At 42.6% G+C, this 72,089-nt stretch overlaps 1 protein-coding gene across 1 annotated transcript; it reads left to right on the plus strand.

The window, feature by feature from the left end:
* Positions 1-17,205: 17,205 nt before the first annotated feature.
* On the plus strand, positions 17,206-57,485 carry KIAA1755 (KIAA1755 ortholog). Its single transcript, XM_088480558.1, has 21 exons — positions 17,206-17,586; positions 18,086-19,425; positions 24,469-24,666; positions 25,617-25,740; positions 27,963-28,056; positions 34,542-34,625; positions 34,847-34,963; positions 36,469-36,567; positions 36,656-36,804; positions 39,812-39,950; positions 40,863-40,985; positions 41,219-41,410; positions 41,616-42,616; positions 43,513-43,762; positions 44,571-44,660; positions 44,834-45,055; positions 51,168-51,338; positions 55,000-55,177; positions 56,344-56,457; positions 56,618-56,860; positions 57,211-57,485. The coding sequence occupies exons 2-21, from the start codon at positions 18,636-18,638 to the stop codon at positions 57,363-57,365; spliced, it is 4,533 nt and encodes a 1,510-aa protein (XP_088336684.1). The 5' UTR covers positions 17,206-17,586; positions 18,086-18,635; the 3' UTR covers positions 57,366-57,485.
* The last annotated feature ends 14,604 nt before the right edge of the window (positions 57,486-72,089 follow it).

Below are 72,089 nucleotides of genomic sequence, written 5' to 3' on the forward strand. Positions count from 1 at the left end.
AATCTCGTCCCAGGTGTAGGCATCGTAGGCGTGCAAGGCCCCAGATATTTCGAACACGTGTCACCCTTTTTGGAATGCCAGATGATGTGGTTTTAAGACGATACCGTCTTCCTCCAAAAATCATCATAGACACTCTCTCATTAATAGAGAGTGATCTTGAGCGGCAAATTGACAGTCCTACAGCAATTCCACCACTTACGCAATTAATGGCGGTGTTACATTTCTGTGCCTCAGGATCGTTCCAAACAACGGTGGGAATAGTGGCGGGCATCTCACAATCCTCCTTTTCCCGGATCCTGAGGGCAGTGATGGAGGCACTTTTCAAGCACCTCCATCATTTTATTCAAATGCCTTTGGATATGGGTGCCCTTAGTGTGGCCAAGGCCAATTTTTACCAAATAGCTGGCTTCCCACACATCATAGGGGTTGTGGATGGTACTCACATACCACTTCAGCCTCCAGCACGGCTGGAGGCAATATTTAGAAACCGGAAACACTATCACTCCCTCAATGTAATGGTGGTATGTGATGCCTCTCTCCAGATCCTGTCCCTGAATGCAAAATTACCAGGAAGTGCACATGACTCCTTTGTCATCCGGCAATCAGGGATATGGCACAAATTAACCAACCTACAAGCTGGTGATGCGTGGCTTCTGGGTAAGTGGAGACCTTTAGTACATAACAATGTTAAGCTTCATACAGAGTGAGCCTGATGTTGTCTTTTCATTTTCACAGGAGACAGTGGCTACCCTTGCACGCCCTGGCTGCTCACTCCTTATTTGGCTCCCACACCAGGGCCACAAAGTGAGTATAATTCCGCACTTACAGCCACCAGGCAAGTGGTGGAGCGCTGTATCGGCCTTTTAAAAGGCCGATTCAGATGCCTCCACCGCTCTGGTGGCGAACTCATGTATTTGCCGGATATGGTTTTGAAAATTGTGGTCCTGTGTGGGATATTTCACAACATTGCCATAAGGAGTGGTGTCCCAATGCAGCCAGAGGATGCCTTACCTGAGGATGGCCCCCCCGAGGTTGGTCGGAGGTCAGTATGTGGGGGGGCCATACGCGATGATGTGGTGGCCAGATTTTTTAGGTAATTATTTGCCAAAAAACAGTGTTGATACCTAATGTGGTTGGGTTTGTTTGAGAACATCTAATTTTTGGCTAATTTTTATTTCCCTCTTCTGTTTTTTTACATAATCTTGGGCACTCCAACGATGACTACTTCCTGCTACCCTTACAAAACCTGTATGTGGATATTTTGTGGATATATTCTGGAACACTTATTGCCACGCCATATATGTGGAATCATGTTGGCATGGTCCTTCGTCAACCAGTTCTTGATTTTTTTTTTGTGATGTTGTTTTTTTGGTATGTGTTGTATTTGAGATTATCACTGTGTGCTTTATTTGTGAGTGACCACTTTGAATTTTCAGTTATGTTGCTAATAAATGTTTTGAGAAGTGAAATGTTGTCCCTTTTTTGGAACGTTACCACCAAGTGTAAACAGGTTCACACACGTTACATTTGACTAAGGGGTAATCCAGTACTGACGCAATTTGAGCAAAAATGTTTTCTTTCTTCAGGGTCCAAACCAACACCAAAAGGAAGCCTGTACAATCCTTTTGCTTCGTAATATTGCCCTAAGCTGCTTGCACACCAACTAGGAACCTGTAAAATGTCAAAATATCTAATTGTGACTACACCAAAAAAGGGAAATCAGATTTGTACTGTTAGGTGTTTCTTGTGGCTGTTTGACAAAAAAATACAACACACACTCTTATTGCCCAAAACTTGAAATCCTTGCAGGAACACTCTACTTATGTCAGGGTAAACAATATGTGGTTTTGACAAAACGAATGAGCCAGAACGTAACTTCAAACAAAACAATTTATTTACAGAATGGGGAAAAAAACAACAACTACTCCCTAAGGAGGACCGACATACGGTCAAGGACCACCAGCACCCCGATGATGTGACTGTGCATCTGGGCCACACAGCCGGATAAATTGGCCCGAAGCCTCTGTTCCTCTGTGGGTGAGAAAAGTTTGGGGATTAATACAACAATAGTGAAACCACATTAAAAAAAATAATAAAAAAAAAAAAAAAAAAAAAACATTTTAAAAAAACTGCAATAAAACTCATCACACTAAAATGGTGTAGGGCAAAAATACAAGGCCTATGTCCAAATTCCGACAGGTGTGCTATGTGTATGTTGAAAACAGCAGTAACAGGTTACGGCTATCGGCCAAAACCACTTAATTTTGGAAAATAAACACAAAAAACAAAAAAATACAAGAATACATACAAACAGTTTGTGACGATAAAAAAGTGCAAAAAAAAACATACCGGAAGACCCAATGCCAGCTACAGAAGGCCCTCCATCGTCCTCCTCGGAGGTGGGTCCGTTCCCCAAAGATCGGGGCGGTGTAATGACCGACTCCGGGGAGGGGGTCATTCTAAGAGGGGTGGTTGGAGGAGAGGGGGAATTGGGACGGAGGGGAAGGAGTCCAGAAAAATCTGGCTGAGGGTGTAGGAAGGCTGAGGAGGAGTGGGGAATAGGGGAAGGAGTGGAGTTGGAGTGTTGGCTGGGGGTGGGGGAGAGTGGCCGTGATCGCCGCCTGGCGGGACGCTGACGGCGTAGTCTTCGCTGGGCCCCTAAAAGATGGGAAACAAATTGGGGTTAGTTCCAACACAAATCCGCGCACAAAAACAATTTCAAATGCACCCCCAAAAACAAAAAAAATAAAAATTATGAGGAGAATGAATAAATATGAAAGACAGGGAAAACATGGCCATGCAGATATGAGAATGAATAAATATGAAAGACAGGGAAAACATGGCCATGCAGATATGAGGAGAATGAATAAATATGAAAGACAGGGAAAACATGGCCATGCAGATATGAGGAGAATGAATAAATATGAAAGACAGGGAAAACATGGCCATGCAGTTAGGGCCACAAAGACAAACATGAAAACCACAATCCATTAAACTTACTTTCAGCGATCTGCATGCGAAAGCATGCCAGCAAGCGGGGCGTCCGCCGTTGCAGGTCCGACCACCTGCGCTCCAGCTGCCCGATATGGCGGCGTGAGCCGAAGGAGCGCAGGCGGGCCCGAACCTCCGCATATGCGGATCGCTTCTCGCGGTTGGTGATGGGTGGAGGCTGGCTGGTGATCCGCCTATCCATCACCTCCGTAAGCACCAGCAGCTCGCGCCTGGTGAATGCGGAGGCTCTCATGATGGCAATGGAGTTTTTCATAAAAATAATTTTTGATAAAGTGCTCCCAAATTTAATGATTGGCTAATGTATTTAGGAAATTAACAGGAGCAATTCTATTGGTTAGTGTATGAGTCATGTGTTCGACAGGGCCAGAAATCTGTGGAGACTTATGATAGGCTTAATGCAGTGACATGCGTAAGCAAATTTACATAAAGAAATGAACTCCAGGAAATATGCGGGTCTAAAAACAAATAGACCAATTATTTAATAGGGGCTAACATGTATTTTGACAATTAAAAGCGAATGTTTAAGCCGTACGTATTCTGCGGGTAAACACAAACACGGACATAAATAAAGTTTATTGCATTGTGTAAAAAAAACACAAAAAACAATTAAGCTAATTGATATATTGATTGGCATGTTACGATTGAGGGAGGTAGGCAGAATAAACGAGCAGTTAATCGAAATGTCACAGTCCAACTTCCGGGTAGTACTAGTGCGTGCGTTCCCTTCAAACCACTTCGGGGATGTACGCTCGCTATTTGGCACGCTCGTTAGTTAGAGGAGGGGTCGCCTGAGTTTGGGGAGGATGTTTTGATGCGAACGAAAATACGAGCGTGTGCCTGAATTTAAATATTTTTTTACGTTCGCCCAACGTACGAACGGCCACTTGCGTCCGGGTCTGAATGAGGGCCATAGTTTATTGTTAGATCTTTTGCAAATCGTTTGCAAATCTTTTGCAAATTGTTCAGAGTGGAAGATCATATTTCAAGGGAAACTTCAAGGGAAAATCGTTAAGAGGTTGGACAGGGATAAAATCGTCTAGTAGATGCCCCCCATAACATTATCAAATGGGTCTGGGTTATTTACTTTTGTAACAAATTGGATTTCCCACAGCTTCCAGAAGTGGGGAAAACCTCTCCCCAATGCAGCATCAAACATCAAATAAAGAACTAATCCCACAGTGACTACTGTGAGACCACACTGTGTTTCTATGTTCACTTCATCAGTAACCAGGGGCGGATTGGGCCACCGGGCAATGAGCCGGTTCCCGCTGGGCCGGTCCCTACACTTACTCACCCCCGCTGCCACGAAAGCTAATAGTAAAAAAAAGAAATGGCTGACGAGAGAGCCGCTGTGCAGCCGCAGCAGGTTTTCCAACAAGCCTTGCGGAGTGGAGCCTGTCAATCTCCACTGATGGCTCTGCCTCTGTCCAGCTCCTCTGCAGCCCGCCCGACGCCCCACCTCCGGGACAGGACAGCACAGTGACGCTGCGGCCGAGAGAAGCAGTGGGCAGTCAAAAACAGCAGTGGCAGGTAAGTTGCGACAGCAGCGTCTGAACGGGGGGGGATGGGAGGGGGGGCAAAGTGGAGACAAACACAGATGCTGCTGGGGGGAATGAGGCTAACACATTGGGGCTGGGGCACATGGGCTGAGACACAGTGCTGGGAGGAATGAGGCTGACACATTGGGGCTGGGTCACACAGGCTGAGACACAGGTGCTGGGGGGAATGAGGCTAACTCTTTGGGGCTGGGGCACATGGGCTGAGACACATGGGCTGGGGGGAATGAGGCTGACACACACTGGGGCTGTGGAATGGGATTGAGACACACACCTGGGCTGGGGAATGGGGTTGAGGCACACACAGGGGTTTTGAGGAATGAGGCTGACACACACTGGGGTTGAGACACACACTGGGACTGAGAGGAATGAGGCTGACACACACTGGGGCTGAGACACACATTGGGACTGGGAGGAATGAGGCTGACACACACTGGGACTGAGACATACACTGGGGCTGGGAGGAATAAGGCTGACAGACACTGGGGCTGAGACATACACTGGGGCTGGGAGGAATGAGGCTGACAGACACTGGGGCTGAGACACACACTGGGGCTGGGGGGCATGAGGCTGACAGACACTGGGGCTGAGACACACACTGGGGCTGGGGGGAATGAGGCTGACACACACTGGGACTGAGACACACACTGGGGCTGAGACATACACTGGGGCTGGGAGGAATGAGGCTGACACACACTGGGGCTGAGACATACACTGGGGCTGGGAGGAATGAGGCAGACACACAATGGGGCTGAGACATACACTGGGGCTGGGGGGAATGAGGCTGACACACACTGGGACTGAGACACACACTCTGGCTGGGGAATGAGGTTGAGACACATACTGGGGCTGAGACATACACTGGGGCTGGGAGGAATGAGGCTGACACACACTGGGGCTGAGACATACACTGGGGCTGGGAGGAATGAGGCAGACACACACTGGGGCTGAGACATACACTGGGGCTGGGAGGAATGAGGCTGACAGACACTGGGTCTGAGACACACACTGGGGCTGGGGGGAATGAGGCTGACACACACTGGGACTGAGACACACACTGGGGCTGAGACATACACTGGGGCTGGGAGGAATGAGGCTGACACACACTGGGGCTGAGACATACACTGGGGCTGGGAGGAATGAGGCAGACACACACTGGGGCTGAGACATACACTGGGGCTGGGAGGAATGAGGCAGACACACACTGGGGCTGGGAGGAATGAGGCTGACAGACACTGGGGCTGAGATATACACTGGGGCTGGGAGGAATGAGGCTGACAGACACTGGGGCTGAGACATACACTGGGGCTGGGAGGAATGAGGCTGACAGACACTGGGGCTGAGACACACACTGGGGCTGGGGGGAATGAGGCTGACAGACACTGGGGCTGAGACACACACTGGGGCTGGGGGTAATGAGGCTGACACACACTGGGACTGAGACACACACTGGGGCTGAGACATACACTGGGGCTGGGAGGAATGAGGCTGACACACACTGGGGCTGAGACATACACTGGGGCTGGGAGGAATGGGCGGACAAACACTGCGGTTGAGACATACACTGGGGCTGGGAGGAATGAGGCTGACAGACACTGGGGCTGAGACACACACAGGGGCTGGGGGGAATGAGGCTGACACACACTGGGACTGAGAAACACACTCTGGCTGGGGAATGGGGTTGAGACACACACTGGGGCTAAGACATACACTGGGGCTGGGAGGAAAGAGGCTGACACACACTGGGGCTGAGACATACACTGGGGCTGGGAGGAATGAGGCAGACACACACTGGGGCTGAGACATACACTGGGGCTGGGAGGAATGAGGCTGACAGACACTGGGTCTGAGACACACACTGGGGCTGGGGGGAATGAGGCTGACACACACTGGGACTGAGACACACACTAGGGCTGAGACATACACTGGGGCTGGGAGGAATGAGGCTGACACACACTGGGGCTGAGACATACACTGGGGCTGGGAGGAATGAGGCAGACACACACTGGGGCTGAGACATACACTGTGGCTGGGAGGAATGAGGCAGACACACACTGGGGCTGAGACATACACTGGGGCTGGGAGGAATGAGGCTGACAGACACTGGGGCTGAGACACACACTGGGGCTGGGGGGAATGAGGCTGACACACACTGGGACTGAAACACACACTGGGGCTGAGACATACACTGGGGCTGGGAGGAATGAGGCTGACAGACACTGGGACTGAGACACACACTGGGGCTGGGGGGAATGAGGCTGACACACACTGGGACTGAAACACACACTGGGGCTGAGACACACACTCTGGCTGGGGAATGGGGTTGAGACACACACTGGGGCTGGGGGGAATGAGACTGACACACACTGGTCTCTTGTCTGGGATGTGTAGTATCCTGCCCTCCTCCACAGGCCCTGCCCCCTCCACAGACCCACCCCCTCAACAGACCCGCCCCCATAAGGGCTGTTTCCAGAAATTTCCCGAGCTGGTTTTCCATCCCAATCCGTCCCTGTCAGTAACATAATACCAAGTAGCCCCATATATACAGGTTACACAAAATAGTTTTTCCCTGACGTTTGGAGAGGTTCACCAACTTAGCTTTTACAAAAGAACTGGGCCTCCAGAATCTAACAGTGCTTCAATCCGTTTGCCTTCTACAGTGATTATACACATTTGTTTATCTGGCTCAGCCTGTCGGTCTGCAGTGCAGTATAGCTGAGCAAAGATACTCTGCGATTTACATAAGCAGTATCACATTGCATTGGTTCAGAGGTATTTGGACAATTAGCAGCAACATGACCCAAGTCACCACATCAAAACATCTGATCATATTTTTATCAAGAATTACATGAGACGGGGACCTTCCTGGCACAGCTGGCCAATCTCCAGGTATCAAGCCTACAGTCTTTGGATGTTTAAGTTCATTCAATCGCCCTGCACCTTTTTTCCCTGGAAGTGTCTTTCCAAAAGTCACTGGAGATTGCCATTACGGGACTAGGGGCTGTTAGGGTACACTTAACATTTTCACGGCCACCACATACCTCTCCACCATTACCAAAAGCTGGTCTGCTGTTTTAAGGTCCCTGTGGCTCACCCACTTGCGCAGAACTGCAGACAGTGACCATAGATATCGGTTTATAATGACCCTTTCAGTGATCTGTGGCCCTGTTAAGAGTCTCTGGCTGTAGCCACTTCCTGGTGAGATGAATGAGATTGTGTATTTGAGTTCAGGTTGGTTTATCCACTTGGTATTCCCAGCAATTAACTGGAATTAACTGAAATTATTTGTGCAGCATAGCAGTGTAAAAAGAAAGTAAAAATTTAATAATCGCTACGATATTGGATGAAAATATTAGTGCCAGTATCGCTATTATAGCTAAACAGGGACCCTAGTATGAAGATGGAGGTCTGGTTTGTGGATCTGAAAGAATCTGACCTCTAACAGCAGACAGAGAATCTGCCAGTCTGGGTGGGAAGCTGCTGTAGACCTTTTTGCTCTTAAATGGGTTAGTGACTGTTTTATTGAGTGACCTCAATGGGCGCAGATCTGAGAAGACACTTAACGTGGAAAATAACTTGTCACTTGTCTGGGATGTGTAGTCACAGCTGAAATTCCTGGATCAATGGAGAGTTGATGTGTACACCACCCTAAAGCTGAGCCTGCGCTACTAACAGAGTTTGTTGATGTGAATACAAGAGGATTCAGAACTGTGCTAAACAACAGAAAACAAGAACTAGAGCCAGCAGTTTATACTGTGTAAAAAAAAAGCATAGGTTATGTGACAGACATGTTGTACTAAGCCAGCTGAGAATCATCTAATTGCACAGCTACACGTAAAGCATATTTACTACATCATGCAGATAGAAATAGATCAAAAATGTCACTATAAGCTCTATGGGGCAGGAACTCTCTGCAATTGAAATAATTATCAACTGTGCTGTATACTTTATTAGTTCTGACTTAGGAAAACTATCATAATTATCTGATCATAAGAGCAGCATACTCTTTTGAATGGCATCCATTTTTAAACGCAAAACTAGGCCAAACGTTTAGCATACAGGGATCGATTCAATTCAGCGCGCTGTTGACATCCTTGCGGCGAGCACTTTATGGTTCTCATGACTTAACACCCAGAATAAGTTGCGATAACCGACATTCTCCGACTTAAGTTGTTATAGTCGGACTAAACTGCGAGGTAAATTGAATAGCTCCAGGACCAACTTCCTGGCGCTATTCACCTCGCTCTGAATTGTATCGCCCCCAAATTTTGCTCAGGACATACCTTTAACATACAGTTGATAGCATGCTTCTCTTTGTCAAAAACAATAAAAAGGTCATAGATGTCTATTGCCATTAACTCTGCAAATAAAGTTACATCAACAGCCTGTATTCTACAAAAATAAGTATTCATTTAAACTCAGTGTAATGGTTAGCATTACTGCCTTACAACACTGAGATCCTGGGTTTGATTCCCACTACGGCCCTAACTGTGCTTGCGGGGGTTTCCTCCGGGTACTCCGGCTTCCTCCCACACTCCAAAAATATACTGGTAGGTTAATTGGCTCCCAACCAAAATTAACTGTAGTGTGTGTGTGTGTGTGAGCATGTGTGGAAGCTCCACTGGGGCAGGGACTGATGTGAATGGCCAACTATTCTCTTTAAAGCGCTGCAGAATATGTGTGCGCTATATAAATAACTGGTAATAATAATAAAACTATACTACTCTACTCACCCAGATTATCTGAAATCCCAGGAGAGTGGACTAGCCTCATGTTTCTGCACAAGACCAAATAGAAGTGGGCGGTCCATGAGCTTGATGGTGAGAATTACACCTTATTTTGTCATCGTGGCCCCGTCCATACCTGCACATTGCCCTGAGCAGCAGCTACAGTCAGGTCCATAAATATTGGGACATTGACAGAATTTTCAGATTTTGGCCTCTATTCACCACCACAATGGTTTTGAAATGAAACAAACAAGATGTACTTTAACTGCAGACTTTCAGATTTAATTTGAGGGTAATTACATCCAAATCGGGTGAATGGTATAGGAATTACAACAGTTTCAATATGTGCCTCCCACTTTTTAAGGGGCCAAAAGTAATGGGACTATCAACTCAAAAGCTATGTCATGGACAGGTGTGGGCTATTCCCTCGTTATTTCATTATCAATTAAGCAGGTAAAAGGTCTGGAGTTGATTCTAGGTGTGACATTTGCATTTGGAATCAGTTGCTGTCAACTCTCAATATGAGATCCAAAGAGCTGTCACTATCAGTGAAGCAAGCCATCATTAGGCTGAAAAATCAAAACAAACACATCAGAGAGATAGCAAAAACATTAGGTGTGGCCAAATCAACTGTTTGGAACATTCTTAAAAAGAAAGAACGCACCGGAGAGCTCAGCAACACCAAAAGACCCGGAAGACCACGGAAAACAACTGTGGTGGATGACAAAAGAATTATTTCCCTGGTGAAGAAAAACCCCTTCACAACAGTTGGCCAAATCAAGAACACTCTCCAGGAGGTAGATGTATATGTGTCAAAGTCAACAATCAAGAGAAGACGTCACAAGAGTGAATATAGAGGGTTCACCACAAGATGCAAACCATTGGTGAGCCACAAAAACAGGAAGACCAGATTAGAGTTTGCCAAACAACATCTAAAAAAGCCATTACAGTTCTGGAAAAACATCCTATTGACAGATGAGACAAAGATAAACTTGTACCAGAGTGATGGGAAGAGAAGAGAGGGAAAGGAACTGCTCATGATCCAAAACATACCACCTCATCAGTGAAGCATGGCGTGGGCATGTATGGCTGCCAATGGAACTGGTTCCCTTGTATTTATTGATGATGTGACTGCTGACAAAAGTAGCAGAATGAATTCTGAAGTGTTTCGGGCAATATTATATGCTCATATTCAGTCAAATGCTTCAGAACTCATTGGACAGCGCTTCACAGTGCAGATGGACAATGACCCGAAGCATACTGCAAAAGCAATCAAAGAGTTTTTTAAGGCTAAAAAGTGGAATGTTATGCAATGGCCAAGTCAATCCCCTGACCTGAATCCGATTGAGCATGCATTTCACTTGATGAAGACAAAACTGAAGGGAAAATGCCCCAAGAACAAGCAGGAACTGAAGACATTTGCAGTAGAGGCCTGGCAGAACATCACCAGGGATGAAACCCAGCGTCTGGTGTTGTCTATGCGTTCCAGACTTCAAGCTGTAATTGCCTGCAAAGGATTTGCAACAAAGTATTAAAAAATGAAAGTTAGATTTAGGATTGTTTAGTTTGTCCCATTACTTTTGGCCCCTTAAAAAGTGGGAGGCACATATAGAAACCGTTGTAATTCCTACACCGTTCACCTGATTTGGATGTAATTACCCTCCAATTAAATCTGAAAGTCTGTAGTTAAATCACATCTTGTTTATTTGTGGTGGTGAATAGAGGACAAAATATGAAAATTCTGTCAATGTCCCAATAATTATGGACCTGACTGTATGTACCTCTTACCTCGACTTCCCCCTCTGAGAAATTTGTTGCACTGCGCAGACACAGCTTGCAACTTGGCAAAACCTTGTTGCACAGCAGATGGGACAGATTTAAAATGTGCAAAGAGATTTAAGCTGGGCATACACGGCCAGATAAAATGTCTGTCAGACCGACAGACATTTTATCTAGCAGCCTGCCAGCTGCAGATGTCCGCGGCATACACTGTGAGACTTCTCTCACAGTGTATTAGCCGACATCTGCGCTCCGTCTCCGGGGGAGGAGACATTTCCCTGTTCCTTCCATGGGAAGGAACAAAGGAAATATCTGTCTGTCGGCCGCGGCTGGGCATACACTGCCTGATGCGGACGGGCATGCTGGACAATCCGGCATGCCTGACCGAGCAATACTTAACCCTCGGTCGTCCCCCCACACGCTACAATTTTCGGGGCGATCTGCGGATATCGGGCGGATCACCCCGATAATTGTAGCGTGTATGGCCAGCTTTAGATATGGGAGGGGGTGACCAAACTCAGATCTAAATTGCAGTGTAAAAAAATCCTTGCCACATTTCAGATGCAGTGTTTGGATGCCAGTCAGCAATCTGGCTAAGAACGATTATTATGTGCATTAGAATTATTGATTGTCTTTCCCAAAGTAAGCACCTAAAACTGGGAGGTGAATATTTCAGGCTAGACGTTGTTAGATTATAGAAGATGCTCGAAGTGGAAACTCTTCACTGACTGCAGAAACTCATTTAGTGTCACATGCAGCAACATGTGTGCTGATATTAGCAAATAGAACAACGTATCTCTTTAGGCCACAAACTGACTGGCAAATTCAGAGCACTTTCAGGCATAAGTGAAATTCCGCTCAGCAGATGACCTGTCTTTCGACTCATTTCAACCTCTTTAGGGCAGGCTTACTAAACTGTAAAGCTGTTTGGAAAAAATAAGTATGTTTCTAAGGCAACATCTGCCCATTATCTTATGTTATTATCTACCAACTGTTGTAATTCCCATTACAAGTAATGCATCTTCCCAGTAGTGTAATCATGTAAATCTGTTCAAGCAATATATTATCCGAACTTAACATTCAGCAACATGATTAATTTATATGAATATCAGAAATGGGTTAATGATGCTTTCTGGGTCTGCATATGATTTCCTGGAAATAACAGCTGTCTGCCTAATGATTGCAAAATAAGGGATGATGGGAAATGATTGGTGTGTCTGACCTCAGCCTGCTTACTTATCTTTCCTGTTGCTGCTTGCACTTTGAGAAGAGTTCTGCAACACTTGAGTGGTCTCCACTTAACATTGTCATGCAGGATGGGTGTTGGGCTGAAAAGACTGGAGAAAGGGGAGGGTTTAAGAAGCCTGTGTACTGAAATGTCCAACTCTGTGTGAGACTGCTGAGAGAGTTACATACTTTGTCATGTTATTAGAACAAAACTACTTGGAAATCATTTTGCAATATTTTTTTCCTTTGAAAAATACATTCATAAAATCATTCATTCATGAGATTCTCCATATCATCCATTTCAAGGGGTATATTTACTAAAGTGCAGGTTTTTAGAAGTGGAGTTGTTGCCCATAGCAACCTATCAGATTCTAGCTATTATCTTCTAGAAGGTGCTAGATAAATGTTTAGAAGCTGATTGGTTGATATGGGCAACAACTCCACTTCTAAAAACCTGCACTTTAGTAAATATACCCCCTAGAGTATAATTTCAGTACAAAATACTCACTAGTCACAAAGATAAAAAAGTGTAGACTTATTTTTGGCACAAAGAGAACATGGAGAATTTTATGGTGTACAAACTTAGGTCTTTTACTGGGTTCTGAAGGAAGAAATACATTCTTATTTTATATCTAAAAGTCTTTATCATCCTAGCCCAATGACGGATAGAGTATTATATGTTGACAGTCATAATGTAGACAATTGTGGAATGTCAACATGTCTGAATGTCGACATTTCATCCATGGTGGCCCAGTGGTGATATACCTGCTCCCCTATCCCTAACCCTCCCTCTAGTGCCTAAAACTAACCTCCCCCCGCAACCTAACTCTAAGGGTGGGTACACACCTGAACAACTGACAATGTTGCCGATGATCGAAGCGATTACCCTTCGACCCGGACTATGCAAGATTGCTGGTACACACTATGAAAATTTAAGGAATGACGGAACAATCACTCATCCTGCAATTCAGCAAATTACACAGCCCCACATGTGATATCGTGTGCAGCACGGCCAATCACACAATACTGCACAGCCAATCACACGATATCGCATGCGAGCCACGGAAGCACGCAATCAGGCATACACACTGCACAATATGCCTGATTTGTCATTCCAATTTGCATAAATAGGGCCAATATCTTGCAAGTGAGTACCTGGCCTAACCCTCCTGCCTGCAGCCTAATCCTAATGTCAACATTCTGCTAATGTTGGCATTTCGCCATGTCAACACATTGACTTCGACATTTTTACAATGCCGACATAACTGTCAAAATTGTGGTGTTGACATTATGAATGTCGACATTGTCGTTGTCAACCTTTTGACTATATCCCCATAATGACAATGACAATGAGATCGTACCCTTTGAATTCCTTTGTACCATCAATTTGTGGTTTGGTAAAACTTAATGGACAGAGCATAACACTGATAGCCAACAGCGAGAGAGTAGGTAATATTTTGTCAGTATATTATCGAACATTAGCCTTCTGTTTCTAAATACAGCTCTGTCTGCAATAATTGTATGAATGAACAAATGACTAGTCCACCCATGTTGGTTTGCCAGAAATATGATAGTGCTAAATTTGGGAGTGCCATTCTACAGTAGGTGTCCTTCAAGTTTCATGTACAGTTATCCCAACTTGTTTTGGAGGATTAGCCAGACAGAAGAGCAAATTACCGGGTCAAACATTTCTACATATATAATTTCCTGATCAACACGGGTTCTTTTTCTGTCTGAAAGGGTCAACCAAGGTTGAAATTCCCAGGACTTCGACCCAGGAATTTACCAGGGTCGGAGACCCGGGAATTTCGACCTGGGTTGACCCTTGCAGACAGAAGAAATACCTGTGTTAATCAGTAAATTACCGGGTTGAAATGTTTGACTTGGTAATTTGCTCTCCTGTCTGAACTGGGGTTCAGGCTGGGACCAGCAAAACGACCCGGCATGCAAATGCCGGGTGAAAGCCGGCTTTTTGGGGAAATTATGTCTGAAAGTGGTATAAGGAGTTCAAAAGAATCCGTTTTTCTCCGGGCTCTTCTGTTTCAGGTCCATATCTATGGGGCCCATTTATTAAGGATCGCATTTTGCAATGCGATCAGGGCATGCAGTACCGCCCATAATCGCATTGCAAAATGCGATCATACCGGCCAAATGTATGACCCGGCACATGCACGGAGACGGGCTCCGAAAAGAGCCCATCCCTGCGATGTGGCCGGAGGCTGCTGCGCATGCACAGTCCCGTGGACTGCACATGAGCGGCGCCCATTGCCGGCGGAGGGATCTGGGAGATCCCTCCGCCGGCTGAAATGCGGTAAGTGCCCATAGGACACAGCGGCTAACGCTATCCATTTGGCAGCATCGCATCCCCCATAGAAACCTATGGGGGAGGCGGCTGCCGGCGGCAATGGAGGGATCACAGCAGGTATCGGAGATACCTGCTGCGGTCCCTCCTTCATACATTCGGGGGATACTAAGTATTTGAGGTAAACCCCCGAAAACAGGTATTTTCGGGGAATTTACCTCAAATGATCTTTGATAAATGGGCCCCCAGGTGACTGGTTAAAGTGTTAATCAGCTGAATATGTCTACAAGATGATGGAATGCCGTTCCGGACCAATGGAAAGCTTTATGCTTGCAGCTTCCTGGTGGTCCATGCAGTCACACCTCTCCCTGGCTGTGCAGCACCAGTTTTTGCACTGTTATGCTACACTTCAGCAATGCTACAGCCCTTTAAAATAACTGTTTCTGCATGAAGTTCTCGGGGCTATACTAATGTGTAGGAGTTACATTTCTGGGAGTTCCTTTAAACTATAAATATTTTCTATAAGCTAACGCTTATACTAGGTATTGTCATAGTCCCTTAAATCATGTAAAATACATTATATAGCTTACCAGCACCCACTATTATTTACATGACTGCTAGTACTGCTTTGCTTTCTGCATTTCAATATAATAACCTTTATTATCAGTACAACCCAGGCCTTATTTCAGGATTAGACCACTGCCTACAAAATAATAATAATGATAATTAAATATTATGACAGTAATGCTTATAATTTAATGTGTATATATTTTCCCACACTAAAAAATATTCTTTGCTTTACTTTTTGCTTGCTAAGGATCTGCACAAGCAGAATGAGACAAAAGGGGGATTTTCGTAGACAAAAGGCTACCATTTCTATATACAATGACCACTTCTTAAACTGCTGGCCCAGCTGCTCCTTCCATCTGAAGATCTTATTCTTCCTGAAAGGGGGGAGAAGTGAGATGTGAGCTTTAAAGAACTTCACAAATGTTTTCATGGAATGGGAACAGAAACTTTAAAAACAAAATGCCAAAACAAAACATTAAATTGAGACAGTCCTGACAGATAGGTCATATTTTGCTGTTGTGAGAAGTGGACAATTAAATCAGTTACTGAATGTTTGCTAAATGAATGGATAGGATGTGAGTCCTACCAATATACACTCTCTATTTTGCTGCAGTAGAAAAGGAAACAATCATATTATCATGAACGGATGAAGAAATTCCAGCCTGCTTCCCATAATGGGGGAAATGTACTTAGCTTTGAAAAGTGATAAACTGGAGAGTGATAAACCACCAGCCAATCAGCTCCCAACTGTCATGTTACAGGCTGTGTTTGAAAAATGGCAGTTGGGATCTGATTGGCTGGTGGTTTATCACTCTCCAGTTTATCACTTTTCAGAGCTTAGTACATTTGGCTCAATGGGCGGTATTCAATTGATTTCGCGGCCCGCATCTCCCGTCTAAAGTGACAGGAGATCGCGGGCCGTTATTCAATTGTGCCAGCGTTTCACGCTGATCGCACCCAAAGTGGTCGGGTTTAGCCGCGTAAAACGGCTAACCCCGACCAAAGTGCTGGGCGCGATCGCGAAAAGTGATGTTTAGGCGCCCAAACATGTCACTTTTCGCACATTTCAGCTCTCATCCCCCAGGGGCTGCGAGCTGAAATGTAGCGCTTGGCAGCTGATCGCGCCCGACAGGAGCAAGAATAGAATAGCTCCGTCGGGCGCGATAGGGGATGAAAAGAATTGAATTCCGCCCAATGTGTTATTGGCAAATGGTAGGGACAAGACACAATCCTTTCGTCCCACAAGTCCTGGCAATGGGGCTATTTAGCTTGTGTGCCAGCCAGGCACACAAGCTAAATAGCCCCAAATCTACCAGGCGCAGCATCAAATACTACAAACCTAGCTTTTTCTTGTCCTGTACACTGTATGCTTCCTGTGCAGGATTATTATCAATTGTACATCTTCTAAATACATCTTGCATGTACATTTTCATACAGTTCAAATGAAGCATAACCAGAGAATGTGAGGAGAGCAGGTAGATCTGTAGAAAGTACTGTAGAACAGAAAGATGGCAAGGTAGACAATACAGAATAGATTAGTTGTATATTTTATTGTTATGTATTTGGCTACAGAATGCTGTGAATAACAGTCATCCATACTGTACATATATCATTTCAGCTTTATATTTATCCGATTATCTCCCATACGTGTACATAGACTTTAGCCCTCAGTTGCATCTATACTTGTGCACTGTTTGTTCACATGTCCTTAAAACATCTTTACACAGACACGTGAGAGAGGATGCATGGACATGTCAACGCTTCTTATCCCCGGCTCTGCAGAATTAACAGGACGGGTTTAAATACCAGAGATCATAGTGCAAACAGGTGCCGGACCACATATGCGGAGATTTATATAGACACATGATGAAGCACATTTTATATAGAAACCTTTTCTTTAGACTGATGGGGCATATTACACTATAGAACCCAAACAGAGTGTTGCACCAGCACAACAGACAGCACCTTGCAGCTAACCTACAGCGCTGCAGAGTGTCCGGTCACCAGTTACTTCCATCATGTACTTGGAGGGTGTGTGAATGAGTACAAGTCCCAGCAGGTGACTGTTGATACAACTGTTAGCTCCTAATCGGTGCCAGCAAGCTGTGGGGGAAGGGAGGGGGCTTCTATTAAAGTCTGACAGCCTGACACCAAGCGCTGGCTCCACATTCCTTTGCCTTTGGTGCGGCTAAATTCGGAACACAGCCCTCCAATCCCATCAATAGAAGGCACGGGGAGGGGGTCCTCCAAGGGGAGGCCTGGCCGGCTGTAGGTGCTAGGGACTCCTTCCTTCCTTCCTTCCTCTGTCCCTGTCTGTGGCACGCAGCGCGGCTTATTGGATGCACACAGTTCCGTCTGAATGAGAAGTTACCCGGGAGCAAGAAGTTTCGTGTCAGACATCCATCACTGACAGGTATTATGATGGCTCCTGGGCTTTGTGATGGCGGGTGAGGTGTGACTCCTCCTCTCACCGTCACATGGACCCTGCTGCTACTGTACTATTATTTCCATTCTTTATTTAATTATCTGTGTAACTTCTGCAAAGTACAAGACTCCATTCCCAGAATGCATTTGGACACTTTGTCAGCCATTGTACTTTGTGACTGATAGTAAAATGCTGCTTCATGATGTGCAAGGCCTTGTGTGCAGTACAACACCTGTGAGTGATGTTATCTTAGGAATCATCAGTATCCTTGCTGTGTACAAGGCTATCTTCCCTATTCATCTCCCTTTAGGTGAATGAGTGTCTACTAAGCAAACATTCTGTTTCACTGCGCAGTGAGAAACCAGACCAGATAATAAATTGTTGTCTTGGCCATGATTTATAACACACTTTGCGTTATTCCCTTACATTTGTGTATGTCACACATTTACGGAGCATACTCTTAATCCAATTTGTATTCTTTCTGCAGGTCCTGTGGAAGGTCCTGTGGAAGCTGCTCTTATTGCTTCATTAGAGAGTGATTACAAGGCTGCTTAATGTACTGTTTAATTGCGACCTCCTCGTTGAGTGCTTGGCTAGTCCCCATATGGACTTATAACTGAGAACATGTACTGGAACGCCAAATCTGTCCCATCTTCTTGGGATTTGCTTGAGGATGTTAAGAGGCCATGAGAGCACCATGCTGTTCATTAGTACATAGACATTTAAATGGCTACACATTTGTTTACATCCAAGCATAAAACTAATTTAACTGAATGTGAGCACATTCCTAGAGATGCCAGTAATAAGCTAGAGTTTAAACTTTTACATACTTTTTTCATATAACAGCATTGTGGATTCTAAAAAGGAATTCTGTACATCCATATGCCAAAGAAACATAGAACAGACATAAGGTACATTTGTGACAGACTTCACCTGCTGCTAACTAGCCACTATATAAAGTCAGTGGATTACCTATACATATGAATAGACGGATGCAGGTGTAAATTGTTCCATGTTCCTTTGAAATCCCATTGTCCATGCAGAACACAAACTTGTACTCCTTTAAAGACATTTCAGAGAATGCAGCACTTTTATGTCAGACCAGTGATCTGATGACACCACAGTTTGATGATAACACACACCAAGACCTGGAAGGAGACTATGTGGACCTTTTAGATACTGCTGCCCCAGCAGAAAAGGAACCATTCTCTTCTTGGTACCAGGACATGGGGGATTCAAACAGGGTTCCAAAAGTTAACGGAGATCCTGTTTCGAGCGTTGCTATTAATAAGTGGGTGTGTGGGAGAATTCAGAGCAGTGAGGAGGGTGTGTGTACCCCGTGCCTTAGGAGGAAATTCAACAAAGATTTGGATATCAAGGAAACAAAGTGTCGCTTTCGTCAGTCATACCTTGCTGCTCTTAAAAATCCAGTTAAGTTCAACTCTGCACCAATGGCTGATATTTTAGAGGACACAATGAGCAGATCCACAACATTTGCTGCCCTAGAAAGCCCCATTTGCTCACGTCGAAAAAATCAAACCCAGATGTCTTCTTCCTGGCTTTTCCAAGGAAAAACAGACTCAAAGCTTGGAGACATACATGAAACGAGCCCTACAAGAAATAGCAAAACGACTCCTTCACCTGGTTCAGACTTCTCTTCCCCATCTCTTGTACACAGATTCTCCTTCCTAAGAGGCCAACGCAACTCATCATCAGCAGGCGATGGCCTTGCAATGGATTCTAGCTCAAACCAATATGGTGGCACATGGAGGAGGGTATCTGCAGTCTGCTCCCCTCGACTTAGCCGGGCTAAGTTCTCTGGAAAAGGTATCAATGGGAAAACATAATTTATAATAAATAATAGAGTAAACTTAGAATGTGACCATATTTTTGTTGATTTCACAATGTTGTCTTTATATTTGTCACCTTCATTTCACCTATAAAATGAAAACAGAGGAGAGCTAGATAATAACATATAGATCATTGGTCCACATGGACAGATGCCAGGGCAGTTCAGACAGCTGGACCTCAGTGGCTATTTCCTGTCTTTGGTCACCTGCATAGTGACTGGTGTCAAAGTGTGATTGTGAATAGTTCACACAGTCTATATAGCAGGATAGTCAGTAATTGTATGGCTGCCATCAGGGGGTATGGCGGTAAATGCCCAGACTGCCTAGAGGCCTACTGCGATCTGACACTTTCTAAACTAGTGACTAGGTTATATAGAACTAGTGACTATATATATATATATATATATATATATATATATATATATAATAACATACACACACAGACTTTTATATATATATAACACACATACATATATGTTTATATGCATATGTCATATAGAACTAGTGACATATATATAACATACACATATATATATATATATATATATATATATGTCATCTAGAACTGGTGATGTGTGTGTGTGTGTGTATATATATATATATATATATAAACATATACACACACATACTTACATACTTGTCATATATAACTAGTGACATACATATATACTGTGTGTGTATGTATATATATATATATATATATATCATATATATGTATGTGTATATATATATATATGTCATATAGAACTAGCAACATATATATGTGTGTGTGTCACTAGTTCTTTATAACCTCCGACAAAAGAGGCAGCACTCCGGGACCAGTAGCACAAGGGTTAGGCTGGGGTCCTGCCTTTTTTTTTTATACTGGGCCTGTTACACGGTGCTGTCTTCTCACAAGCTTGACCTGTCAAGTATAGGTTATCCTATTGTTTGAGCTTCATGTTGTTTTTATGCCAATAATGTGATGTATATTTTCCCACAAATATATTGTGTGCTCCTTTCCCCATGGGGACAAGGGCCATTTTATAAATGTCATGTTGAACACCCAGCTTCTATCATATAGCATTTCATTTTTAATATGTACTTGACCACGATGCATGTGTAAAACATTACGGCTCAAAATGCATTTTAAAATTTGTTTAAATATGCAAACATTTGTTTATTCTTTCAATATTCTCTGTAGTACAACAGAAGCACTAAAGTAGTTATTTATTGTTATTGTAGAAATATAAATTTTGTTTCGATCATGTGTTATGTTTATTATGTGGCTATTAGAAAGTTGTAATAGATTGTGAGCTGCAGCTGCTGCAGGACTCCTGCGAGTCTTCCTGTATTTTTAAAGCGCCAATCATTTTAAAGGCAAAACCAAGCTGGTTTTGCCTTTAAAATGATTGTCACTTTAAAAGTATGGGAAGACTTGCAGGAGTTACCACAGTGGCTACAATTCACAATCTATTACATAAGCCCCATAAAATGAAAAACAAACACCATACATTTTCAAAGTGTTTCTCCCCTGGATGATATTAGAATAATTTGCATATCTTTGTTATTAACTATTCTAATGACTACATTGAAATTTAGCATGGAGCATCTACTTTTAAGTTGGCTGCACACAGTGATCAGGGTCCTATCAGGCTTTTTAGTGACCTGTTTAGTGACCTGCAGATTGGTTGCCTTTGGCTTTACTGATGCACGTTATTGCTGTTATAATAGATTATTCTGTCAAATATTCTGAATATTATCAGACATCGGGGTAAATTTACTAAAGTGAGAGTTTTTAGAAGTGAGTTTTAAAAGTGATGTTGCCCATAGCAACCAATCAGATTCTACTTAACATTTAACATACACCTTCTAGAAGAAAATAGCTAAAATCTGATCGGTTGCTATGGGCAACATCACTTTTAAAACTCTCTTCTAAAAACTCTCACCCATCATACTCATTTGGGGCAACGTCTGGGGTTTCAGTTCCACTCCTTATGCACAATCTGCAAACTGGCTGCAGCATATGCACAACAACAGAGTGGTGATAAAATAAAGGAGCTACTACTACTACTACTACTACTACCCCCCCTTCATGCTTCAGAGATCTGCTAACATTTAATGCTCTTTTTCAACCCTATTGCAGAAAAAATGATTCATGTTTGGAAATCATCTTATATTTATCAATTGGGGGAATACAGGAAACATATCCTCTATTTTAGTTAAAAATCCATATAAATATGTAATACAGTCTGTGGCGTATCTATAATGGGTGCGGGGTGTGCGATGCACACGGGCCCCTGACTCCAGGGGGCCGCACAAAGCTCACCCTATGTCCATGTTCTTTAACACTTTCCTCTCCGGAGTCCCGCTTTGGCAGCGGCAGAGCTGCAGAATCCACTAGGAATATATGTACAGCGGCCATTTTCCCAGCGATTTGCACATGCGCAGTAGAAAAATCACAGGGAAAATGGCAGCAGCTGCATTTTCCCGGACACTTGCGCATGTGGAGTAGACTTTGGCACAGTGCCAGAGTCTACTCCGTGCGCCATCGGCTAGAGAGGAGGGGGCCCTGAAGGAGACTGCACTCGGTCTTGTCCTCTCTTAATATGTCCCTGAATGCAGCAGTCAGGGCTGTAGCTAGGGTAGTGCGGCTGGTGCCATCGCAGCAGTGTTGCACTGAATCTAGCTGGCAATGGAACTCTGTGAAATATTCCAGAGATGTGCAACTTTGTGGGTCGGGGTTTCAAGTGAGGTTGCCACATTTGTTTTTGGAATCCCCTGATTGTCATCTATGCCATACAAAGCTTTGCAGACATTTTCTTTTGTATTGCACATACTCCGGAGCCAAGTGTCCGCAACCGCTGGGAATGCAGAGTCATATGCAGCTCATTCTCATCTCCACTTGCAGCCGAATGGGCGTAACTGGGTGGTAACAGGGCATTTGAACGCTGGAAAAGTTCAGAGATGGCATGTTGACAGAATTGCGGGCTATGCCGAGTTGTGTGTACACAGTTATGATGACTGTATTCAAACAGACATTTTCTGCCAAGTATAGGGCTTGTGCAAGTGCGCACTGATAATAACGATGGCTATGGAACCAAGAGTACGAATAGGGGCAGTCTGACCACAGAGCTCTGTAATACTCTGCATACTACTCTTTGGACTCTGCGGAGCCTAATGCTTGCCCATCCCTTCCCCCTGTCCTCTGCCTCTGTCCCCAGAATAGTCCTGCCGCTTTCATGCTGCTGCTATTGTATAACAGTTCCCCCAAGGATCATGTGTCACCAAAACTACCCTCTGATTAGATTAGACGCCACTCAGGACAGCTTGCAGCGTAATTCTTGTGCCAGCGCTGTTCCCCCGGTGACCCAACCTCATCCAATCAGCAAGCTAGGGAGGACCAGTTCTTAAAATCCAGTCGCCAGGTGTAAAATCTTAAGGGGGGCATCCACTACACGATTTTAGCAGGCGATTGAACGATAACGACGTCGTTATCGTTCAGTTGTTTATAAATCGTGCAGTGTTTGGTCGTTAACGATCAACGATGCGCGCTCCCGCTGGTCGTTTGATCCTTTCGTCAGTCGACCGAACATGCAGGTCAATTTCACTTGATCTATTAAAGATCATTTGCAAATCGTTCAGACTGAAAGATAAAATTTCAAGGGAAAAAATCAAGGGAAAATCGTTTAGAGATTGGACAGGGAGTAGATCGTCTAGTGGATGTGCCCCTTTAGTCGTCATGGTGACCTGGCGACAGGAATTTGTCGAGCCCTGACATAAAGTATAAATGTTACTCACCAAGCTACGTACACTGTTAACACCTTAGTAACAATTTACAATGATTGAAATTTAGAATCGGGAAATGGGGACATGGTGTTTGTGGGATGATGTATACAAACAGAATGGGGACAGTAGATATACAGTATCTGTTTACTGTACTGCTATAAACAGTAGCTTGAAAATGCATACATGTTACAGGGAATAGATAATAGATTGTTGGCACAGTAAATACTATTCTTTTGTATACATACACAGCATCCATCATCAATTATATTATAACATACCTGTCCATCAACCTTCTGTTTTTGTATGGAGAAATATGAACAGACCATGAGACAGACCAGGCATAAAACATTGGTGTGTCGGCCTCCTACAAACGCTAGTGCTTCCCAGGCAGTGTCCAAAAGAACATTGCATTTTCTCCTCTACATGTATTCTGAACACCTAGATCTCTGTATACAAATTAGCATTTGGCCTACACATGCACTTGCACACATATAATAGACTACAATTACACTTTACTGCAGTAGACCACTGGAGCTTTATTCGTTTGTATCTGTTCTTACTGACATCTTCAGTAGAAGAAGCTGTCACTTATCCAGCAGTCTCTTATCTACATCTGATTTGATTGGGCTCCCTGCTGTGTCTTTATTTGACATAGTGAAGTGAGCGCCATAAAATCAGACATCCTGGTAATACTGCATTTTTTTTACAGTATTAACAAACACACAAACAAAACATTGTTCTATTTAATTGCTGTTTGGTTTTGCCTTCTATGTTGCATACACTTCATCTATATATAGAGGGATAAGGAATACAATGCATTTTAAATTTAGTTGCTTTAATTCTGAAAGGAGAACAGACTACTAGAACAATAGGATAATATGAAGTTGTTGAAAAGTTTTATCTTATGTGAGGATTAGTAGAATTGATAGTATAAACTATAGGCCCTGTATTGTGGGTGATATCCTTGAAGTAACTTTGTGCAAGCTATGCGTATTTCTTCAGGAATCAGATCTCCTAAGGATATAAAAATAACCTGTGACTGAGTTTGACCCCCTAAAGCACAACATATTTTCTGTGACCTATGAAACTGAAAGCTGTTTCATTTGAATTGAGGTTCCACTCTGTTATATTTACAGTATAAGCAATACATCAACTTAGGAGTCAAGTGACTTTACTACTTAACTTTTAATGGAAAGGTCTGAACTACATAGTTTACTTATCTCAAACGAAAATATTTTATTCATTTCAACAGGATCTGTGTCCAATTCTAACCCTGGACTTGAGGTGACATCTTCTGTCCAGAAAGTGCCTTCCAAGACGGGATTGTGGGTGTCCATTGTAGGGTCTCCATCAAGGGGAGCCATTCCTTGGGATACTATCACTGATACTCCGATTCAATGTCAGGATCTAAGTGCCAAGATATTATATTCTGGGATTGCTTGTCTTCCAGGTATGTAACCACTTGTGTCCAGTGTCAACCTCATTAACATGTTGTATTTATAAATCATTTAGACACAATAGTTCTACATTTATGTGGAACCAAGTATACCAGTAGTAACGACTGTTTTTTACACAGTCACTAGGTTCACTAATTTTCATTTTCAATTCCAAAGAAATGACACAATTGCAGACACTAATTTGTGCTTTGAGCAACCTCGGGCAATCGTTTTTCTATTTATTTTAAGATAAAAAAAATTCAAAGTATTTTTATCCCTTTAGTTTAACCCCATCAATGTATACAGTGACACAGGGAATGTTTCTCATGCATATCAGTCACTGGCCCCATTGCAGCTTGCAATACCCTAATACTCAAACACAACGTTCACTTTTGTTTTAACCAATTATCCTACAGTACCAGTGTGTTTTTTAAGTGTGGGAGGAAATGCATAATCCAGAGGAAACCCACACAAACACTGGGAGAACATACAAACTGTGCACAAATATAGTCCTAATTGGGACTTGAACTCATGACCTCAGTGCTGTGAGGCAATAATGCTTACCACTATGCCACCATCTTGCCACTATGTTAAACATCCTCATAATCTAGTTATCCGATGGGGACTTCCATTCTTAACTGAACCATGTCTGCAATAAGTTTCATAGGTATCAACTAGTGGACTGAACACCGAATAGAATAGAGGTTTATTGCAATGTCAAGCCTAGTGTTCCTTCCATAGCACTCGTTGCACTCACATCTGTAGACACACATCTCTAGTGGTGGTGCCTCAATTCAAGCAGCAAAAGAGTTTGCAGAGGAGACCTCCACCAAAGTGCTATCAGGAGGGTATGGCTAAAGGGGATGGATTGTAAAAAAAGTGGATAAATGTGTTCTTGTGTGTGTTAATTGCCTATTTGTATGGAAAATTTTATATGTACTAATTCTGTTCATTGTAATTCCAGGAAGTCGAGACAAGATGGGCAGGGCAATAATCCAGGTGACCACAGATAGCACAGCATGGGATGCTACATGGTGCTCAGTGAGAGAGGTGGCTCGGCTCCTACTCTACCTTTGTTCAGTGGCCAGGTAAGATTAGATATCTACTACAGTTTGGGCTTCAAACCTACTGTGATTATCACACCTTAAATTGAGTTAATTGGCATACCCTGTCACAATGCTTCTGTATGGCACAGATTACTTATAGACCAATGACAAATGTATTGCTTTGTTTCAGCTTAACAGTTAAATATTTCTGTTGACATACAATGGAGTGGAAGGAGATAGTAGAGTACATCACATCACATCTCTCCATCATACCATTAGCGCAGGTGGATTATGCTTTTTATGTATTTCATAAAATAATTTACCACCTCTGTGGCTTATAAATTTAAATATATAAATGTAGGAGCAAATCGGAGCCCAAAATATGAGTGGCTTCCTTTTCCCCTACTTGCCATAATTGTCATATTGGCTCTACCAGACTGCAATAGGAAAAAAGTACTTTGTGTACATATTAGCCCTCATGTTCATAGCTTTATCCCATGCCCCCTTCTTTCTTCTGAGATCACATGACCATTGGGGAGCTTGTGTACTAACTTGCTCAGACTCAGAGATTAGGTTACACACTCCTTGGGAATAAGCAGAAGCCAAATGATTCCTAAAGAGAGACTTTTTTTTTGCATTATCTGCTACATATCTGTCTTGAGTAGTTTTGCACAGAGAAGACTCAATAAAGTCAACACATAATGGAAAAAAAGACAGCTTGATACAGTTTGCTGTGAGCAGCTTAAGATCTGGCTGAGATGAATATGATGGAGGAAGAGCAGAGCAGTTGCTAGCATTGTATTAAACACTGTGTATAATCAATAGGAAATATATGACTCTCACTGCTTTTTAAAGTAGAATTCACATCATATATTGGTATTACAATTGTAGATTGTACAATTGTACAATGGTATTGCTTATATCTTATAATGGTAATCAGAGCAAAAAGATATCTCATTGTGCCTGGGAGAGATCTGCCAGGAGATGCAATTCTTTCTTCTTTTACTGCACTTGTTGTGCAGGTCTGCTCCCATTCCGACAATAGTCAGACCAAGCCATCCGTGTAGGGGACAAGGAGAAGGGCAGTGACTCACATCTGCAATTGGCATCTTTGTGTAACACTGACAAATCAGTATTTGCTTTTCAAGGAAGATAGGGGCTGACAGCTAACAGTGCCCTAACACTTGGCACAAGGGCATCCAGACTTTCTCCATCCCTATCCAATGCTTTATGGATGTGTTTATAAATGTTTTTCTCCATTATTTCAAGCCAATTGCTATTGTTTTAATAGATCTCCAGAGCTAGATATTTCATTAAAGAAGAATGTATGCAAATGCAGACTCACTAATTCAAGTATTGATGCAGAGGGCACAGGAATCAGTGGACCATCCAGGTGCTATATCGAAATGTAACTGCATCATACTATTTCATCATTAACTAACATGCTTTATAATGGTAATTTGGTTACTCAGTATATTCTTTGGCAATACTCATGTTATATGTTTAACTGGCTTCTTAATCAAGCTGAAGTTTAAGGTCAGTTAATTGAATTTTTGTTGTGACCCTTGTTCTTAATCGTGGCCTTGCTAGCATTGGTATAACCACATTATGGGCCTGATTCAGAGCCGGTCGCTATTTGCGCTCACTCGTCCAGAAAATAGGGGTGGCTATTCAAATCAACCGTTCGCTGTTTGCGGTCTGTTCACGCCTCTAGGTCTGAACGAGCGAACAAAACTTGCGTTAGTTTTTTTGGAAACTACGCCCCCTGGCCGCTCGCATCCTACGTCATGTCCGCTATTTATTAGATTAATCGAGTACATCGAACAGGGTATGAGCTGCTCGCTATTCTTGTGGTTGGTTTTTGCTACCACAATTTTGCGAGCAGTTCTGGCTATAAAATAACCCAGTGACGTGGTCAATGACGCTGCTGTATTAATTATGTACACCCATAAAACGCCCGTTTTGACCTTTAAGCACGCCTGCGTTCGGATCTCCACTCCCCGTTTTCAAGCACCTTCCCCTGTTCCCACCCACATACGCCTCATTCTGTCACTCAAAATAGCAGGCATTCGCTATTTAGCGAACAAACGATTTTCGGCCGCACTGACTGGTTCGCGCATGCGTATTACGATCTGTACGCATGCGCAGTTGGGCAAACATTGCTCGGAGCGAACGAGCAGCCACTTGCGTCCGGCTCTGAATCAGGGCCTATGTTTTAGTGTCTTAATAGTATTCATTTATACTTTGTAACATTTCTTTTCCAGAAAAGAGATGAAAGACCTGGGACTGATGGTGTTAGTGGATGCCAGGAAGCACCCCCCGTCTCCTTGCCTTCTTGCGGCACTGCAGTGTGCTCAGGTGAGCTCAGTACAGGAGAAATAGTACAGGTCAGGAGTTCATGTGCTCTGCTTGTCCTAGACATGTTTTCATCTACAGGGCAGTGAGGAGTTACATGACTCAGACTAGAGCAGTGAGGTTTGAGCCAAAAGATGCTTAGTGATACAATCATGTTTGGGGAACTCTCTGCTGACTGAGCAACAAGAACCTTTCATTCCTCAACTTTCTAGGCTGTCACGATGCATAATATATCTTCAGCACAGAAGTGGTTAATGTGGAGATAATTACAATTCGGCATGCCCTGCCCAAAGTGACATGTGAGGACTAGTAATTGTGTCATTAGCCAGTAGGGTTCCATAAAGTTTATTAGGTGGTAATAGCTTAGTCTGCCTGATAAAGCAAGACTGCTTTCTAATGAGATTAGACTGCTTTTTTAATGAGGTAAAGAGAGAAACTAAATATAGAATATGAAAATAATTATGTTAAAACTGCATTTAATAATCTCCTGGAAAAGGATAGCTGGGTAAGTATCTTCTTACATCAGCGTTACACTGACACCCTGTCCAGTTTGGAGCTGCCATGATGAACACTCAGCTTTAGCAGAATTGTCCTGTCTGTGATGAGAAGAAAAATACTATGAGAAAAATGTAATAAACGGCAATTTTGTCAAATTGCATGGTTTCTGACACATTGGCTTGTAAATCGTGCAGTTTAGTAAACCCCTAAATACTTAATTTAAAACCGCTAGTTTGCAGTCCTAGTTATTGCTGCAGTATGCCAAACTGCTTGGTACACTGCCACCATTTAAAAACAAAAAGACATTGGGGTAGGTTTACTAAGGAGAGGGTTGTCAAAACCGCCAATCATCGATGGCTTTTTTTAAAATGGCAGTCATCGGCCAATCATCGGTGGCTAGTTTTAAAATGGCAGTAGGAATAAATACAGAATTGGTCAAATTCGCCCATGATTGGTGGCTTTGACAACCCTCTCCTTAGTAAATCTACTCCATGCTTCTGACAAGCAAGATAGCTCAAGATGCACGTTTTTCAAGCTATATTGCCTGAAAACAAAATGAAAATGTATTCAAAATAAAAAGTTTCCTCTCTTCCATTCTGTACGCAAGGTACTCCATATTTAAAGTGATCAGGTAATCGGACCTAGAGAGTACTGACCCAATGCTGAGTAGCACATGGCTCATCAAGGCAAACTTGGCTGTTGGGTGTCAGGTTAATAGTGTAAAAAATATAATGCACGCTCTTGTGGCACTACAAGTGGCAGCATGCTTTGTCAGCCTATGACTGATCTTGAATACTGGTGCTTATAGAACTGCAAGTGCCAGCATACTAATGGGTGCTAGTGCATAGTTGCACTTGCAGTGTCACAAGTGTGCACTATGTGCCTGCTGCTGAATTGAACGTACATCTGGTAGCAGAATGTTTTCTTGTGTACTTTTACTGTGCATGTTCCGGGTCTGGGCATATGCAAGTACAGGCGATGAAGAGTTGAATGCATTGCAGTTGCATCTACACTTACAACTGAAGAGGTATAGCTCATCTGAATTGTGACAAGGCAACCAGTTATTTTTTCATGATGGGGACAAAATGTATAGTGCATACTTCTGTCTATGTGCATTCTTGTAGTTAATCTAGCACCAGCATGCAAGACCAGCCATATGCTATCAGTCCTTGCTGGCACTTTTACTGCCACAAGAGTGTGCACAATATTTTCGCATTGCCATACTGGTACCCAACGACCAGGGGCCCTAGGAATGGCCCAGTGCTTGTCAGCATCCTCTCTCCTCACTGCAAGGTGGCCCCCTACTTTTTTGGGGTGATTGCTCCTAGCAGACCAGGCAAGATGATGAGCAGGAAGGACTCATACAAAGTGAAAGGAAAGGTTTTTATTGTCATTTTTTCTTTTTATGTTACACAAATGGTATAGGGGCCCACATTCTGTAAGCCTGTGAACAGTACATCTCCCCAGGAATTCACATAGGCAAACCGAAAAGGAAAAATAGTTTTCAATGCAGTTTGGTTTAAACCACAAAAAGGTTGGAAACTGCTACACATTACATACAGTTTTTGAGTTTTTAGCATGAAAATCGCCAAGATACTAAATTTGGCAGTTTAGCTCTGAAAACCGCATGTGAAGTGTGTTAGATTGCAAAACACATAAAATACTATATCTAAGTAGTTTTCCTCCTAAGGCTCATTTTGGAAAGTGCAATGGAGTAGTGCAAATTAGAGATGAGCGGGTTCGGATTGGTTCGTGAAAAATCTGAATTTGGCGGGAAAATCCGAACTAATCCGAACCCGCTCATCTCTAGTGCAAATGCTGTTTTGTGACTTCACTAGTTTATGTTTGCACTTATGCACTTGTAATAATGGGTAAGCACATGGATTTACAGACCATGATGGCTGATTCTGTAGGGTGCACAATTTTACACATCCTTACCGGGGTTTGGGTGATCCTTCCTGAGTGTGGACTAAAAGCTTGAATCCATCTCATTTAAGCCTATATGAATCTAAACTGGGAAGTATTTTATGAGATGACTGCAAAATGAAATTCAATAAGGCGGTGTCCTATAGTAATAGTAAATGTGACAATTAAGTAATGTTTTTACTGCTGCCAGCATGGACATTTGCAGATGGACCTGCTATCCTGCGAAAAAAAGGTGGCGCATCCATCTTTTAAGGGGCCGTTCTGAGAATCAGGAAGTGGACGTGCACCTTGAAATGCACTTTTCATATTTTTGCATTGTCTGTGGTTGGAAAATGAGCCATGTCAGCCTTTTGAGTGATTTGAAACATTTTGAGGTTTACACGTGCCACAAAAAGTGCATCAGAAGACAGTGACACTGTTAAAAGATGTTTCCCTAATTAAAGCTCATTTTTAAAATGGAATCTCTATGGATTTCCCAAGTGAGAGAAAATGATTGCGTTGAGGGATCACCTAACTTAAGGCCCCCATACATCAGAGATGGATTGCAGCAATCGTGCAATTTGCAATCGATTGTGTATAAAAAAATGCAATGTATGGGCTTCACAGACCGCAGATTGCAACCAAAAAGTGATTGGAATTGTTTAATTAGATTGTCCAACATGTTGGATTTCACAGATCGATTGGGGCTGTAGATTGCTAGTGTATGGACATGATCAGCAGATTTGCAGACCGTTTCTAGCAAAATGATGGGCCTTTCAAGATTGCCAGATCTGTGTTTGCTGCATTCGATCTGCAAATCACTGAAAAAGATCTGTAGTGTATGGGTGCAGATTGCTCGATTGGGAAATCCTAAGATCGGGCAATAAATCTTCAAATTGTTCAATTGTAGTTTTCAGATTGCTGATGTATGGGGGTCTTTAGTCTGTGGTCGTTAACCAAGTGCTTTGTGAAATGTAGACCCACAGCCACTGACATCTGTCAAACAGGAATAAAATCTCCAAAATCAAGCTTTAAAATATCTTAATATACGTCAGATTTTTGTTAAAAGTTCTACAACACATTTCACTATGTGACTATACTGTATATGCACCAATCAGCCATAACCACTGACAGGTGAAGTGAATAACATTGATTATCTCGTTACATGGCACCTGTCAAGGGGTGGTATATATTTAGCACCAAGTGAACACTCAGGTCTTGTAGTTGATGTGTTGGAAGCAGGAAAAATGGAGAAGCATAAGGATCTGTGCGACTTTGACAGTGGCCACATTGTGATGGTCAGGGAATGGGCCAGAGCCTCTCCTAAATGAAAGGTCTTTTGGGTGGTTCCAGTATGCAGTGGTTAGTACTTATCAAAATGGTTCCAAGGAAGGACAACCGGTGAACCAGCAATAGGGTCATGGGCACACAAGGCTCATTGATGCACGTAGGTAACGAAGGCTAGCCTGTCTGGTCCTATCCCGCAGAAGAGGTACTGTAGCACAAATTGCTGAAAAAGTTCATGCTGGCTATGATAGAAAGGTGACAGAACTCACAGTGTATCGTAGTTTGCTGCATATGAGACTGTGTAGCCGCAGACCGGTCAGAGTGCCCATGCGACCCCTGTCCACTGCAGAAAGCGCCTACAATGTGCAAGTGAGTGTCAGAACTAGACCATGGAGCAATGGAAAAAGGTGGCCTGGTCTGATAAATCACGTTTTCTTTTACATCACGTGGATGGACGAGTGCGTGATCATTGTTTACCTGGGGAAGAGATGGTACCAGGATGCACCATGGGAAGAAGGCAAGCCGGTGGAGGCAGTGTGATGCTCTGGGCAATGATCTGCTGGGAAATCTTGGATGCTGTTATTCATGTGGATGTTTCTTTGACACGTACTGTACCACCTATCTAAACATTGTTATAGCCCTTCATGCAACGATATTCCCTTATATGGCAGTGGCCTCTTTCTGCAGGATAATATGCTCTGCAACACTGCAATAATTGTACAGGAACGGTTTGAGGAACATGATAAAGAGTTCAAGGTGCTGTCTTGGCTTCAAAATTCCCCAGACCACAATCCGATCGATCATCTTTGGGATGTAAAGCGCTGCGGAATATGTGTGTGCTATATAAATAACTGGTAACAAATAAATGTGCTGGAAAAAGAAGTCTGAGCCATGGAGACTCCACCTCGCAACTTTCATGACTTTATGAATCTGCTGCTAACGTCTTCATGCCAGATACCACAGGACCCCTCCAGACGTCTTGTGGAGTCCCTGCCTCATCGGGTCAGGGCTGTTTTTGCAGCACGAAAAGGACCTACACAATATTAGGCAGGTAGTTTTAATGTTATGGTTGATCAGTGTATGATGCTTATAGTAACCTGCTTTGATACTCTGAAATAGAGCTCCTTTAAATGGGGAGCCGAATACCCGTATTAAAAGCACACTAGAAAAAAATTTCATAGATTTAATTATCTTCATTATTATTCACCACAGTTCTGCCCTGTTTCCCTGAGGCGATGGATGAGAGTGTTATCAAAATGGAGCAGTTAGCACTCTTCCACATTCCTTGCTCATCTTAACTCTGTAGACCTGGGTGTTCCTCCCACTCATCCGGTCACATGTAGAAATATCTTATGCAGAGCTCTCCAAAACTGACACACATTAACACAGCCTTGCTGATTCCCAGCTATGTGTGGGAGACCCTACATTTTGTATAAACATTATCACTTAGGGGTCTATTTACTAAGCCTTGGATGGAAATAAAGTGAACGGAGATAAAGTAAAAACCAACCAGCTCCTAACTTTAAGTTTTCAAACTCAGCCTGTGACATGGCAGTTAGGAGCTTATTGGCTGGTACTTTATCTCCGTTCACTTTTTCTCTATCCAAGGCTGAGCAAATAGACCCCTTAGACACTTTTTCTTCTTTCCCACAAAGCCACAAAAAAGAATCTGTCTCATTCCACTCATTGGCATAGTTTGCTGCTGCCTTTAGAACAGTTATTTTCAACTCGAGGCACACCGAACAACATTTTAAAATTTCTAAGGCACACCATCAGTTCCTCACGGGAAAAAAACACATGCATTGGCCCCCATGGGAAAAAGAACAGACCTTGGCCCCCACAGAAAAGCAAACACACACATTGCCCCCCACAGAAAGAAATAAACCACAGTGGCTCCCACAGAACAAAAACAAACACATTGGGCCCCACAGAAAAATATATAAAACAAAATTGCCCCCACAAAAAGAAAACAAACACACACATTGGCCCCCACAGAAAAAAAACAATCACATTGGCTGGCCCCCACAGAAAAAAAAAAACAACCAGCTGAGAAGGCTCACTGTCGTGCCTGTCCTGTCCCTCATGGGCTGGGGCTGCTCAGAGAGAGGGAATGTCTGCTAATGAGAGATAGAGACACACACACATATTTTATTAAGTGAGTCTAGCTTTCAGTGGCATAATCCATTTTCTAATGACGGCTGCAGTGCAGTTAGTGGGACTGGCCATCCACTATACAGTTTTCTGTCAGATATCTGTCCAAACTGGCTGGTTGGAATGAAAACCTGGTAATGTATGGGAGCAAATGACAATCGTCCATTTGCTCACAAACACTGGAAAACAGACAAAAATGGTTGTTCAGACAAATTGGTTAAAACACACAAATGTAACCAACTTTTTTTTGTCCTTTTTTCAGTGTTTAAAACCATATGATCGACTGTCATTTGCTCCCATATATTACCAGGTTTTCATTCCAACCAGCCAGATTGGACAGATATCTGACGGAAAATTGTATAGTGGATGCCCAGCTTAAGGATGATTTATGCTTGTAATTGTGATTGTGGATCACTGTGTAATGATTGCATGGGTAATTAGGGGTTATTTGACAGCGTGACAATTTTTTTTTACTGAGTTTAATGTAGAATATGTTTTTGATATGGGTAAATGCCCATATAACACAATGTATTGTACAGCGTTAGCTATGTCCTATAACACTGACAGGGTGAGTCACATTGCCTTTAAATGAACGAGGTTGTTTTTCGCATTGTTATTTTACACTGACTCTGACTTTTCTCTTGCAGGCTTCTGCTTCTGGCATTCAGAACATTGTGATCCTGGTAGAAAAGGAGACCCCTCCCCAGCTTGACAGGGTACCTGGGCTACAGGTGAGCCTTAGTTGTCCCTTCTGACACCTTTATTAGTTGTTTGATTCTGAAAACATTAGTGAGAAGTTAAACAATCACACCTGTAGGTCCTGGTAAGATACGTTTAGTATATTATTCCATTTCATGGAAGTCAAAGCTATCCTTGGACACATGCAGTTTTTTGTTTTTTCAAATGAAATGTAAGTAAATCTAATGATCTTTGTGAATGACTGTTCCCTCAGGTGGAAGTCCTGACTTCACTGAAATCTCTAGGTCGGTATGTGGACATGGGACAGCTGACCTGGGATCTGGAAGGCACTTACCCGTATTGTCATAGCGAGTGGGTCCAATTTTATCAGGTGCCGCTGCCTGCTAAGAAGTTGTTTCTGTAAATTAGCAGTGGCTCAATGTGTCTGTCATTGCGTCTAATTTCACATCTGGTCTGCACATAAATACCTGTCTAATTCTGATTTATGATGGATGCATGCCAACTGTAACTACTGTACACGCATCCGTAACCACAATGTTCTATTAGTAATGTATGGTATTTACATGAGCTACAACACACTCTCTCAGGCTTCACTAGCCTTTTTTTTAAAACGTTTATCATGGGAAGTTTTGAAATACACAGAAACATTCATCCTGCGTAGCATACAGTTACATCATCCATACTGATGTGACATCTGCACTTACGTGTTTTCCGAGTGTCTTTGGTCAAAATAACTGAGAATCACACTGTTTAGTAAGAAAATTGCAATAAAGCCGTCTCAATGGCAAGTAATTACAGCATCTTCATAAAGCTGTCACTCCTACTATTTTTTCCATTTTCTTGGTTAGCAGACAGCTACAGATGTGTCCAAATACATCTTACTTCTCTTCTAGTTGCGCCATGCCATGGCGGGACTCGGTACCGCCGAGTGTCATTTTGTGCGACTTATTCCCTTCAAATGAGTCTTAATAGCACAGCGATGCGAACAGGGTGCATCTGCATGTTAAATACCATGTTACAGTGTCAGCAGCTGTAGCACCGTAATGTAGCGTTTTGTATGCAGAGACACTCGCCGTCGCACACAGAATACAGACATGCTGCATATCATTTTAATCAGCAGAAGCTGCTTGTGCATCCTATTTGCATCACTGTTGAAGGGAACGCATTTGAAGGGAAAAGTTGCACAAAAGACACTCGGCACTACCGAGTCACACTGTGCTCATGCGTTATGTGTAACGCGACTTATAGCGCACGGAGGATAGATGTATGTGGAGTTAAGCAACAGTGACACGTCTGATATGTGAGAATGCCCAATCTTAGTAAATGTTTGCTGTTTCACTCGTGTTTGAAATTATTAATTTATTACCAGTTATTTATATAGCGCACACATATTCTGCAGCGCTTTACAGAGAATATTTGGCCATTCACATCAGTCCCTACCCTAGTGGAGCTTACTCTCTATATTCCCTACCACATGTACACACACACACACACACTCTGGATAATTTTTTTTGTCAGTAAACAATGAACCTACCAGTATATTTTTTGGAGTGTGGCAGGAAACCAGAGTACCCGGAGGAAACCCATTAAAGCATGTGGAGAATATACAAACTCTACACAGTTAGGGCCATGGTGGGTATCAAACCCAATGAATGATACAAATATAAGAAAAATAGTAGGAAGAACTGTACAACATGCACAATTTTCAATATCAGAGATTACTATTAATATATTGATACACATTGATGCTTGCCTAGGTAGTTTATACTCAGATGTTATGTTTTGGCTGAATCTCTCTTTACAACAATAATGGTAAAACACTATTTCTCCCATTAATTTATCTTTGTCATATGTTCCTTCTTTTCTCTGATTCAGAAGCTGGATGCTTTCTTGGCAGACCTCCGAAAGGCCTCTGACTTGCTGCAACATGCCATTCAGGAGCTGGGTGAGGGCAGCACCCCACAGGACTCTAAGGTATACATTGTGTACACCAACAGCGATGAGCGGTGGGAAAGAAGCGCATTGGCTAGCTAGAAATTATTAATTTATTATAACCCCACAGGAAGCAGAGGAGAAAATGAGCCAGTACCGGGAGCTGATGAAAGTGGTTCTAAGTGACTCACGTCTAGTGTCTTTACAGCGGGAAGGGGGGACCACATTGGCCAGACTTCGCAAAGAGGCAACTCGTTTCTACTGCTCGCAGGATGTCAGGTGTGTTCCACCCAGTCAACACCCACTACTGTTGTATTAAACTATAAATACAAAACAAGGTGTGGTATTTACAACCTGAGAAAATGTCTCATCAGTGGTTCCCAAACTGTACAGGATACTGTACCCTAGGGTCTTGGCAATTGTTTCACGGTCACCACCACCCACCCCTAGGCCAAAAAATTCCTATTGAGATAGCAAAAACTATTGATATTAGAACATTTTACTAAGGCTCCAGGCAGTACTAGGCCCACCTGGCTCTGTTACCCCTATGAATGCACTGCAATGCCCCAAGGTAATAAGTTGCTTTAAGCCTTTAACAAATCCTTTAAGGTCACATTTTATGGACAGTTTGACCTTCACGGGCAATGAAGTTACTTAATGTTCACCTGTTACATACACACAATGGAGACAGCCATGAGAATGCAGACTAGCCATTTACTAGGAACCATTGACATCACTGCTGAATTAATAGGCTGGATTCTTCTCTCATAACTATAAGTTAATTCAACAGTTAATTGACTGTGTGAAAGCAACAAAAACACTTTAATGAGTTTTTCCATTTTGTACAAATTCAGAGGGTCCCCTTTCACTTAAGGCTGGAAGCTGTATTGTGCCGCTGCTTAAAAGTGTAATACTGTTGGGGTGCTGCAGATACAATTAGCTGCTGTGAAATATAATATTGCTTTTCACTTTAGATGGTAATATGTAATACTTACAGTATTGTGAACTACCCCCTCCTTCCAAAAGACTGCTTGTATTCTATTATTTTCCAGTGCTTTCACTTGTGGCCACATGATGGCACTGTAGTACAACTACAGCCCTTGTTAGTTATGAACCACAACCCAAGCCAAGCTGTATCACATTGGGGAGTGATATGTGTTAAATACTGCTCATTACATGTTTTTACAATATTCTGCCCTTGGCAACAACCAACCTTTTAGCACACTGGCCTGTAGGAGCTAACACAGGCAGTTACTCCTGCCAATGGCTTCCACAGCAGGTCAGCAGTCTAAAGAGAGGACCTGTAAATGATTTGACTTTGTAAATGCTGTTTAATCCTCAGTAGGATATATACTTTTACATCTTTATAATGATAAACAGCATATGGTTATCTGTTCCAGAAAAAATAACCTCTGTTCAATATTTAAACCTTTCCATTTGTTTTCTGGAGATCTTAGACCTACATTTTGACAATTAATTTTGGATTTCGCGAGTGCTCTTTCCAGGTCGCTCAATAAACCAGCTAAAATGAATGCTATTCTAGTTTTAAATTGTTGGGTTTACTTTCTGCAAAATAGTTATGCTTATTAAATCCACTTTAATGCTGATAGTCTAAAAAATATTGTAAGTGAATGGTCCTGTACACATACTCTGTTCTTCATATATGTTGCCTGCAGCATTCAGGACATAAGGCCCTTTACTCAAAACTGATGTAGTCGCTGCCATTTTCTTGATGCTAGTAAAAGAGCGTAATTATGTAGGTGGATGTAACCGATTTAGTCCAATGACCACATACTCATAAGTGATTGGATCATCAATGACCCCCCATTGAACCCCCCCCCTCCCGCTTATCCCTCTGCACAGCAAGTGCAAGAGATGATTACCACCACGTCTTGTTTGCCTAACGCCTCAGCTTACCAGGCTAATGGAGTTCTGTGCTGCAGGAGGCTTGATGAACATAATTATATACACTGTTTAAAGCTGGGACAAAGCACATGGTTCTGTCTATGCATTTATCAGGTGATTATCAATCTTAATGTACAGGTAAAGGAATAGATAAAATATCAAATCTGTAATCCGTTGAATTGGAGAACATTAATTTAAACAACGAAGACTTTTCTCTCCCTTAACGTCTTTGTGTAGCACCAGAGCTAAGTCTGTTTTCCAAAAAGTAGCAACAGTGATTTTTCAAATTAGAACATCATTGAGAATTGATTCTTCAATTCTCCATGATGTGCCTCTGTCATGATGGTGTTCTATGGCGATGTATCTTTTTCCTTGAACCCCATAGATTGCTGGCTGTCTGCATAGTTATTTTGTAGTTTTAAAGTAATAAAAGTTAAGGATTTGAAAGCAGTTTGTTGAATTCTGGAGACAAGTAGAACAGCTATTTATATTACATGTATTAGGCAAAAACATACATATTCCCAAATACAAGAAAACGTTTCTTTGCAATGTATAGTGCTGCCTGGGTGCTAATGGGATGGAGCTGTTTATTGTACTGTGGGAGTTGAATGACCTGGACAGCATGTAAACTGGATAGTATTTGTCTACTACAATAAATCCAATTTCTCCACAGGTGGTCTGGCAGCAATATTATCTTTTCATTAAAAACTCACATATACAATGTTATATTGGGAAATACTGATTTGTAAATCATCTGATTATCCACTGGGGGATCGGCATGTACAAAAAAGTACTTTTAGCATTGTTGCGTTGTGGAATCACAAATAGACATACCGTCTCCTCTCAAATGGGCTCATCGGTAAATTTCCACAGTCACTTATAATCCATATCATACAGACAAGTACCCAAAGTTCTATTTCTTAATTTTTGTTCATATTGTATCAGTGATATGTGTCTGTAAACAATTGGTCAATATTACTAAACTTTTATGATAATGTCAACTCGAATAAAGTTTCCCGTCTTTGGCCTAATTGACTGCAAATCGGTCTCTATGGGCCCTGAAAGACCACTGCGCTAAATCAACACCTGTTTGGAAGTTATTAGATATTGATCAGAATGGATGTTAAATCTGGTTGAAATATGATCGGATATGTCTGTGTATGCATTGGTTTTCTTTCAGATTTGGCCACACACATGTATGAGAGACATAATGGTTGGGCCAAGTGCTAATTTTGGTTTGGCAACCTTGGATATTCAACACATATTGGGCAAATCCTTATTATTTGTTTGCACGGGAATATTTTTGCATTTTATTAACTGTCATGAACAACCCTCACTTGTTTAATAACTTGAATGTTTTTGATCAATCTGAATCCCACAGATGTGCTGTAGAGTCTGCTGTGCAAATGTATAATCACCTGGAGGAACGGGTCCATGCTCTAGTGACTAAGTCAAACCGTAGACTGGAGCTTTTGGAGTCATTGCTGAAGATACAGGAGCTGGAGTCACAGTTCAGCAAGGTAAACGCAGTGGAGTCAAATAATATAGGAGCAAATAGCACTGCATATCATAAATATGGATACACAGAGAAGCAGGAACTATGGACGGAATCAGAGTTAGGATGAATAGTGAAATGTTAATTAGAAAGGAGAGTAACTATCACATTCTGAACTTGTAGACATAAATGCATGGAAATCATTGATGCTGCGGTAATTGAAAGCAAAGAAGCAAAAGACAAAAGCAGTGTACAGATGTGTACTTATACACTATTGCTGCAGTCACGCCAAACAGCCCGTGCGGCTCTGCTAGGCATAAGTGTCATTTTCGTGTCTTTTTCGCCTGCAAATACGTCTTAGTTGCAATGCAATGTGACAAAGAACCACAAGGATTAATTGCACTGATTAATTTGATATATGTGACACTCGTATACAGTAACTGTGTGTGACTGTGTCTGAATCTATATGCAAAGTGCTACAATGCAGTGGCCGTGGCTTTTTTCCACACCAAGTTCCATTCTACTTTGTATACAGATTCGCTTGCACACAAATATACAAGTGTCACACATCAGATTAATCAGCGCAGTCTCGTGGTGTGTCTTTGTCGCTTCACATTGCGACTAAGATGCATGTTCAGGCAGAAAAGATTCTTGGAATTAGCAGAGTCACACAGGCCCTTGGGGCTCCCTCTTGCCAGGTGTTTTGCACTGCATGGCATACTGACTCTAGGGGTAAATTTACTAAAGTGAGAGTTTTTAGAAGTGGAGATGTTGCCCATAGCAACCAATCAGATTTTACTTAACATTTAACTAGTACATTCTATAAGATAATAGCTAGATTCTGATTAGTTGCTATGGGCGACATCTCCACTTCTAAAAACTCTCACTTTAGTAAATTTGCCCATCTGCACCCTTGACTCCCTGTTTGTACATACAGCTCAGCTCTTGGATGGATGCAGATGGAGAATATCAGCTGCGTGAGATGGACACTATGGAATGGTCTCTGGAAAGTCTTGAAAAATATCACAAAAGGTTTAAGGATTTCTTTCTCCAAGCAACAGTGAGTAGCAAATATCTACTTTCAAAAAAATAACTATTAGCATTGCATTGGCCCATCCTTTTGGCTTTTACATTACTGCTGCTTGCAATTCAAAGACTTGACTTTATTGTTTTGCTTCCTGATAATTCATCTCATTCTGCATGGGTTGTCCCTTTTGGACTCTACCACCAATCTCACCAGTGCTGCTGTATAGGCCACTTTTCAACTGTTCTCACCAAACCTTCTTACTTCAGGTACATTATAACCACGGGCTGGTCCTTCTAGATGATGCAAATAAATTCAGTGGATCATTGTTTTCAGAAATGGATTCATTCAAGGTCACAAGAGGTGGCTTTCAGACCAAACTGAGTAGCTTCTACATGAGTGTGGAGAGGCAAAAGGAGGAGCTGGAGAAACTACTGAATCTATACAGGTTTTGTGATAAGGTACATCATGACATCATAAATATAATGTGAACGTGGGGAATGTTCTTGCATTGATTATGAGCATTTATTTATGCAGAATTATGAATTTTACATAGAAATAATCATAAGTGAGATATTCGCTTCCTGAAATTACTAACCTAAAACTGAATGTTAAGTTTCTATTAATGTTTCAGTTCTATTTGTGATTGGTAATATTTTCCACTAGATCACACAGCTCACTGTGAGCTGCAACCGTTACCTGGGGCAATTGAAGGTAACGGAACAAAGACTGTGCCAACCAGAGACCCAACAGTGCCTAGAGACATATCTTCAACGGTTAACAGAGGAGTTGTTAGATGACAAATTCCAGGTGATGAAAGAGGAGTCCTACAATCTGAGCAGCTGCCGTGGACTGGCTGTGTGGAACGAGACTTGGCTCAAGTGTCAGGAAGCCAAGCAGCTAGTTGAAGAGACTCTAGATAAATGTAGGGATGAGCAAAATGCAGCAGCATTAGCTTGGCACAAGGATGCCACATTGTCCTCTAGTGTCAGTAACCAAGGAGATGACACTGTAGTGAATTTGTCAAGTGACGTTTCACATGGAAACCGAAAGGAAGAAGCAGAATTCAGGCCTCGAGGCAGCATGAGGTCTGCAGAATCAACAATTATAAACTGCTGTAGTTTTGGTCTCCATGCAGGCTCCATGGGTCTTTTTCTCAAGGCATCCAGGAGCCACCGAAATAGTCGAGCAACAAGAGAGACTGCAATCTCCCAGGGATGTTCAACCATTGAAGAGTCCAAGAACAACAATGGGTCAGACCATGAGAACACAGAGCTAATGGCACAAAACTCCAACAATGAAGCTCTGGAGATTCTACATACTCCTAGTCCAAAGTTTTCAAGGTCTTCCCCAGTCCAGCCACCTTCGACAACCAACACAGAGCACTTCCCTTGGGTAGCTTATGGCAGGGCCAATAGTGATGACTCAAACAGTCTTTCGCAGGGTGACAATAATAAAATTAAGAAGCAGTCAGGGAGACGATGTGTTCTTTCTAGGCATGCCAGCTTCTCCACAGGGGATTCAGGCTCCCAGTACTCCTCAAAATGTTCTTCAGCCATGTCTCCTTTGTTAGCAATGGAACCACTTATCCCACGCCTTCCCTGGATGAGGAGAGCTATGACTGAGTCACCTCGGGATAGTGACTGGGCAGCAAAGTTCAATTTTGCGTAAGTTTAATTTATGAATTAAAGCAGAGTGTTACACCCACTAAGGGGAATATTTACTAAAGTGCAGGTTTTTAGAAGTGGGGATGTTGCCCATAGTAACCAAACAGATTTTAACTATTATCTTCTATAAGGTGCTAGTTAAATGATAAGTAGAATCTGATTGGTTGTTATAGGCAACAACTCGCACTTTAGTAAATATACCCCTAAGTGTTAAATTATCATTTGGTGTTTCAAACAGGACCTGCACCTAACACAGTGGACTTTACACACTGCACATGAACACATATACATTTTACATTTGTAAATCAGATGTCTAGTTCTACGTACGCATAAAATATTAGGCAAACCTAAGCAGCTTATATTAACGTAGACATATTAATCATTTGGCAAAGCTGTACAGTTGCAGTATCATCTTGTGATGTACAGATGTGATCTCATGGTGTAGTGATCATGAAAAGCAGATGAGATCTTCACACAAGACAATTAGGGTTATCCTTTAAATCAATCAAAAGGCGCATGGTGCATAATGCTAAGTTACGGTAACATGTTTGCACTTAGTTTTATTTAGTAAATACACCTGATTGAAGGTGTCTTTCTTTGGTGCTTGTCTCATCCAGATCCTAACGTTAGTCATTGCCTTAATGTAAACTAAAGTCCTAGATGTAAAGGTGAGCGGATGTCCACAATATGTATAACGGGAACCTTTCCTTGTTCTCTTCAAACCTCTCACTCGTTTGCACATCCTTTGTTACTTGTTCAGCCTTGCTTTTTCACCATTGCTGTCTCAGGTTCTTAGATTTTCTTTCTTTTCTCTGTCTATCAGAATCTCATTAGAATGCTCTGGTCTTTCATGCTAGTAAGCTCTGTATCTTTCCTTTGTTTTAATACCTACTCAGCAAACTCCACAGGATAATGGAGGAGCTGTTGGCTACAGAGAGAGACTATGTTTGTTCCCTGGGTTATGTGCTTTCCCACTACCTCTGTGAGATGGATCAGCCGGACCTCCCGCCTGCATTGCGCGGGCAGCATGCTGCCATATTTGGGAACCTGGAAAAGCTCTATGAGTTTCACAGCCATGTTTTTGTCCAGGAGCTTACAGGCTGCAGAAGGGACCCCAGTCATGTGGGCTGCTGCTTTCTGAAGCACGTAAGTGAATTTGAGAATTCTATCTATAGTGTCACATGGATTATTACCATCCTTTATACGTTTGAAGTGCCAATTGTTTATAAATATTTGCGCACAGATTCATATTTAGAGAATAGTGTTGTAGATCACTTTTAACATGATAATAAATTTTGTGTGTTTATATTAAAAAAAGTCACTTGCAAGAAGGTCTGCAGTCCACAGCACAAAATGTTGCACAGCAATGATCCCATATTTATACGTTTAGTTGGAACCATATTTGTTTTCTCATTGAAACAAAAGGTATTTGTGTACTCTCATGTCTGTGCATGTGTGTTCTCATGTCATACATGTGCTCTCATCTATGTATAGCTATTGTATTTTCTAATGTCTATATGGTGCTCACATGTCTGTTCATGTGTGTTCTCATGTATGTATGGGTTCAGGTCAGGAAGTCAACATTCAGAATGTCGACAATCATAATGACGACATTCTTAATGTTGACATGTTCAGAATGTCGACTGGTGACATGTGGACAGGCACACTGGCATAATGTCGACATTTTTAAAATGTCGATATTTTAAATGTCATCAGTCAGAATGTCAACATATGTAATTAGGGTTAGGCTACAATTAGGGTTAGAGTGTAATTAGGGTTAGTGTGAATATTGTGAATGTCAACATTTTGAAAATGTCTACATCATTGTGGATGGTGTCAACATTCCTAATCTTTTTATATTTTCTTTTTTTTTTACACTCTGAATTTTTACGCTTTCAGACTTAAGTTGTCTCCTTTCCTGTGCATTCTAAAAATTATGTGCTTTATGTTACAGAAGGAACAGTTTGGACTGTATGCTTTTTACAGCAAGAACAAGCCCCAGTCTGACAGGTTGTTGCAGGAACACGGAGCAACTTTCTTCAAGGTATGGAGAGAGAGAGAGAGAGAGAGAGAGAGAACTCAATGGCTTTGTGAAATGTATCTCATTGCTAACATTCAGAGCTACAGTTCATTCATTTTACACAGATATTGCTGTACTGCATTTGTACTTTGTGTAAACAATGTAAAGCATTTATGGTAAATTGTGTCTCTCCCCAGAGGAAGCAGCAGGAGCTGGGTGACAAGATGGATCTCTCCTCCTATCTTTTAAAACCTATCCAGCGCATCAGCAAGTACAGTCTGCTCCTGCAGGAAATGGAATGGGAGTGTAAGGGACAGAGCATGCGGGAGGGCGAGCTGAAAGCAGCACGTGAGGTTGTGCGATTCCAGCTCCGTCATGGAAATGATCTCCTTGCCATGGATGACATCCAGGACTGCGATGTAAGGAAATCAGTATAAAGGAGCATTGCTATATTCTATTTCATTTCATTGAACCTGCGGCAATAAGAACATTAAACTAATAGCAGCGCTAATTACACTATCTGTGTTCTTGTTTATAGTACACATGGCAGTTAACAAGCTATATCAAATAATTCACTGCAGACCATTAATATGTCAGCTTCACTTTCTAGTTTTCTAAAATTTCAGAAGACTCAGGGCCTGATTCAGAGCCGCTCGCTAGATTCGCTCGCAGAATGTGTATGCAAATTGCATAGGCAGTGCTCCCGCACAGCAATGCATTAGCACGCCCAGTATTTCTTAGAGAGCGATCACATAGTGTATGCAGACAGCCACCAGCCTGTTTTAAGACTCCCACTTGTGCATGTCATGTCCAGGAAGTGTATGCCACCATCGGTACATCGGATGCTATCGCAGCGCTTGAGGTTGACCATACCCTTCCGCAAGCACTGCGGGCACTTCAGTGTAAAAACAAGCCAGGTGACGTGTACTATGATGCTGTCTTTTAATTATGCACACCTCTTAAACGCTGTTGAGATGCTCAGCCACGCCTGCATTTGCACCTCCACTCCCCCGTTTTTAATGGCCAGCCCCTGTTACCAGCGAGAGTATGCATCTTAGCGAGCGGGTCTGAATGAGGTCCTCAATCTCAACATGGAAAAAATTTTTATGACTGTGTTTAAAAGCAGTAGTTTAAAGAGTAAGGGATTTGGACAGTAAATTATATCAAAGCATATATAGACCTTATGTACGTCCCCACTGTAGTTTTCTCTAGTAGCCTTACTAGTCAGTGGATGATCACGTAACTTAATGCATTCATCTTTCATTACAAGTTTAAAGCATGAAACCAGGTTTAATAAAATGGAACAGAGACCCAATCTATTTAACTTACCGTAACACAATATTGTTACAATAAACATTTAAAAATATAAATTGATGTAACAACCTCACAACCGCAAAGTATTAATACTGTAGCTGGCGTGTGCAGTCTGGCTGTTTCACTATCCATTATTTTCCTTGTAGCAATTAGGCCCCATCTCAACTGCCCTGTCAAAAGTAGCGAATATCTAAAAATAAATGAAAAAAGGTTATTATGTTTATTAAAATTTAACGAGTGCATTCATATTTTAATAAGAACACAACTCAACAATATTCTTTGTTAGTCTCATTTTTGTATACGCATAAGATAGAGGGGCAGATGTATCAAGCCTTGGAGAGAGATGTAGTGGAGCGATATAAACATCCAATCAGCTCCTAACTGTCATTTTTCAAGCATAGTCTGTAAAATGACAGAAGCTGATTGGTTGGTACTTTTTCTCTCCTCTTTATCTCTCTCCAAGCTTTGATACATCTCCCCCCTAAGGGCCTGATTCAGAGATGCACGTAATGCTGATGTTGACGGAGTTGAGCGTTGTTTTTTGCTACTGGCCGTGCACAAAAAAACCCTTAAAACTCCTACAACGCAGGTGGTCAGAATTTCGACGCCAGCATTGCGACAGGGTTAGGATACCGACACCTCTCATCATTTTCCTAACTCGCCACCTCTCCCTAGCTCTAACCCTCCCTCCCTGTTGCCTAAACCTAACCTCCTCCCCCAGTGCCTAAACCTAACCTCCCCACCCCCGCACCGTTGACCTAACCCAAACCCCTATCCCTAGTACTTACCGTCAGGATGCCGGCGCCATGATTCTGACAGGTGGAGCTTGTCCATTTTTTTTGTAGGCCATACTTGGATGATAAATTGCAATTGCCATAGGTGTGGCGTCAGTTACGATGGTGCAGCTGATGGTGGTGTCTAAAGATGCACCAGGCGGTGGTATAGCATGTATGGAAGCTGACAGTGGGCGTCCTTGCACATTCGTATGCACGGATGTACACTAGGGTAGGACTTTGTAGCTGCATTTGCATAAAGTCACAGAAGGGCATCTGCCAAAAGACACCTCCACAGCCTGTGCCTGGTTCATCTCTGAATCAGCCCCTAAATGCATCACCAAATCCCTATGGATACATATTACCTAGGATATTTATCCAAAATACCTGTCATCCTAAGGACTGCAGGGGACCAAATGGTGGGAGAAATTTACCTAAAATTCCCCCCTTATAGTTGTTATCACTAACAACATCATCACATTGGGGCCATGATAACCGCAATAGGTCCCTCCAATTCCAGGATAAAAATTACAACCATCTTTAAAAGCTAGAAAATAGGGGGAAAAGCATTAAAAATGTACTATTTCCCCCACACATCAAATCTACGAGGTACACTTGATTAACTCTACTCTTTCAAACATTGTACCTCCTTAGTAGTTCAGCATTAAGAAGTTAGATCTCCCACAGCCTGGTGTTAACAACCACAGGGGTCACATTATTTGATATTACTGCTATACATTTTATGCTTTTCATTCAAACACATGAAAAATACATAAAAAATGCAATATTATATTTAAGTGCAGATTTTATAATGAAAACCTATGTGTATAATCCAGCTTTTTGATGTTTTGGAAAGGTAGATTAATGCAGAAGCAAGGACCACCAAGGAAAACAAAATTACACACATTCCTTTTCGTTCACCTTCTTGCAATTTAAATAATAGAAAAAAAAATTGGGGGGCCATTTTGGGCAGATTGTCTTTGCCGTGTGAGGAGACATAAGCAAGCTAATGCTATTTTCTGGAAGAAATTAGTTATAATGTGTGTGGGTGCTACATAAATAATTACTGTGCCAAAATAGGCTCCCTGTACATATATTGTGAGAAATCAGTTCAATATATCCTAGCTGTGCCAGGTTGCTATTATGGAGTAAATTAAAACAAGACAAATGTTTGATATTGCTCTCGTATGTTATTTACATATTCTTACATTAAATTTTTCATTTCCGGAAAGTCTACCTGACATATTGTGAACACATGGATATGGCAGACTGTAAATCACATGCAAGATTTTTATATATTGTTTTTTTTAGCATTTATTAATTAAATGGCTGAGTGTTCATTTATTAGTACACAGGTTCTCAAACTTGATCCTCAGGGAACAGTGCATGTTTTTCAAGTCTCCTCACAGAATCACAAGTTAAATAATTTGCTTCTGTTGTGGATCTTTTAAATGTGTCAGTGAGTAATGAATACACCTGTGCACCTGTTGGGTGACCTGGAAAATGTGAGCTGTGTGGGGCAGTGGCGGTGCAGCCGGTGGCTTGCATCGGGGCCCGCTGTGGTGCAGGGGCCCATAGCCGCTGCACCCGCCGCCAGTGTCCCCTGGGCCCCACAGTATTAAGTGTAGTGCAGACCGCAGTGAGAGCAGTCCGCATTACACAGTAACAAACATATTGTGTTTGTTATAGCAGCCAATGAGAGTCAGACAGACTCTCATTGGCTGCTGAGTCCACGGAGGGAGCCAGCTGGAGCTCACTCATGAGCTCCGCCTTACGGCTCTCCCCGCAGTGGGTGATGGGAGAGGCGTCTCCCATAGTGCAGAGCGGGCCGGGAGGAGCAGACAGCGGCGGTCACGGCAAGCGCGGGAATTCAGGTAAGTTGTGTGTTGTTTTTCTGTGTGTGTGTGTAAGGGGCACTGGCACTGCATAGGGGGGCGCTACTAGGGGCACTGTATGGGGGAGGCCGCTACTGGGGGGCACTGTATAGAGGGGGTGGCCACTACTGGGGCACTGTATAGGGGAGACTACTACTGGGGGCAGTGCATAGGTGGGACTACTACTGTGGGCACTGCATAGTGGGGATTACTACTGGGGGCAATGCATAGGGGGACTACTACTGGGGGCACTGTGTAGGGGGGACCACTTCTGGAGGCACTGCATAGGGGGTCCACTACTGGGGACACTGTATATGGGGCACTACTGGGGGCACTGCATAGGGGGACCACTACTGGCAGTACTGCATAGGGGGGCCCAAATCATATTCTTGCACCTAGGCCCACCACTGGTGTGGGGTCCTGAGTTTGAGAACCACTGTATTAGTGTGAATGACAGATGCTCTTCTACTATGTAAGAGGATGACAATTAGAATGCTCACAATGCCATAGATGAAGCACAAGAAATTCTGGGTATTCATTTTGGAATACATTCTGGATTTCAGGCTTACCACAATTGTGAGAAACACACTGACTCCACTCACACCTGCCTTTGTTAAAATGGATTTCCTTCTCTGAAACGTTGATTGTATGCAGCATGCTTATGGCTGCTATAATATCCCTTTTATCAGGAACACATGAATTACACAGGTTCTGTGGCTGGCTGACTTCAAGCCTGCATTTCACCTGGGTTTAATCAGCCGCAGAACCTGTGTACTTCATGTGTCAATGATTTAAAGGATATTATAGCAACCTTAAGCATTTTCTACACTTTTACAAGATGATACTTACAGTATTTTCATATAGTTTGTTATGTATTTCTTCTCTCTGGTTACTTTTGTATTTGAGTGAAAGGGTTACATGAGATTTGTTCCCTATTTCCCATTAAAAGATGGAAGGAGATAGGTGACAGATAGGTTTTAAATTTTCAGTGAAATGTAGCGAGGACGATGTAATATCAGGAGTGTCAAAGCATTTATGGCTATTAGAGTTAAAGAGGATTACCAGTGCAGAAGAGGGGACATTAGGGAGAGCGAGACATATCGAGCAGCAAGACTAACTGCTTGGAACACTGTGAAGGGAGACAGGAGGTGGAGTGAGATTAATCACATACACGCAGGAATGGACTGGGGCACAGCAGAGAAATCACACAGGGACAGAGACAGAGTGCAGGATTAGTTAGAAGCTGCTTCAGGAGAGCATCATTTACAATAGGGAGAAATCCCAGGCTTGGATAGAGGAACTAAGGTCAACTGGGGGTAATCACGCTGGTGATGTTAGTACAAACAGCTGTGAGATTATGCTGTCTCTCAACAGTATGAGCCACACGCCAGAAACATAGTACACCTGTAACTGATCTGTTTTCCGCCACTGACTTCATGTCACCTGTCACCAAATCTTGACATCAGCATCTTCTGCTGTAAAATGAATTGAACATGAAAAAAATACTCTCACAGTTCCTAGCCTTTATTACCATAATGCACTATGCAATCTTGGCCTTTATTACCATAATACACTATGCAATCTGCTCTGTGCATTTGTACAGTGTATCAGAATGCAGATTTTATACGTATTGTTATCTATATTTAATATTTTAGTGTTATAAAAATTTCTGATATGCTCAACTCAGACTACAGGAGTCTGTTCATTGCAGGAGAGCTATAATGAGGCAGGAAATGACATGGAGCAAAAGGTTTGTATTTTCTGCATTTCAAGCATGACAGCAATGTGAAATTATTATTCCTGCTTTTCTCTGTGACAAATGACAACACAACTTACTGATCTCGTTGCTGGAATCTAAACCTTATCTATCTCCCTATATAATGAATTGCAAGATAATGTATCATAAGAGAGCAGTACTTTGCCCATCCTGCCACTGACTCACACACTGGTGTGGTATTCATCCTACCAATATCAGCAATACAGTGGTATGAGGTAGTTTTGGGGAAGCCCTCTGGTATCACTGTAACATCATAGGGCTTGTGTTCAGCTGTATTCCAGGCCATTACGAGTATGTACAGACCACAGACTAGTCACTTTTCTTTATCCATAGTGAAGCCATAAAAAATACATCAACTATTTTGAGAAGCACTTATACTATGTGGCAATTAATATAAATACCATAGATGACAAATGAGTAGTCACCAGAAATGGTCAATGTATTTTTATTTCCTCTCCTGTAGTATTAAGACGCATATAAATCCTAATTAGCCTGACATTTGTACGAGCTCTATTTTCTACCTATAATTAGCGTTTTCTGCTTCACTATAATTGAGCATGCCTTCCTTCATTAGAAACTGGAACACTGACTTGGTGATGAGTATGTATGTGTCTCCACTCTAATGGAGCTAAGGAGGTTACCCTGCACCTTGCAGATGATGTTACCAGACCTGAATACCTTTCTCTATTCTATATAATATATACCATAAAGCCAAAGCAGTAGAATAAATGGTGGTTATGTTCATTCCTTTCAGTCTTTTCTCTGATGTTCAGTTTCCCTAAATCTATTCCAGGTTAACCTGAAGGAACAAGGCCGACTACTGCGCCAAGGGGAGTTCATGATCTCCTACAGGAAGAGAAAGTGCCTGAGGAGGGTCTTTCTGTTTGAGGACCTGATTCTTTTCAGCAAAAGCAAAAGGGCTGCTTCAGGAAAAGAGATCTATATGTACAAACAGTCCTTTAAGGTAATAATCATTTATCCTCATTCAATGATAGCACATACAGGGGCATATTCAATTAAATGCGAAAAGTCCCGTACTTTTCGCATGCCGGACTTTTCGCCAACATCGCTGGTTTTCCATGCGAAAAAGTATCGCACTCGCCCCCGCTTATCCCCGTATTCAATTACAAATCGTCGAAAACGGGACCCGGCGAATTCAGGCCTGGCGAAAAGTGCTGTCAGGTTTGGGAAAATCAGCCTGACCCCCCTCAAAAGATGCACTGACATTGGAGATCACTATAGATACCCCTAAATAGCCCTGCTGAAGGTATTTGGGGTACTTAAATGCTCTCAATAGCTGCTAATTAGCGTCTTTGCAGAAGTGGTGAAGAATAGCATTTAGCAGGGTTTTTTTGCAGAAAAAAAGGAGTCCCAGCAAATTTGGGGTACACGAAAATGGGTGCAAGCATATTTTAAAGTTGCTAAAGTGAAGTTTTTAAAAACTTAAAAAATCCACCTACCGCAAACACCTGCAAACTTAAAAGTACCTGGGGCATACTTGGGAACCCCCCTGGAGTCTATTTTGCTAGTTTTTAAATTTGTCCCCCAACTTTGGACTTTTTCGCCCTCAAAATGAAAGTACTTTTTTTGGGTGATCTTAAGTATTTTTTAAACTTTTTTTTGACGCAGTTTACCTTTGGGGGGCTGTCCCAAGGGTGCAGGGGGGTTTTCCGAAGTTTGCACCCCAAAACCCCAATTCTGCACTTTTTTTTGACACCTATTCATAAGCAAAACTTTTTCGCCGGTTTCATTGCATTGAGTTTCCGCATGAAAAGTCTCTGGAATTGAAAACGGAGGAAACTTTTCGCATGGCGAAATGACGTAACTCGCGATACTTTATCGCCGAAAGCAGCTTTTCGCACCTAATTGAATACGGCCCACAGTATGCTTCACTCATCTACATAGCAGGAGATAAACAGCGCTCTATAAATGTATAAACAGGACTGGTTAAAACTGCACTACATGAAGTTAAAGTGAAAACTACACCTATCATAAAATTAAAACTTTATTGTGTAAATGGTGAGTTTCAAAGACCTTTTATAAGGATGGGCTGTGGAACGGTTATTTATAATATCTAACATAGTAAAGAGTTGGCTATAATATGCTATGTAGTTATGATAGTTAATTTTTAGAAGCTTTTCGTCCGTACTCAATTATGTTTCTTGTGTTAATGTAGTAGAATTTAATCTCCAAAAAACATAATTTCTGAAATGTTAGCTTATTCTTTGGTTCTGGCTTTTATTGTGCATTAAACTGACTACTGTGCATTAATGAGAGATCCTGAGATTGTTCCACCTGTACAATCTTCTATCGTAAGCATGGAATGATTTAGGAATGTGGGCAATATCTACCAGGTTTTTGATGCTACATAAATTGTATGTAACCCCGATCACAGAAAATATTCCAAAGAAAATTTCTCCTATAAAATGAAATGTTAATCCACTTAACCTGCTAATATTTTTCCGAAAAAGCACGCAGAAATTGCCTTTTTTTTTAATTAAGTAAAAATATCTTTTTAAAACCTTATGTAAATATTTTAGTGGATATGGGTGTCATCGTCCTAACCCCCCTCCACTAGTAATAGATCCCCTAGTTGTACCCCCAATCCCCATATGTAGCCATTGAACCATTACACCCCCCACTCCTCCAGTAGCAGTACATTTCCATGGCAATAGAACCCCTACCCCCCAGTAGAAATAATTTCCCATGAGCATTAACACCCACCCAGTGGCCATAGATTCCACCATCCACCCCTCCCCCATATGCAGACGGGTCACAAGGGACCGATGATCTGTACCCCAGCTGATATCATGCAGAGATCAGCGAATAGTACTCTGAGGGTAAAACCAATTCCCCTATGTGCACTTTATTTTTACTTTACTGCGTGGCATTTGGCATGCACAGACCACTACACCACTGCTGGGCATGTACGCAGTGGGATTGGATGCGCACGGTCGGCTGGAATGCGTCTGTGTCAGTGAAAGCCCAGCTGTCTGCAATGGCATCCCATGCAACTACACTAATCAAGTGGTTAAACTTTATATTTAATTAAACATATATAGGATCAGATTGATTATAGGACATAGGAATGTAACTGCTCCTTGAGGACTTTACAGTATGACAAAGTATAGTATTACCTGGACCTATTACTATGTGAATTTACAGTGATAATAATAATTTTATTTATATAGAACTTTTCTCCAATAAGACTCAAAGTGCTTTACAGATACCATGAATACATAATACAGAGGCTTAGATTTTCATAAATACAGATACCATGAATACATAGTACAGAGGCTTAGATTTTCATAAATACAGATACCATGAACATGATACAGAGGTTTAGATTTGCATAAAAGACATTTTGGTTCATCAATTATTCATCCTACCCAGAAAGGATCCAGGTGGGGCAGCCATTTTAGGCGTACTACATAGGATTACACTTCGCAGAATAGGCAATGTCTGGAAGAGATGACACATAAAGAGGAGAAAAAAACACTAGGTGAGACAAATGATACTTGCATAATCTACAGAACCATTCATTGCTCATCATACACAAGAGAGCACCAGGCGAGGCAACCATCTTAGGCGCACTACATAGGTTTACAATGGGCGAGATAAGCAATACATGGAAATTAGACATACAAGGGTAAAAATGAAAACCGACTAACTCACTGCATAAATAGTTTCACATGTTGTTCATCCGGGATTTGAAGTACTGATGAGGCAGCCATCTAGGGTATACTGCATAGGTTACAGAGGGCAGGATGAACAATACTGTATATATAAGTGTAACATGTGGTGGGAAATTACAAATGAAACAAAAAATACAATAAGTTGAAGCAGGGGAGTTTCATGAGAGATGCCCAGAGTCTATAGCGCATGCACAGGTTAATGGCCACGGTGGCCAAGTTTCCTGTAGTGCACATGCGCAAAATGACAGGAAAATGGCTGTGGCAGCCATTTTCCAGGCATTTTTACAGCGCTGACACCGGCACCGACGTGGGACTCCAGAGAGGTAAGTATAATATGGGTGCAAGGTGTGCCCAGGGGCCCGTGTGCACCGCACACCGTGCACCCATTATAAATACGCCCCTGGGTTGAAGCAGGCAAAGGGATTGGGCATAAGAGGACATTGGAAGTATGGTAGAGCCTGTTTCTAAGATGGTTAACAGAGACATCAGGTGTGTTTGTCTAGGGTCACAGCATATTTTTGTAACCAGCCTTTACCTCTTCCACGTCCAAGCATCACCAGTTTTTAAGTAGTCTCGTGTTAGGACAACCTTCATTATGTCAGATTATCGGAATGCCCACAACATTGCAGACTATTATAAGAGATGTGTGCCAACCTCTTGTGATCAGGTAATGGATCATGTACGTGAGGACAGGGCTGCATGTGACATTAGCAGTGTTATGATGGGAGAATATGAATAGAGGCAAGCTGGAAACCACATACATAGAGTTATGTAGTGGAAGAAGCAGGGTCCCCTAACAGCTAAGTGTAATGATTTGCTATTCCAGGTAAAATAAAGCAGAAAGATTGTGATAACATATGCACCTTTATGGTAAACGAAGTTCGTATATCTAACTTGTTTTTATTTGATGTGATTTCTACATATGTTCAGACTTCTGAGATTGGCCTCACTCACACACTGGGAGGCAGTGGCCTCTGTTTCGAGATCTGGTTTCGAAGAAGGAAATTGGAGGACACATACACTTTTCAGGCTCCCTCTGCTGATGTTAAGGAGGCCTGGTCTGGAGACTTGCAGAAGATTCTCTGGGACCAGGCTATTAAGAACCGAGGTAGATCTTTTGCTGCCTCTCTTCTGATCTAATCAATCTGTAAATCAAACATAGACATTTAATGTGTTATGGTTTCACATTACAAATTATAATATTATATTGTTTTAGTTGTAAGCACTTCTTAATTGTATTGTCGACCAGGTGTCACTGTTGCTATTGCTTTCTTGATAAAACTGTGCCTACGTGGCTATACCAGTAATACCATAAGCAACTATATTCTATTAAAGGGGTTTGAACTTTTGGACAACTCCTGCTATTAAAAAAAAAACGTTCCTGTCCCCATGGTGACTTTGGTGAGGTCCCTTCCCTTGGGAAAAACACCATAACCTGTATTTATCTCCCAGTTCAGCTGTGCTGACAGCTGTCAGCTATTCAGGACTTCCTGGCTCTGTGAGTATGTGGGTTTGTAAGGACAGCTGCAGTGTACAGTGCACCTCCATCCTAAATAGTTCAATCGCTAGGACTAATTTACTGTGTCTGTACTGACAGCTCTGTTCTGCAAGCAGATCAGGACTCACATGCTGGTAACAGTGTGTGTCCCTTTAGAGAAATAGGGGCTGCCTAAAGAACAGATGTCTACAAATAGACAGCTCCTTTTATTGAATATAAGTATTTCAGTGATACGAGTAGCCTTGTTTTAATGAGCATGGAATTTATAGAACACACTTTCATAACAAACATACTACTTCCCCTGCTGCACAAGGTCACTCCTTCTAGTATTGTGACAGGGAGCACTGTCGCTATTCTGCATAGCTGCCTGTTTTAGAAGATACTCTCCTCTAAGAGATCCGCTGATATTCAGCAGTGCCACAACTGAACTCCTCACTTCCCTTTCCAGTATTAAGAAAACAGAAAATTGGTGGATTTTCCAATGCTTTATCCAAATGACTGGCCATCTGAAAATGGGCTCCCTGCCTATCTCACCGAAACCCTGCACATCAGGGAAAGGGAGGCAGGGTTGGATATTTTAATACAGGAGGTGGAAAGAAAATGTAGAAACATGAATCTGTAAATGTAGAACTGCATGGGTAGCTCAAGCATGTTGTAGGTCTTTCATGTTCTTAAGGACCATCATTTTATCCACCAGACGTTTATCATAAAACCATTTATATTGTGCGGTCATGTTTTCAAGCCACTTATTTCTTGTAATAATAATTTTGCTGCAGAGATGCGCAGACAAGAGCGAGCATTCTCTGGTTTGGGGTGTAAACCATTCACTGATATCCAGCCAAGTGAAGCAGCCATCAGCAGTAGAGCCATCCCCCTGACCAGCACTGGAGGTAAGATTAAATATAATTGTATAGCTTTTGTCAATTATATTATGTGAATATGATGTTATATCGGAAGCTATGTAGGTTGGTCATTGCAGAGCAGTGTGTGAATGGCATAAACTTTGGTTACTGAAGACAAACGTCTTCTCTTTCACCTTGTACCCTGCAGATGAAAATCTTCGCTCCTCCCCATCTTCTGCTTTACTATTCCCAACCTCCCCACCTCCACTCCGCTCCATGTCAGTAGGGTCTCGAAGCAGCGCCAGCAGTGCTGTTTCTCTTGGAGGCTGTTCTTCCACCTCATCTGGCCGCGGTTCTCTCAGCCCCCAGCATGGATGCCCTGGATCTGAGCCCCCATGGAGATGCTGTAGGGCAGAGCCTACCCATGAAAAAGAAGCCAGCATCTTCCTAAGTGAGTAAATTGTGTCCGTAATGTGTATGTTTCTGTAATGAGGTTAATTATGTTTGTATTGTGAATACTTTACTGAGATAATACCAATACAAACCTAAAACATAGTTGTTCTTCCTAGTCCAGATAAATGATAAATGTAATCAGGATAGACAGCTAGGTCACAAGAAGCCCATATACTGTGGTCTTCTTCTGTTTCTGATGACAACCAGTTCATATGTTCATGATGCTAGTTGCCTTGCAGTGCTTGTTCACAATCAAGTGAAATCAAACTGTGTGAATGCTTGAAGCACAGTAATTTATCAGTCTTATCAGTCTGATCCTTCAAATCCTGTCCTCACTCTCTGTTTCAGCTGCCAGTTCTGGTTCCTCAGAAGGAAGTGTCAGTGGATTCAGCTCCCCAGAATCAAGTCATATTCCTGGAGGACATATCAACATGTGTTATCCTCTAGACTGCTGGCGCCCCCTACATGTTATAGACAAGACCCCAGAAAGCAGCATCCCCTGAAAGCAATGGACACAGAATCAGAGGAAATTCTTCAGAAACATCCAATGTCTAGTGAATTAATTATTACCTATATTTATGTGCCTTTCATTTATATACAGTATGTAAATAAATGTTACATTTTCGTGGACACTGAAATGTTGCAATATTATAATATCCTATTTCTCCTTCAGCCACCTGTGGGACACAGACATTACTCTGAGATTGAGTGCCAGCAGGAGGTAGGGACTTTATGTACGCTATCTTAACCCTACTTCTGCCAGACAGGGTCAATTTTGCAAGTGTCATTAGACATAGGTGGTGGTTGGATCCACAACTGCCAGACTTCACTTGTTTTCCTTGGGTTTTTATGTAATTCTCCTGAAGGGGTTTGTGTGTCTGATGTATCTTCCTATGTCACATTGCTGGTCATCCTCATTGCTGACACCCGGAACATGATATTGGGGATACCTTCAGTGTCTTGAAGTGGTGCACACACTTTACCGGGTGTGTGTATAGTAGGTGTTAGGGCTCACAGCGTGGTGTACACACTTAGCACCTGGGACTTTACCCTGTGTGTAAGGTAGGCGTTAGGGCTCACATCATAGTGCACACACTTAGAACCTGGGACTTTACTCTGTGTGTAAAGTAGGTGTTAGGGCTCCCAGCGTAGAGCACACACTTAGCACCTGGGACTTTACCCTGTGTGTAAGGTAGGTGTTAGGGCTCACAGCATAGTGAACACACTTAAAATGGCTACCCCTGACCAAAGGGCTGGGCGCGATCGCGAAAGGTGCCATTTGGGTGCCCAAACAGGTCAGTTTTCATCCATATCAGCTAGCACCCCACAAGGGGTGGAAGCTAAAATAGTGTGCTGGCAGCTGATTGCGCCCGACAGGAGCAACAATTGAATAGCTCCATCGGGCGCGAAGGGGGGTAGAAACAATTGAATTCCGCCCTATATGTACAGTATGTAAAATATGAAGGTGCTAGTTAGAAATGTAATATATTTAATATGAAGCTGTTATTGTAGCGTCCTCCTATGCATACCAGATATCCTCTATAAAAGGACACTGCAGTCAGGCTCCTTGAAGGTAATTTACAGATGCACAGTGAATATTAAAGGGCAAATATGCATATTTATCTCCTCCTGCATACATGCGCAGACCCACACTGCATCATTTCTGCAGGATTGGGTTTAGTTGGATGTGCAGGGAGTGGAAATAATGAATGTCTCCTGACATAGGGCCTGATTCATCACGGATCGCAATTGCAACAGCGTACGCAGATCGGCCGATGGTGCATACAGCGCATGCGTATGCACCACTGTGCGCAGGTTAGGATTGCAATAGCACTGCGATCATGCATGCAAACAGAAAGCCATCGCACACTGACACTTCACCATACAATCGTTTGTTCTAACCAGTTTCAACATTCTGATGTGAAATGTAAAGAATTTTCTCAATCTAAAGGTCCTTACCTGTTTGCCAATTGCCATACTCTGGTGATTTCATTATTTTAGAATATTTGAACAAATTAAAGTAAATGCAGTTACAAACTAAGGGCCTGATTCAGAGCCGCTCGTAAGCAGCCGCTCGTTCGTTCCGAGCGATGTTTGCCCAACTGCGCATGCGTACGGATCGTTATACGCATGCGCTAACCAGTCAGTGCTGCCGAAATTCATGTGCTCGCAAAATAGCGAATGCCTGCTAATTGGATTGACAGAAAGAGGCGTATGTGGGTGGTAACAGGGGAAGGTGCTTGAAAACGGGGAGTGGAAATCAGAACGCAGGCGTGCTTAAAGGTCAAAACGGGCGTTTTATGGGTGTGCATAATTAAAACAGCAGCGTCATTGACCACGTCACTGGGTTATTTTATAGCCAGAACTGCTCGCAAAATTGTGGTAGCAAACACCAGCCCCAAGAATAGCGAGCAGTTCATACCCTGGTCGATGTACTCGATTAATCTAATAAATAGCGGACATGACGTAGGATGCGAGCGGCCAGGGGGCGTATTTTTTCAAAAAACGAACGCAAGTTTTGTTCGCTCGTTCAGACATAGAGGCGTGAACAGACCACAAACAGCGAACGGTTCATTTGAATAGCCACCCCTTGTTTTAGAACGAACGACCGCAAATAGCGAGTGGCTCTGAATGAGGGCCTAAGTACCTTTTAATAAAATATAAAATGGGAAACTTACAAAACAAGCAAAGGGAAGTGGGTAAATTGGGGAGAGTTCTGTGTGTTCTCATTATACAGTAGGGGTTTGGTAGGCAGCACATAGCCATGAAGATCCTGAAGGTGTAACAGTGATACAGTGCACCTAAATATGATATCTGAGTTATGTATTTAATTCCTTAAAAGTGAACCAGGAAGTGGTTTAACTAGTGCATCAAAAGTGAAATGCTCCATGACAGGGCCGAAAGTAGGATTTCTGTCACCTGGGGCAAGACAGTAAATTGGCACCCCCCCCAATAAAAAAAACAAACATAGAGCACAAAAAGTATCTATGGTTTTGTGACATAGTAAAGCCCCTTACAACACATTATGCCACAGTAATGCCCCTTGAAACACGTTAATATGCCACAGTAATGCCCCTTACTACACATTATGTCACAGTAAGGCCCCTTACACATTATGCCACGATAATGCCACCCAGTGACAGCAGCCCCCCCAGAACTGACAGATGAAACACTATTAAAATCTGACTTTCACATTAAAATGGGATCTCTCAGTAAGCCAGCTCCCTCCTATTACCTGCCAGGGCTGCGTGGTGGGTGAGCACGGGCGGCGCGGGACGAGAAGGAGATGCCACATGCTGGGGATTGATCAGCGCCACTGTCATTCTAATGTGGCGGCAGTCACGAACCGACTGGAGCTTGCGGACCGGCAGGCACTGCTGATTCGCTTCCGGTCCATAAGCTCTGATTGGCTTGCGACCGGCGTCACATTAGACTGATGGTCGCGCTGTGTCTCTCAAGGCCGAGCTGCAGGCGACTGCCTGCAGTTCCCAGCATGTGCCCCAAGCCCTAACGTGCAACTACCTGGGGCTGCCCCACCTTGGCAGCCTCTCCTCATCGCCCCCTCAAGTCCAGCGCCCAGGGCACGTGCCCTCTTAGCCCCCCCCCTAGTTACAGCTCTGTCCATAGACATGTAGAAATAAGACCTATCAAACCAATCTCTCACTGTTTATCAGGCTCAGAGCTACGGCACTAGCTAGTCTTTCATAATCTACACATGCGCTGGTGCCGGGTCTTTTTCCTAGTGAGGAGGTCCACAGACGTTCGCACGCGGGTCCCCTTCCCCCCTTAATATGTCCCTGCTATATTAAAAATACACAGTTTTTATAAATAGGTTTATATTGATAAATCGATAGTAAACTGGGAATAGATAAATTCACGTAAGATCATACTGACTGTATTAATATCATATTAATTGTGGTACACTGAATTTTTATCAAAATAAATTGTATGAATTTTAGCATCCGTGTGCAGCTGACACTAATACTATAAATTTGCGATATGCGATGTACGCAGTCTGACTGTTATTCATCAGATCAGCAAGTGTAACAGACCACAGACACCCTTCTATGAGTTTGTGAGAAATAATAAATATAAACGGATAGTACAGTCCTCACACAGAGATCTATCATTGCTGGGTTATATCACACTGATACGGAACATACTTATTAATCTCCTTCTATATGGAAGGTTTGTCTCCCACACCAGCAGCCTAATGCTACCTGTGAGGAGATACAGCAGCGTGCCCTTGTGCCCTCGTTAAAGGGTATAGGATAACACCATCTCAAAATGGTGTTACCAAACAAGGAAAAGCATAGATTTGATATAGACTGCATCTGGAGCAGAGCTAGCGGACTGTAATGAGATCTAATTTCTGTCAGGTGTAACACTTGATTTAATGTTAATTGAAGCTTTCACTTTTATATGGTCTTATTCAGTTGTTCTCTTTATAGTCTCTGTGAACTACGGGCATGATTCAGAGATGGGCGCAATGGCGATATTTATGCAGATTGAGCGATTGTTTACCAAGTCGCAATGCACACGTGCTGCGATTGCTTTGTGACAATGTTCGCACAGAGCATTCACTCGCAAAGTGAGTGACAGGTAGTCAGCGTTTGGAGGAGATAACGGGAGGTGGGCAGAAAAACGCAGACGTGTCTGACTATTTGAGCATCGTTACAAGGACGTGCATAAATTAGCCCTTGCGATCTATGCAGCAAGAGAGCTCTCCCTGTGTCAGGAGAGCTGCCAAGTCTGCAGCAAGTCAGACCTGTTACTTATATTTACACAAGTAAGGGATATTGTACGCATATGAAAAGGCAGCAGTGGACGTTCTTATGCTTGGGTAGGCTTTGGAACTACACTATGTAGACAAAAGTGATTGGGCACTAACAGCAAATAGATTAACAAGATTTTATTGACGTCAGTACTTTGTAGGGCCACCACGTGCAGTGATTACTGCAGACATCCTTCTTGCAAAACTGTCGACAAGTTCCTGGACAACAGAAGGCGGTATGTTTTGCCATTCAGCCTTAAGTACAGTGACCAACTGTGACACTGAAGAAGGTAGAGTCGGCCTAGACTGCACCCGTTGCTCCAATTCGTCCCAGAGGTTCTCAATAGGGTTAAGATCTGGACTCTGGAAACATGACAGGAGGCATTGTTGTCCTGATACAAACATTTGTTGTTTCCATAGAACTACAGGTGCATGGGCCTCCCTACAAATTGTTCTTGTCAAAACCCGCCACATTAGTGGCCATTTGGAACTCGTGTGCAATGGTATGCATTTCGTTTGCACAGGGGTGTCCAATCAGTTTTGTGTACATAGTAATTAGCATATTTTCTCAGCTGCGTTCCATATGCGAAATCACAGCTGTGATTGCATTAGCGTCCATCTCTGAATCAGGCCCTAAATTCCAATACCATAGTCCAACCAAAGGTGCTGCTATATCTGGGATTCCTGCTATTCCAGCTATACGGCAGGTAATTTACCCTGCTTCATTGCCCAGCAGTTGAGCTGCTCCTGTGACTGACTAATAAACCTCTGGCTCTCCCAGAGATCACTGCATGATCATTGGTAAGCCACTATGGTCAACAGCTGCAATTCCTGAGTTCAGGTACTCCTAACCTTGATACCTGTTGACTCCCATATGATTCTTGAAAACCTTGTTATCTGCATAGTTTATTACTTGCACCGTTTGTTTACAACCATTGTCAGAAAATACAATACATCCCTGAACAACCTGTTTACAATTCTTGCTGTAATATTTAGCTCTTTCTGCCTTGTTACCTACAGAGCTACACAGTTGAGTTTATTTACAAACATTTCCAGAATATACGGCTAATGTGACCAATCTTCAGAATGTACTCTCCTGTGAATCTTTGCAATCAATGTGCAATCCTAAACTTATATGAGTTTGCAACCAGTGTGCAATATTCAGCTCCTGTGACTTTTTGCAACCAGTGTGCAATATTTAGCTCTTGAGACACTTTGCCACCAGTGTACAGTCCCCAGCTGCTGTGACTCTTGCATCCAACATTGCAACCAGTGTACAATCCTCACTTCCTGTGATTCTTTGTAACCAATAATCAGTATACAGCTTGTGTAGCTCTTTGCAATCAGTGTACAATCTCCAGCTCCTCTGGTTTTTCTACATGGCTTCACCTCTCCAGCCTAAAGGACTCCAAACTATTGTCTATTCCACATGTCTTAATCATCTTGGTCAATTGTTCCCCAATATATGACTTGTGACATATTTCAACTTATGCTTTAGAGTAGAATTTCACCCTTTTACATACTAGGTGACCAGCACATGGTTGAAGTGGGCTGGTATATGGTGGTATGCCAGACTGCTAATTCGCCTGCATTTGTGAATGGTAAACCAGTGGCATCCCTCCCCGCGGTGACACCCGGTGCGGGGAGGGATGCCTTGAGCGCGGCGGAGCCGCGCACTTCGTCGAAAAGGGGCGTGGCCTCGATGGAGGAGGCGTGGCCTTGGGAACGGGGCGTGGCTTCGCGTCCCGAGACCGCCGGTAGTTAGTTATCAATGGGGGGTGCCGAAGGTGCGGGCAGTGCAGGCTCCTTCTCTGTGACAGGAGCCGAGTGCTGCACATGATGTTACAGTGCAGCACCCGCCTCCTGTCACCGAGGGGGAGCCTGCACCTTGGTGTCACCCCTCGGCGGGTGACACCTGGGTGCGGCCCGCACCCCCCTTCTGACACCACTGTGGTAAACTAACCCACTTTTAGATCAATTTCTCCTGCAAAGGTCAGAGGATTTGGAAAACATCTTGTGCAGCTTAGATGGCATAAGATGCCATCTAGAATATATTTTATAAGCATTTTCCTTTAAGCTGGCCATCCACTATACAATTTTCTGTCAGATATTTGTCCAATCTGGCTGGTCTGGAATGAAAACCTGGTAATGTATGTGAGCAAATGACAATAGTCCATTTGCTCACAAACACTGGAAAATAGACAAAAATGGTTGTTTAGACAAATTGGTTAAAACACACAAATGTAACCAATTTGAACAATTGTTTTTTGTCCTTTTTTCAGTGTTTAAAACTATATGATCAACTGTCATGTGCTCCAATACATTACCAGGTTTTCATTCCAACCAGCCAGATTGGACCGATATCTGACAGAAAATTGTATAGTGGATCGCCAGCTTTAGAGACACATTGATTGAACATTTGGTAACTATGTTGGCTGTGCTCCAATCTCTTCTAATGTGTTGTTTAGGTTTCTCTCCCAGCTAACTCCTTGAAGCTCAAGGTAAAGTATTGGATTGTAGATGGTGGAGATAATTTTTTTGCATTTGAATGACGTTTCTAATTTGTAAATCTTGGAAAAGGTTGATTGCACAAGGTCAAACTTATCCTATAAACCAACAAAGGTGGTTAGGGCAAATTTTCCCAAGATATGGAGGACATGTTTAACACTCTCTCAGATTTACACTTGTAGTCTTGCAGAGGCAGTAAAGTAAATTAATCTCTCTCTCCTATTTAAACCTCACTCTGACTGTTGCAAGCTGCCAGAGTATCAGACTTACAACCTAGCTTGACTTCTGACCTCTCTTGTGTGAGACTTCTTTCTGTATCAGACCATGGCTCATTTTGTAACTATTGTTTGTATAACCCGTGTGGCCAGTTAATCGTCCATGTACCAGCCCTCGGCTTATTAACTACTATTCTTGTATACCACCACCAATCTATCACACTAGGAACCAGAGCAGGGGACCATGACCTGCATACCAAGGGCGGTGAACATCAAACCTCCTTGCTGGGGTGCCTGGTGAAAACCATTGATGCATTAGGCTCCCTGCCCCTGCTCCTGTTAGTGCAAATCTTAGCGGATAGAACTAGAATCCAAATCCTATACAGTCCATGACAACAGGTATGTTGATAATTTGTAATGTGCATTAGTTTAACTCAAATTAGCTTACGTTTAATCATTGATTTTCATAGACTGAGGTCAGTCGAAGTCTTTGAAGAGTCTTGGTGATTATAATATGTTCTTAATGAGCATACAGACATATATTCAAAATCAAGACAGAGTTCTTTAATACATTCCTCGGTGAGGATTATAGATATAGAGGGGGCCTGGAGATTTCTACTTTATATGCTGAAAGATTTTTCCTGCCATTCAGCCTCATAGCTCTCTTTCAAGGCTACATACAGCATGAGTTTCTAAAATGTTAATCGAGTTGTGTTCTGTGAAATATTTGCCAGCTGGTATCTCAGACCATTTACCCTTAATCCTTAAAATCCTGTAAAATTAAATTAATAATGATAAAATCAAGATTTATCCTAAAATGGCTTAAAATTCCTCATATTAAAGAAAATCTTGCTGAAGGCACACTAAATTACTTTTAGCTTAATACAGGCTTGACTGATTCTGTGATAGTCTGGGAAATCTCTAAGGCTAATACACCTGAGAATATGATCGCAAAATATAAGTATGATGCAAGACTGATTCAGAAGAAAATTATCTACAAAAGGGTGTTGATTTAAAGCACAAAATGTATATTGACCACCCACCTACTAAGAAACACAAATGTTTTACAAGCCAAACAACAGTACACATCGGCAGAACTTAATGGAGTGTAGGTTTGGGGCAAGTTCAACCCTGCACATTGCTGCCAATTTTAACCTCCAGACTGTCAGATTTATTATACAGTGGTTTGGAAGCTTAAAATGCAAATTGCTAGTGGTTTATTAAAAATCGTCTAGGGATGTCCGAGCCACTGCTACGTACCCCTGACCAGTGGTTACTTGGGTAAAAGAAAGAGTTGTGTGCTACTTATTAAAATATAGAGTTATATGCACCACATTTAATAAATAAATTAAGATCTGTTCTCCTTTTTTTTTTAAAAATTGATATCTGTGCCCTCTTGTTATATAAATTGGTATAATTTTTAATAATAATTGTTTCCTAAATATTATTTAATAATGATATTGCCCCCTTTATACGCCAATCAGCCATAACATTAAAACCACTGACAGGTGAAGTGAATAACATTGATTGTCTCATTACAATGGCACCTGTCAAGGTGTGTGATATATTAGGCAGAAATGGAAAACACCGTTCTTGATGTTGGTGTGTTGGAAGCAAGAAAAATGGACAAGCGTAAGGAACTGAGCAACTTTGACAAGATGCAAATTTGATAGCTAGACGACTGGATCAAAGCATCTCCAAAACGGCAGGTCTTGTAGGGTGATCTCGGTATGCAGTGGCTAATACCTACCAAAAGTGGTCCATGTAAGTACAACCGGTGAATGCTTGACAGGGTCATGGACACCCAAGGTTCATTAATGCTCGTGGTGGGCCCATCTGATCAAATCACACAGAAGAGCTACTGTAGAACATATTGCTGAAAAAGTAAATGCTGGCTATGATAGAAAGGTGTCAGTACACACAGTGCAGCACAGCTTCCTGTGTATGGGGTTGTGTAGCCGCAGACCTATAAATGTGCCCATGCTGACCCCTGTCCACCATCCAAAGTGCCTACAATGGACACCTATCAGAACTAGACCATGGAGCAATGGAAGAAAGTGGCCTGGTCTGATGAACCATGGTTTCTGTTACATCATGTGGATGGCCTGGTGCATGTGCATTGTTACCTGGGGAAGAGATGGCACCAGGATGCCCCAAGGGAAAGAAGGAAAGCCGGTGGAGGCAGTGTGATGCTCTGGGCAATGTTCTGTTGGGAAAACTTGGGTCCTGCATTCATGTGGATGTCACTTTGACACATACCACCTACCTAAACATTGCAGACCAAGTACACCCCTTCATGGTGACGGTCCCTGATGGCAGTGGCCTCTTTCAGCAGGATAATGCGCCCTGTCAAACTGCAAATATTGTTCAGGAATGGTTTGAGGAACATGACAAAGAGTTCAAGGTGTTGACTTGGAGTCTATGTGGGATGTGCTGTAATAACAGTCTGAGCCATGGAGGCCCCACCTCACAACTTACAGGACTTAAAGAATCTGGTGCTAATGTTTTGGTGCCAGATACCACAGAACACCTTCAGAGGTCTTGTGGAGTCCATTCCTCAACAGGTCAGAGCTGTTTTAGCAGCACAAAGGAGACCTACACAATATTAGGCAGTTGATTTTAGTGTTATGGTTGATCAGTGTACATTATAATAATGTTGGCCTCTTATTATTTATTATTAATATTTGTGCGCTGGAATGTTATGGTCAGTTTTGCAGGTGCATTTGCTTCTATCAGAAAAACGATGGGACTTTTAGAATATTAAAACCAATGGACATCAATGATGTATCTGAATTGACACTCAAAATGCTGCTTAGTAAATGCTGTTTCTATACACATCACAGGCCCATGGGGGCGGCACCGTCGCTGACCCATGCCACCTGCATTTGACTTGCAGGGTGCCTGGAACGCCCTGCGGCCTGTAGTGCTGCTTTAGAGCTGCATGCACTCTGCAGCCTGTACATGTTAAGAACAATGCTGTACTGCCTTGTGCTGGAAGCCCCGCCACCTTAGCATTGTGTCTTAAATACCGTCGATGTCCATCGCTTTGCAATTGACAGCAAACAAGGTGCTTAGTAAATCTACATCCAAGTCTCAAGGACTTTTCCATTGGAGCAAGGCATTAGTCTAGGCAGTTGGATGTTTCCAATTCCAGTGGAATTCCATTGACAACTATTTACTACTATTACAAATCTGTATGTACTAGTACTTAGAACATTAAAAGTATGAGGTTGTGTTTCATATCTTGATCAAAACATTTAAGCTCAGAACAGATTTGCAATAGTAAGGATTAGCACTTACAACTGTGAATTCAAATTGTCATGAAGCTAGTACCCTGGAGAGTATGGGTTTAACCGAGCGTGGGTTTATTTAATTCTATTATGTTAATGTAGCTGGCAGATCCTTACTCTTCACTTTAAAATGTTTGAAACAGTAAACTTATTTGTGTAATTGTACAGTCTAAAAATAAATTGGATTAAATCTATTCTATTACCAGAATATAACATCATTATCACCACACAAATTTATCTGTAAAAGCGCTTTTCGGATTAATATTAATATTGGATTGAACCCAGCTGACTTTTGTCTAATTTCCCTCTTCCAAAATTGGTACCAAAAAAAAAAAAATTAGCCCACATTAAATGATCAATTTTGCACACATGAAACTTTACTCCTTTATCTCAACTTCAAACAAGCTGTAAGGGGTATATGTAGTCTAAAGGTCTATTTTAATCAATTTTGATAGATTTAAAATCAATTTTAAATCTATCGATCAACATCGATGTTGTGTTTCTGGGACTATATCACACATATACTAACAGACAATTTATTTTTTTTTTTTAAGTATTAGTAAATGTGTGAGTGTGCCCCATAAACACAACATCGATGTTGGATCGATTTTGATCTATTTTAAATTGATCAATTGAACCTTTAGTAAATATCAGGCTTGGAGAGATGTGCATGGATCAGTGTTTGGGCCTTTTCATTGCTCCACTTTCACTCTTATGGAGCAGTGACGGCCTCTCAGAATTAGCACTATTACAAATAAGGTATAATGGGGGAGGTATAGCATCACTACCTGAGGGTAAACCTGCAATACACACAACTCAGTCATACTGTATATTAAAAACATAATTTAGAAATGTAAGATTAGAAGATTTTTACCGTCTAGATCAAATTACTCTCAGTTGCTTATAACTTGCTTATTAAGGTTCTACAATCTAACTTCCCTAAGATCACAAATCAATAGAAAAATGATGAATGGAAGGAGGCTTTAGAAATACTAAAGAAACTGACAATAAGCGCTGGAAATTAATTAACACAATTTAAATATATTCGTAGAGCTTATTCTGCATCAAAAGGCTTTTCAAAATGAAACGCGTAGCTAACCCAGCAGCTGAAAGATGCAGGACAGTTATAGATTTCTTTATAGATCAGTTATGGCAATGTATCCAAATAAAACATATAGGGCCTGATTCAGAGTTGCATCTGCTGCCGATGTTCATGTAGTTAAGCGATTATTTGCAACTGCTACAAAAATTCCCAAAAACTTGTATGGCGCATGTAGTACACAGAGTGTACGCACAAAGGGGCTATAACAATCGAGGCACACGGTATGAGAAATGTTGTGTAAAAGTGATGGGCGTTCTTGGGATGTGACTAGAAATGCACGCAAAATGGTCCATTCAGTGGGTATGTTATGAGAGTGGCACAGGCTGCGTACACAGACGTACAGCCGCAGACATAGGAGGCCATAGTCAGCCGGAGAAACTGCACCTGCCATAGGGCTTGGTGCAAGTTTCGATGGTGCGACCGATGGTGGCATCAGAGGACGCACCAATTGGTGTTACAGCGTGTACAGATGCTCAAAGTGGGCGTCTCAGTCCATTCAGCCACACAGATGTACACAAGGGAAGGAGTTGGTAGCAGCATTTGCATAAAGTCGCAGCCACCGATAGATGCTGCTGCAGGCGCTTCTGCATCTACCTCCAAATCAGGCCCATTGGCTGGAAACACTACACACAGATTACATCTCATGTTAGACAGAAATCTTCACTTATCTCCTAAAATATACATTTTTGTCTTGATTGAAGACGCACAAATGTCACACAATTCACTGTTATATGCATTATTCTGAGTGTGACAAGCTAAACCCTGGAATCACCTAGCTAAACGCATCACCTCACTTTGGAAATTATTGACAAATAAGGATCGTTACACAAAATGACATATACGTATGGGTAGCGATTCTAACTTCAACAAAATATGGGATCCATAGAAGTCCATATACTATAACTGGAGATTCTTGCAGTTAGGGAGGCAATCTTAATCTACCCCAGGACTGGTAGAATTGCAGAGAAGTAATCTTGGATGACTATACTATTGCTGCTGAGAGCTTTAGACTTTGTTTGACAGTTAGAGCGAAGAGATAGGAGCAGAGGATAGGTAGGTTTGGAAACTGATCAATTACCTATACCAAGCCATACTGCATCTTCTTGAGTATAGTGGTATTATCACTAATATCCCTTTCACACTGAGCCTCTGACCCGTGATATTGCCAGGGAAACCCAGTTCCTGGCTTTGTGTGAAAAGATCAATACGGGTTAAACCTGTCCACAACCAGGTTTATTCCTAGGACTAACCCAGATATGCAGTGGTCTAAAAGGTGCGGCCTGGGTCTTTGTTAGCCTGTAAAAAAGTCAACTTCTAATGACATACACTGTTTTGCAGGGCTGGCACGGGAGTAGTGTGAAAGGCAGCGACCCGGGAATAACCCAGGTCCAAGGTGCAGTGTGAAAGGGGTATGAAGAGCTGTAACACATGTTGAAACCATGGCCCTCATTCAGAGCCGTACGCTCTGAGCAGAGCGCACGCTCTGAATGAGGGCCGGCCTCCATAACTATGGAGCGTCCTCCTGGACGCTCGTATAGCTGTGGGTCACCACCCACAGCCTATACGAGCGTGCAGTTTGATGGCCGCGATGGTCTTGACCATCGCGACCATCGAAACTGCGAGCCGGAGCCTGCGGTTGAGGTTTTTAACCGCAAGGCCCGGAGTGATTTTGGCTCTATCAGAGCCAAAATCACTCCCACTGACATCACTAGTGATGTCAGTGGGCCGGCTTCTGACGGGAGGTGTTCCCTTAGGAACGCCCCCGTCAGGGAGGCACGCCCCCGACACGCCCACCAAAGGGGGCGTGCTGTCAATCAACATCGACAGCACGCCCCCTTTGATCAGACACAACGAGCGAAGGAAAGTCCTTCGCTCGTCGCGTCTGGCGCATGCGCACGACGGAGCTCCCTCCGTCGTGCGCATGCTCAGTGCAGAACATCGACCCACTTGCGAGCGGACAGCCGCTCGCGAGTGGGTCTGAATCAGGGCCCATGTTCAATATCCTGGATCGCCCAGGAATTTAGGTGTGAAAGGGGTATAAATTATATTGTGATTTCCTGGAAAATTGGATCAGATGAATTCTACAGTTTACTCTAGGGAAAGTCCCTAGGTCAGAGGTTTCCAAATTCGGCCCTCAAGGCACCCTAACAGTCCAGGTTTTCAGGATATTCATGCTTGACCACAAGTGACTTAGTGGCTCAACCATGGCTATCTCCAATACCTTAACTGTTGGGAAGCATTGAAGACGGAGTTTGGGAACTTTCTGCCCTAGGTAAATAAATATATCAGTGGCGTAACTATAGAGGGATCAAGGGGTGCGCTTGCTATGTGGCTTTGCAGATTAGAGTACCTGCTGGCCCAGCAAGCAACCCCCTGCACCCATAGGTGAAAGTACGGGGTGGTCCGGGTGTGCACCGGAAAACATTAGAATCATCGCCGCCACTGATACTTTTTTTTTTTTTGCAAATCAGTGTTGCTATGTGCTCAGCCTCAGACGATCAGATGTTCAGGCTGCTCAGTGCCATCAGCGGGAACACACACAGCATGATGTGACATCAACGCACTCACCTACTCCAGTATGAAGAGGAGCTGAGGACGGAACAGCGATGGCCGCCGCAGCCAGAGAGCAGCGAGAGGATGCTGCCAGTTACAGACAGCTACATGGGGATATGACTTTGATTCCCTCTGTAAGATGAAGGATAAAGGCCCTCATTCAGAGCCGCTCGTTAGCAGCAGTACGCTCGTTGCGTTCCGATGTTGAGAAACCGCGCATGCGTCGGTGTAACACTGTGCATGTGCATACGGCAGTTTGCGAGCTTTTTTTCACTCGTTCGGCAAATTGCGAACAGGAAGTGACATGTCAAATGTGATTGACAGAACAGGCCGTTTTTGGGCGTTGACGGGGGTGGAGATGGGAAAACGCAGGCATGGCGAGGCGTTTTTTGGGCGTACATAAATTAGCTCATGCGAACGTCAAATGTGTTCGTACCAAGTCATACGTCACTGGCTGATCCTCTTTCCGTTCAAACTGCTCGCACAGCTTGGGGTCTGGATTACTCGACCACAATGGCGATGGCCTTGTCCTCTGGTCCGGGCCTCCTCGATGTTTCATCGATTTATCACGGCTTCTCAGAAAAACAATCAACTTTGGATTGAAAACCAGCTTGTAATGTGTTTTGTTTTGTTTTTTTGGGGTTAGCACAAAACCGTACGCAGCTGAAAATCTCAGCTGCTAATTTCAGGATTACACAATCAATTAGCGTATTTTTGAAGGAATGTTTTTTACAATTTCGTTAGGGTTTTGTGATATTGTAACAATATTGTCATCATGTTTGTGT

The sequence above is a fragment of the Taudactylus pleione genome, unplaced genomic scaffold (assembly GCF_031769625.1).
Source record: "Taudactylus pleione unplaced genomic scaffold, aTauple2 ptg000256l, whole genome shotgun sequence".
In the NCBI taxonomy this organism is placed as follows: Eukaryota; Metazoa; Chordata; class Amphibia; order Anura; family Myobatrachidae; genus Taudactylus; species Taudactylus pleione.

Coding starts and splice junctions, on each gene's coding strand:
- KIAA1755 (XM_088480558.1), top strand. CDS start 18,636: ATGCAGAACACAAACTTGTACTCCTTTAAAGACATTTCAGAGAATGCA. Junction 24,667..25,616: donor TGGGATTGCTTGTCTTCCAG/GTATGTAACCAC, acceptor TTGTAATTCCAG/GAAGTCGAGACAAGATGGGC. Junction 39,951..40,862: donor TGGAGTCACAGTTCAGCAAG/GTAAACGCAGTG, acceptor TTGTACATACAG/CTCAGCTCTTGGATGGATGC.